The sequence below is a fragment of the Rutidosis leptorrhynchoides genome, chromosome 10, assembly GCF_046630445.1.
Source record: "Rutidosis leptorrhynchoides isolate AG116_Rl617_1_P2 chromosome 10, CSIRO_AGI_Rlap_v1, whole genome shotgun sequence".
Lineage (NCBI taxonomy): Eukaryota > Viridiplantae > Streptophyta > Magnoliopsida > Asterales > Asteraceae > Rutidosis > Rutidosis leptorrhynchoides.
The window spans coordinates 329,045,231-329,117,319 of record NC_092342.1 but is presented as its reverse complement, the minus strand read 5'-3'; the positions used below and the strand labels follow the sequence as shown (position 1 = coordinate 329,117,319).

At 33.2% G+C, this 72,089-nt stretch overlaps 3 protein-coding genes and 1 non-coding gene across 4 annotated transcripts; 3 read left to right on the top strand and 1 right to left on the bottom strand.

The window, feature by feature from the left end:
* Window positions 1-5,394: 5,394 nt before the first annotated feature.
* On the top strand, window positions 5,395-6,987 carry LOC139873650 (uncharacterized). Its single transcript, XM_071861589.1, has 3 exons — window positions 5,395-5,574; window positions 5,930-6,188; window positions 6,288-6,987. The coding sequence occupies exons 1-3, from the start codon at window positions 5,491-5,493 to the stop codon at window positions 6,638-6,640; spliced, it is 696 nt and encodes a 231-aa protein (XP_071717690.1). The 5' UTR covers window positions 5,395-5,490; the 3' UTR covers window positions 6,641-6,987.
* A 23,572-nt stretch (window positions 6,988-30,559) lies between these two features.
* Window positions 30,560-32,604, top strand: LOC139873445 (uncharacterized). Its single transcript, XM_071861370.1, has 2 exons — window positions 30,560-31,685; window positions 32,470-32,604. Exons 1-2 carry the CDS (start codon window positions 30,640-30,642, stop codon window positions 32,516-32,518), a joined length of 1,095 nt encoding a protein of 364 aa, XP_071717471.1. The 5' UTR covers window positions 30,560-30,639; the 3' UTR covers window positions 32,519-32,604.
* Window positions 32,605-34,234: 1,630 nt separating this feature from the next.
* On the top strand, window positions 34,235-34,307 carry TRNAA-AGC (transfer RNA alanine (anticodon AGC)). The gene has a single exon. It is a non-coding gene; the product is annotated as a tRNA-Ala (tRNA).
* Window positions 34,308-34,733: 426 nt separating this feature from the next.
* Window positions 34,734-38,175, bottom strand: LOC139872510 (fatty-acid-binding protein 2-like). The gene is made up of 11 exons (XM_071860401.1): window positions 38,015-38,175; window positions 36,855-37,408; window positions 36,337-36,556; window positions 36,171-36,246; window positions 35,983-36,085; window positions 35,827-35,895; window positions 35,659-35,695; window positions 35,504-35,578; window positions 35,371-35,422; window positions 35,194-35,238; window positions 34,734-35,055 (listed from the first exon to the last, which is right to left on the bottom strand). Exons 2-11 carry the CDS (start codon window positions 37,301-37,303, stop codon window positions 34,958-34,960), a joined length of 1,224 nt encoding a protein of 407 aa, XP_071716502.1. The 5' UTR covers window positions 37,304-37,408; window positions 38,015-38,175; the 3' UTR covers window positions 34,734-34,957.
* Window positions 38,176-72,089: the final 33,914 nt, after the last annotated feature.

Below are 72,089 nucleotides of genomic sequence, written 5' to 3'. Positions count from 1 at the left end.
TAGAGTGAATTTACAAACCAACTCAAAACGACACTTAGTGCAATTTCGACCAATTGCACTTCCAAGCACAAAACGCGTCCAAACTAACCAATAATCACTAACACAAGTGAAAATGGTCCTAATACGCTAATTAAATCCAAACACAAGTGTTAAACACTTATCATTCTCAAAATCACCCACAAACCCTAATTTTGACTCAATTCAAAATTAGTCTTTCAAATACACTAAAATGGGTTCCAACACTTCCATAATCGCCAAGCCCAGTGATTAAACCTAATTCCAAGTCCTAAATCATGGCCAAGTCGGTTTTCAACCCAAAACCCACCAACAACAACAATAAACCCGATTACTAGCAACACTAAACTCACTTCATGAGTTTAAATGGGTTTCTCAACAATTTAAGTTCAAACCCTAACTTGAATATCAAAATTAAACAATGAAATTCGGAGTTAGAACTTACCACAACAATCAAAACGTAGCTAGGAATGAGGTGAACAACTTTAACACTCGAGTTTTTGATCAATTTGAGCTTCTTCTTCTCCAAAACCCCAAATCTCTCTAGAACTGTCTCTCTCTCTCTCTCTCTAAAATAGTTGAGAGTGTTTGTGGATGTGAAAGTGATCCAAAGTTGGATCCAAACCAGCTGATATGGCTTCAGATCCGACCCCAAGTGAAAAGACCAAAAAGGCCCTCATTTAAATCTAATTAGAAAAAGACAGAAATTTGTCGCAGGCCACGTGCGCGGCGCGCTCCCTCAAGTGTGTGCGGCGCGCACACATGTCTAGGCAGATTCTGAGCTTTTAATTTTACCCCACGCTCCACCCACTATACGTACTGAAATGTCCCGTTCATATTGATTATAAACGTTCCATATTAATTGATTTCGTTGCGAGGTTTTGACCTCTATATGAGACGTTTTTCAAATACTGCATTCGTTTTTAAAAACAAACCATAACCTTTATTTTATCGACAAGGTTAAAAGGACACCACCTAGATTATCCAGAAATGATAATCTAAAAAATATCACACTTACACACTACCAATACATATTGGTTTACAATATTAATATGTTACAACAAAATAAATCTCGAATGTAGTTTTAAACAATATTATACAAGCATGCTGACACCAAATCTTGTCCATATTTTAGCATGCAACAGCGGAAGCTCTTAATAATCACCTGAGAATAAACATGCTTTAAACGTCAACAAAAATGTTGGTGAGTTATAGGTTTAACCTATATATTTATCAAATCGTAATAATAGACCACAAGATTTCATATTTCAATATACATCCCATACATAGAGATAAAAATCATTCATATGGTGAACACCTGGTAACCGACATTAACAAGATGCATATAGAATATCTCCATAATTCCGGGACACCCATCGGACATGATAATTTTGAAGTACTAAAGCATTCCAAATTCCAGAATGGGGCTTGTTGGGCCCGATAGATCTATCTTTAGAATTCGCGTCAATTTGGGGGTCTGTTCCCAAATTCTTAGGCTACCAAGCTAAAAAGGGGCATATTCGGCTTCGATCATTCACTCATATAATGTAGTTTCATTTACTTGTGTCTATTTCATAAAACATTTATAAAATTGCATGTATTCTCATCCCAAAATATTAGATTTTAAAAGTGGGACTATAACTCACTTTCACAGATTTTTACTTCGTCGGAAAGTAAGACTTGGCCACTGGTTGATTCACGAACCTATAACAAATATGTACATGTATATCAAAGTATGTTCAAAATATATTTACAACATTTTTAATATGTTTTAATGTTTTAAGTTTATTAAGTCAGCTGTCCTCGTTAGTAACCTACAACTAGTTGTCCACAGTTAGATGTACAGAAATAAATCGATATATATTTTCTTGAATAAATTCATGACCCAGTGTATACACGTCTCAGGCTAGATCACAACTCAAAGTATATATATTTTTGGAATCAACCTCAACCCTGTATAGCTACCTCAAACATTACTGCATATAGAGTGTCTATGGTTGTTCCAAATAATATATATACATGGGTCGATATGATATGACAAAACATTTGCATACGTGTCTATGGTATCCCAAGATTACATAATATATTAGAATACATGTATAATACAATATGAGTTAGCTAGGATATGATTAATATAGATTTGTTACCAATTTTCACGTAGTTACAACAAGCAAAAATATCCAATCTTGTTTTACCCATAACTTCTTCGTTTTAAATCCGTTTTGAGTGATTCAATTTGCTATGGTTTCATATTGAACTTAAGTTTATGAATCTAAACATAAAAAGTATAAGTTTATAGTCAAAAATACAGGTTACAAGTCGGTTTTGTAAAGGTAGTCATTTCAGTCGAAAGAACGACGTCTAGATGACCATTTTGGAAAACATACTTTCACTTTGAGTTTAACCATGATTTTTGGATATAGTTTCATGTTCATAAGAAAAATCATTTTCCCAGAAGAACAACTTTTAAATTAAAGTTTATCATAGTTTTTAATTAACTAACCCAAAACAGCCCGCGGTGTTACTACGACGGCGTATATCCGGTTTTACGGTGTTTTTCGTGTTTTCAGGTTTTAAATCATTAAGTTAGCATATCATATAGATATAGAACATGTGTTTAGTTGATTTTAAAAGTCAAGTTAAAAGGATTAACTTTTGTTTGTAAACAAGTTTAGAATTAACTAAACTATGTTCTAATGATTTCAAATTTAAACCTTCGAATAAGGTAGTTTTATATATATGAATCGAATGATGTTATGAACATCATTACTACCTCAGGATTTGTGGATAAACCTAATAGAAATGAGAAAAATAGATCTAGCTTCAAAGGATCCTTTGATGGCTTGAAAGTTCTTGAAGCAAAATCATGACACGAAAACAAGTTCAAGTAAGATTTCCACTCGAAATAAGATTGTTAAAGTTATAGAAATTGAATCAAAGTTTGAATATGAGTATTACCTTATATTAGAAAGATATCTTACTGTAAATAAGAAATATTTCTTGAGGTTGGATGATCACTCAAAGTGGATTTGCAAGATTGGAAGTAAGCTAGCAAACTTGGAAGTGTTGTTGGTGTGTTCTTGAGTAGTTGTTTTATAACTTGGTTTATGTATGGATTTATGAACTAGATTGAGCTAGATTTTGATAAAGATGATGAAGAACACTTAGAACAATGGAAGAACACTTGAGAGAGAGTAATTTGATTCAAGAAAATTGCAAAGTGAATGTGTTTGTGAGTATGCAAGTTCACGTGAATATGGTGCTTCCATATAGGCTCCATTAGTTTGTAATTTTGTGAGATATTTCATGCTAGATGTTAAATGATGGTTCCCACATGGTTAGGTGACTCACATGGGCTGCTAAGAGCTGATAATTGGAGTGTATATGCCAATAGTAAATACATTTAGAAGCTGTGTATTGTACGAGTGCGTACGAGTAGAATTGTTGATGAAAATGAATGAGGATGTAATCGTAAGCATTTTTGTTAAGTAGAAGTACTTTGATAAGTGTCTTGAAGTCTTTCAAAAGTGTATGAATACATATTAAAACACTACATGTATATACATTTTAACTGAGTCGTTAAGTCATCGTTAGTCGTTACATGTAAGAGTTGTTTTGAAACCTTTAGGTTAACGATCTTGTTAAATGTTGTTAACCCCTTGTTTATTATATCTAAAGAGATGTTAAATTATTACATTATCATGATATTATGATGTATTAATATATCTTAATATGATATATATACATTTAAATGTCGTTACAACGATAATCGTTACATATATGCCTCGTTTCGAAATCCTTAAGTTAGTAGTCTTGTTTTTACATATGTAGTTCATTGTTAATATACTTAATGATATGTTTACTTATCATAATATCATGTTAACTATATATATATATATCCATATATATGACATCATATAGTTTTTACAAGTTTTAACGTTCGTGAATCACCGGTCAACTTGGGTGGTCAATTGTCTATATGAAACCTATTTCAATTAATCAAGTCTTAACAAGTTTGATTGCTTAACATGTTGAAAACACTTAATCATGTAAATATCAATTTCATTTAATATATATAAACATGAAAAAGTTCGGGTCACTACACGTACATCATTCTTAAGCTGTGTACCATAAATATTTGGGTCTTACACAATAACTTAATTAAACATGACTCATAATTTTCTTTCTTTAGCACACGATTAAAATAAATTTCTTTTTTTGAAAACACTAAAAGGTTTATGTTAGGGTGCCTAAAATTTGTGTACATAGAGTTGTATTCACCTTAACGAGTAACAACATTAAAAAAAATTATTGTAATTAAATCTATATATCTAAATGAGAAAGCCCAAATGAATAATACACTTAATAGGCTTCACAAACTTACAACAAACTTTTCATTTTTTACAATTCAACCTCACCCTTTATAACACTTTATAGTTTTCACAAACTTACCACAAACTTCTCACACACAAAACCTCTCATTCATTATAAACCCGCCACACAATTTTTACTATCTAATAACTATTCATTATTATTATTATTATTATTATTATTATTATTATTATTATTATTATTATTATTATTCTATATTCTATATATCCAAAAGTAATAGGGAAAATGAATAGTGAAGTTCATAAGGTTTACAAAATTACAACAAATTTTTTTTTAAAAAAAAAAATTCAACCACACCCTTTATAATAGTTAACTTTATAGCTTTTATAAACTTACCACAAACTTTTCACATTTTATAATTTAAACATAAAACCTCTCATTCATTATAAATCGACTACATAATTATATTATACCTATTTACTAAAAGGTAAAACCTTATAAATAATGAACTTTATGGTTTCTATAATTTTACAACAAACTTTCAATCTTCCGTAATTCAACCACAACCATTATTATCATTATGGTTTAACCTTACGTTTATTAGAAATCAAACACATAACATTCCATTTACTAATAATCAACCACATAACTTTTCACTTATTACAAATCGTTAATGTTGCTACTATTAATATAATTGTTATTTTTATGTTATTGTTATTATTTGATTTTTTTATACTTTGAGTTTTTTTTTCACCCATTTCAGTTTATGTCATTTGCTTCTATTTTTTATTTTTTTTTTACTTTTCATAATCGAATTTAGCTAACGTTCTTCCGCCGCATCGCGAGGGCGACACAACTAGTTGTTTCTATAATTAAACAAAAACAATTATCGAGGGGAGCAAAATGTAAATTCGAGAATGGAAGTTATTACAGGTTTCAACACACTTCCAGACGCTTCCGGACACCGCGAACCTGTAATTTTGTACTACCTTCTCTATTAATCTATATCATATAACCAATCTAAAAAGGCTAAAACTATATATACGTACACACTACAGAGTTCTGTTTTTCTGATATATAATCAATAATTAATCTCCATCGAACTTTAATTGCGAGCTTTGTTAGGGTTTATTGTCGCTCAAAATGAAGAGGAAAGATATCAACGAAGCTAATGATGATTTCTTCGACTTCACTCTGTCTTCTCCTGCTCTCAAAATACGCCGTCTGGTCAGTACATACACGTATTAACGTCTATTGTATGTTTAAATTGATGTGAAATCTGTAGTATGTTGTTTGAGAATATGTTACAAATTAATCGCTATTATTAGGTTTTAATTTTCCGTAGTTGTATATAATGGTGAATTTAATTACAGCTTTTATCGCGAAGTTTAAAATTAAGATAATAATAACCTAGTGGAGATTGATTGTACCTTAATTGAGTTGGATAATTGCTCTTAGTTTTAGGGTTTGAATGTGCTGTAATGTTAAAATGCACTTATGATATGTTACATGCTCTTTAATTTAGGGTTTGAATGTTCGTTAATGTTAAAATGTAAATAATGAATTGGTATATTGTGGTTAGGATGCCGAATTCGCTCCGTTAAGTAATGAAGACGAGACTCCGAATCCTGTAACGTTTAATGAATCCACGCAATTTCAGGATACTGTGGTTGAACAATTAGTTGAAAGTAGTCCAATTGCAATAGATACTGTGGTTGAACAATCAGTGAATGAAGAGAAGGCAATTGTTCTCTTTGAACCAAAGAACAATACGCCTTCTTTACACTCTGCACTGCCCTTTTCTATCTCTGCTGATTCAGGCTTCCTTTCAGGATTTAAGAGTAAGTTACTTTAAGTCCGAATATGCTTACATTACTATATTTAAAATTTTTCTCTATGGAGTGTTTGTATCTAAAATCCTGGGTTACTGCATTATGCAGATCCTGTTATTTGGTCAAACCAGTCGAATGGAGCTAGATTGTTAGGAGATGAAATACAGAAACAGGATGGTAATTCGGGGCAAAAGAATGGATGTTTGGCTGTTGTACCATGGGTGCATAGCCATACCCAACAACCACCAGAAGTTGAGGATCCTGCTGCGCAAATGTATGAGACGATGGATGCAGATGCTATGGATGTTGAAGATGATAACAACTGTCAGCAAGTCTCAAATGCTGAATGGGGTGCAGTGAGTGTAAGCCAGGGTTTGAATCAATGGCAGAGACATTGCATGATTCAACAGCCTGTTAGTAACTTGACGACTCCAATTACTTGGTTTGGTAGAGGTGCTTAGGTTAGTTTTCTGAACGAAATTTGTTGATCTGCTACCGCCGCAGTCAGTATGGAAGAAATTTTTGACGAATAACAATTGCACAATTCTTCTTGATGTAGAAAGCATACACATCTCCATTAGAAAATTGCTCAATACTTATTATGTAGGCAAAAAGTTAAATGGCATGTTTAGATGTTGAATGAGTTTCCAGACTTCTAGTCACTCTGTTACAATCTCCATACATTTTGTACATGTACGCTTTTTCTGATTTGGAGCACTTAGTTTATAAGTTAGTTGCAGTACCTGCAATATCTGTATTTGAGAGACCTTCTGTTCGCTTGATTCGCTTGTAACGACCAACATTCTTTGCCAACACATTTTCTATCCTCATGAATAATACAGTATAATTTACGTTATGGTCATTTAAGTCATTTTAAGAGGATGTTCATGAAGTCTTCAGTGAGAGCATAAGGTGCATCAGCAATGACTATTTTTGGGTGCTAGCCTTTAAACGGCTTTAACACAATATAATTACAGGAACTACCCGTTAAAAGGCTTAAAACTTCTCCATGGAACAACAGAAGCTGATCAAAGCATCATCTCTAACAATCTGTTCAATTGAAGTTAACTATCAAGTTTTGACTATTCGGTATTACATATGCATAGTCTTCATTAGGCGTTTGATACGAATATAACATGACGTGACATACCTCTCTTCCAGTAATAAACAGGATCCTCGGTGAAAAAAAAACAAGGAAAACTAACTAATACAGGCCCATTTGCTCTACTTTAAGTTCTGACTGAAATACAGGCCCAAATAACTAATAATAAGATAATAAAATTTTCAAATAGGTCCAAAGACCTGTTTATTACATAATAGAACAGAGTTTTACAAATTACTTGTGATTGGTGAAAATAGTTTTTGTATGTATGCATGAATGAAGCCAACGCACCACTGCTCATTTTCATGTTCATCCAAAACCGTTGGTCCCTATCTAATCTTTTACAGAATTATTTCGCTTCTATCTTAAATCAAACGTACAATCCATACATGTTAGCTGATATAGTGATATGCGAATGGATTCAATTTTGGCTTAAATGCACAAAATATATAATAAGTTATCGCAAATTACTTTAGTAGTAGTATACAGTTGTGCTAAAAAATAGTATATGGGTGTGCAGAATGTCAAATAATTTTTTATGCCCCGTTTGGCTCACAAATTGGAATTGAATTTAGACACGCGTCGAGTCTAAATTCAATTCCAAATCCGCCAGAATCCCGCTGGATTCCGTGAACCAAACGAGACCTAATGAAATTGCTATATTGAACAAGGAAAGCGAGAACAGTACAAGCCAATCATCAAGAATTCAACATACAAGATTTGATAAATTTATATAATTATATACTCATTATACCAGTTTAATAAAAGTGCAAAAATAGCAGTGTTTGGGAATTTGTTACTGTGAATTCTTTAAGTTAAATGTTTGTTCATTATAGCCACATATATATTCCCATAAAGCTGCATATATAATGGAAGTATGTTACATAATCATTTTGTTTGAATCTTGAAATTTTTTTAGGTGTCCTTTTTGGTGCTTTCCAGTGTGCAACTGCGGATCTAAAAATAGATTATCTTATATGTGTACCAAGAAGCCTACTTTTAGCATTCCCACCAGTACTATTTTTATATTTTATACAATAGATATAAAGAAAGCAATCAATCTTCAGTTATAGACTGACATAGATTGATACTTAAAAACATGTTTGGACAACTTATAAACATGTGTGCTATGCATCAACATATGGGGTATATGAATGTACGCTCATAAATCAGGACACGAGTTCACATCTATCTAATACGTATTAAACAAATGTACGTTATTTTGTGACCTTAAAAGTCAGGGTTGTCGTGTCAATTTTATGGGCACTGTTCGAAAAATAAAAGTCGACTCTTTCACATACAAACAACTTCATATATAACAATAAGTTCAATTATATTAAGAGTTATAAATACTAGGATTAATTTTTTAAATTATTAATTAACAAATGAACCTATGTAAGGAAAATGGGCCTATATATGTGATATTAAAATATAATTTTTGGGCCCTTATAGATATTGGGCTCTCTGGAGCCACACGCCTTGCACGCCCCAATATCTGGACCTGCTTAAAACGCATTGTGTCTAATAAGGCCAAGACTGGCTCATGAAACCAGCGTCTCTTTTATCTCAAATATTTCTTCATTATTCACTTGTTTCTTTTAGATATCGGTAGATCACTGGACTAAATTACAGTACTACAGTTGATTTTTTTGAAGAAACTATGAACTTATGTATGATGTTCTAGTAGCCAAAAAATTTAAGTTATGCCTCTGTAACTCTTCAATTATTGCAGACAATTTTATATATTAAAAAGAGAAAATCTTTGATAATGATCACAGCAACAAAAGTAACTGATAGAGATGATGGTATGGAGCATTTCTGTCTTCAGTTGGCCCGTTTAATGTGTCATTAGTAAAGGTCAGATTCTACGTTTCGGTACCCGACAATATTCATAGTGGTCTATTCTAAATAGGACATAAACTTGACACACGATGAATACATACATATCAACGCATATCATACTTATGTGTTATTGAATTTTGTAATGGAAACTGGTTTCTGCCTTGCTTTATTTGTAAAGTTGTAGTTATAATAACTAAGACATTTATAGCAAAATCTCGTGTTTACGTTACAATTACTGTTTGTTCTGTTTTTAATAGTTTGAAGAGATAGGATTAAATTGCTTGTTATTTAAGCGCTAGATTGGATTCGAAAGATTGTAAACAGATAATATTATATACTTGGATGTAGCATAAGTTTATACAAAAAGTTGACATTTACGTATGTTGGACCCTCCAATTTAACCCGTTATTCGACTGGATATCCTTGATCAGGTTCTAAAAATTAGCAGTTTCATTCCATATTTAGTGTTTTGCACCTATATATTGATCATTAAGGCATCCATCCGTATATTCCACACTCAAATTCAAAAGCTTCATATAAATCCAATCAAATGAAATCAGTCGGGACTTATTATCTGCAATAACACAAAAGAAAAGAAGAAGACAAAGGTATCTTGTCTTTGATTAAACACTGGTGCATTATGTAGTAAAGAATAGTGAATTTAAATTTGACAATTACATATCAAACCTTCAACATCACTAACAACCAACCAAAAAATTTAAGATTCGAACTTTAAAAGTTAGCTGAAAAACATGGAAATAGACCAGTTACGAACACAACAAACGTTCTTTCAGTACCTAAAAAAAAAAAAAACCACATAGTATCCAAACCGTAGACCTAATAGTTCATAAAATTGAAGGTGTGGCTTGCTTATTATTATTTACAGGAGTCTATTATAATTAACTCACATAATTCAATATTGTCAAGTTCAAGTTGTGAGCGTGTGGGTGTCCTTAGTTTTAATGAACCCTAATGAACTTGCTGCTGTGAAACGTATTAGTCTGTGAACCTCCGTTTTTAATGCCCGTGATACATGAAATGTCGCGTTCTTATTGATTAAAAATGTTCCATATTAATTGATTTCGTTGCGAGGTTTTGACCTCTTTATGAGACGTTTTTCAAAGACTGCATTCATTTTTAAAACAAACCATAACCTTTATTTCATAAATAAAGGTTTAAAAAGCTTTACGTAGATTATCAAATAATGATAATCTAAAATATCCTGTTTACACACGACCATTACATAATGGTTTACAATACAAATATGTTACATCGAAATCAGTTTCTTGAATGCAGTTTTCACACAATATCATACAAACATGGACTCCAAATCTTGTCCTTATTTTAGTATGCAACAGCGGAAGCTCTTAGTATTCACCTGAGAATAAACATGCTTTAAACGTCAACAAAAATGTTGGTGAGTTATAGGTTTAACCTATATATATCAAATCGTAACAATAGATCACAAGATTTCATATTTCAATACACATCCCATACATAGAGATAAAAATCATTCATATAGTGAACACCTGGTAACCGACATTAACAAGATGCATATTTAAGAATATCCCCATCATTCCAGGACACCCTTCGGATATGATATAAATTTCGAAGTACTAAAGCATCCGGTACTTTGGATGGGGTTTGTTAGGCCCAATAGATCTATCTTTAGGATTCGCGTCAATTAGGGTGTCTGTTCCCTAATTCTTAGATTACCAGACTTAATAAAAAGGGGCATATTCGATTTCGATAATTCAACCATAGAATGTAGTTTCACGTACTTGTGTCTATTTTGTAAATCATTTATAAAACCTGCATGTTTTCTCATCCCAAAAATATTAGATTTTAAAAGTGGGACTATAACTCACTTTCACAGATTTTTACTTCGTCGGGAAGTAAGACTTGGCCACTGGTTGATTCACGAACCTATAACAATATATACATATATATATCAAAGTATGTTCAAAATATATTTACAACACTTTTAATATATTTTGATGTTTTAAGTTTATTAAGTCAGCTGTCCTCGTTAGTAACCTACAACTAGTTGTCCACAGTTAGATGTACAGAAATAAATCGATAAATATTATCTTGAATCAATCCACGACCCAGTGTATACGTATCTCAGTATTGATCACAACTCAAACTATATATATTTTGGAATCAACCTCAACCCTGTATAGCTAACTCCAACATTCACATATAGAGTGTCTATGGTTGTTCCGAAATATATATAGATGTGTCGACATGATAGGTTGAAACATTGTATACGTGTCTATGGTATCTCAAGATTACATAATATACAATACAAGTTGATTAAGTTATGGTTGGAATAGATTTGTTACCAATTTTCACGTAGCTAAAATGAGAAAAATTATCCAATCTTGTTTTACCCATAACTTCTTCATTTTAAATCCGTTTTGAGTGAATCAAATTGCTATGGTTTCATATTGAACTCTATTTTATGAATCTAAACAGAAAAAGTATAGGTTTATAGTCGGAAAAATAAGTTACAAGTCGTTTTTGTAAAGGTAGTCATTTCAGTCGAAAGAACGACGTCTAGATGACCATTTTAGAAAACATACTTCCACTTTGAGTTTAACCATAATTTTTGGATATAGTTTCATGTTCATAATAAAAATCATTTTCTCAGAATAACAACTTTTAAATCAAAGTTTATCATAGTTTTTAATTAACTAACCCAAAACAGCCCGTGGTGTTACTACGACGGCGTAAATCCGATTTTACGGTGTTTTTCGTGTTTCCAGGTTTTAAATCATTAAGTTAGCATATCATATAGATATAGAACATGTGTTTAGTTGATTTTAAAAGTCAAGTTAGAAGGATTAACTTTTATTTGTGAACAAGTTTAGAATTAACTAAACTATGTTCTAGTGATTACAAGTTTAAATCTTCGAATAAGATAGCTTTATATGTATGAATCGAATGATGTTATGAACATCATTAATACCTCAAGTTCCTTGGATAAACCTACTGGAAATGAGAAAAATGGATCTAGCTTCAAAGGATCCTTGGATGGCTTGAAAGTTCTTGAAGCAGAATCATGACACGAAAACAATTTCAAGTAAGATTTCCACTCGAAATAAGATTGTTATAGTTATAGAAATTGAATTAAAGTTTAAATATGATTATTACCTTGTATTAGAAAGATAACCTACTGTAAGTAACAAAGGTTTCTTGATCTTGGATGATTACTTGGAATGGATTTAGAAAACTTGGAAGTAAACTTGCAATCTTGGAAGTATTCTTGATTTTATGAAACTAGAACTTTTGGAATTTATGAAGAACACTTAGAACTTGAAGATAGAACTTGAGAGAGATCAATTAGATGAAGAAAATTGAAGAATGAAAGTGTTTTTAGGTGTTTTTGGTCGTTGGTGTATGGATTAGATATAAAGGATATGTAATTTTGTTTTCATGTAAATAAGTCATGAATGATTACTCATATTTTTGTAATTTTATGAGATATTTCATGCTAGTTGCCAAATGATGGTTCCCACATGTGTTAGGTGACTCACATAGGCTGCTAAGAGCTGATCATTGGAGTGTAATATACCAATAGTACATACATCTAAAAGCTGTGTATTGTGCGAGTACGAATACGGGTGCATACGAGTAGAATTGTTGATGAAACTAAACGAGGATGTAATTGTAAGCATTTTTGTTAAGTAGAAGTATTTTGATAAGTGTCTTGAAGTCTTTCAAAAGTGTATGAATACATATTAAAAATCTACATGTATATACATTTTAACTGAGTCGTTAAGTCATCGTTAGTCGTTACATGTAAATGTTGTTTTGAAACCTTTAGGTTAACGATCTTGTTGAATGTTGTTAACCCATTGTTTATTATAACAAATGAGATGTTAAATTGTTATATTATCAAGATATTATGATATATAATATATCTTAGTATGATATATATATACAGTTAAATGTCGTTACAACGATAATCGTTACATATATGTCTCGTTTCGAAATCATTAAGTTAGTAGTCTTATTTTTACATATGTATTTCATTGTTAATACACTTAATAATATATTTAATTATCATTTAAAATAATTAACCAAGTGTATCAATATCTTAATATGATTCATATGTACCTAGTAAGACGTTGTTATAACGATAATCGTTATATATATCGTTTTCGAGTTTCTTAAATTAATAGTCTCATTTTTTATGTATATAACTCATTGTTAAAATACCTAATGAGATACATACTTATAATAAAATCATGTTAACTATATATATAACCATATATATGTCATCGTATAGTTTTTATAAGTTTTAACGTTCGTGAATCACCGGTCAACTTGGGTGGTCAATTGTCTATATGAAACCTATTTCAATTAATCAAGTCTTAACAAGTTTGATTGCTTAACATGTTGGAAACACTTAATCATGTAAATAACAATTTCATTTAATATATATATAAACATGGAAAAGTTCGGGTCACTACAGTACCTACCCGTTAAATAAATTTTGTCCCGAAATTTTAAGCAGTTGGAGGTGTGGATGTATCTTCTGGAAATAAATGCGGGTATTTCTTCTTCATCTGGTCTTCACGCTCCCAGGTGAACTCGGGTCCTCTACAAGCATTCCATCGAACCTTAACAATTGGTATCTTGTTTTGTTTAAGTCTCTTAACCTCACGATCCATTATTTCGACGGGTTCTTCAATGAATTGAAGTTTTTCATTGATTTGGATTTCGTCCAATGGAATAGTGAGATCTTCTTTAGCAAAACATTTCTTCAAATTTGAGACGTGGAAAGTGTTTTGTACAGCTGTGAGTTATTGAGGTAGCTCCAGTTGGTAAGCTACTGGTCCGACACGATCTATAATCTTGAATGGTCCAATGTACCTTGGATTTAGTTTCCCCCGTTTACCAAATCGAACAACGCCTTTCCAAGGTGAAACCTTAAGCATGACCATTTCTCCAGTTTCAAACTCTATATCTTTTCTTTTACTGTCCGCGTAGCTCTTTTGTCGACTCTGGGCGGTTTTCAATCTTTGTTGAATTTGGATGATTTTCTCGGTAGTTTCTTGTATTATCTCCGGACCCGTAATCTGTCTATCCCCCACTTCATTCCAACAAATCGGAGACCTGCACTTTCTACCATAAAGTGCCTCAAACCCATCTCAATACTAGAATGATAACTGTTGTTGTAGGAAAATTCTGCTAACGGTAGGTGTCGATCCCAACTGTTTCCGAAATCAATAACACATGCTCGTAGCATGTCTTCAAGCGTTTGTATCGTCCTTTCGCTCTGCCCATCAGTTTGTGGATGATAGGCAGTACTCATGTCTAGACGAGTTCCTAATGCTTGCTGTAATGTCTGCCAGAATCTTGAAATAAATCTGCCATCCCTATCAGAGATAATAGAGATTGGTATTCCATGTCTGGAGATGACTTCCTTCAAATACAGCCGTGCTAACTTATCCATCTTGTCATCTTCTCTTATTGACAGGAAGTGTGCTGATTTGGTGAGACGATCAACTATTACCCAGATAGTATCAAAACTACTTGCAGTCCTTGGCAATTTAGTAATGAAATCCATGGTTATGTTTTCCCATTTCCATTCCGAGATTTTAGGTTGTTGTAGTAGACCTGATGGTTTCTGATGTTCAGCTTTGACCTTAGAACACGTCAAACATTCTCCTACATATTTAGCAATATCGGCTTTCATACCTGGCCACCAAAAATGTTTCTTAAGATCCTTGTACATCTTCCCCGTTCCAGGATGTATTGAGTATCTGGTTTTATGAGCTTCTCTAAGTACCATTTCTCTCATATCTCCAAATTTTGGTACCCAAATTCTTTCAGCCCTATACCAGGTTCCGTCTTCCCGAATATTAAGATGCTTCTCCGATCCTTCGGGTATTTCATCCTTTAAATTTCCCTCTTTTAAAACTCCTTGTTGCGCCTCCTTTATTTGAGTAGTAAGGTTAGTGTGAATCATTATATTCATAGATTTTACTCGAATGGGTTCTCTGTCCTTTCTGCTCAAGGCGTCGGCTACCACATTTGCCTTCCCCGGATGGTAACGAATCTCAAAGTCGTAATCATTCAACAATTCAATCCACCTACGCTGCCTCATATTCAGTTGTTTCTGATTAAATATGTGTTGAAGACTTTTGTGGTCGGTATATATAATACTTTTGACCCCATATAAGTAGTGCCTCCAAGTCTTTAATGCAAAAACAACCGCGCCTAATTCCAAATCATGCGTCGTATAATTTTGTTCGTGAATCTTCAATTGTCTAGACGCATAAGCAATCACCTTCGTTCGTTGCATTAATACACAACCGAGACCTTGCTTTGATGCGTCACAATAAATCACAAAATCATCATTCCCTTCAGGCAATGACAATATGGGTGCCGTAGTTAGCTTTTTCTTCAATAATTGAAATGCCTTCTCTTGTTCATCCTTCCATTCAAATTTCTTCCCTTTATGTGTTAATGCAGTCAAGGGTTTTTCTATTCTGGAAAAGTCTTGGATGAACCTTCTGTATTAACCAGCTAGTCCTAAAAACTGGCGTATGTGTTTCGGAGTTTTCGAGGTTTCCCACTTTTCAACAGTTTCTATCTTTGCCGGATCCACCTTAATACCTTCTTTGTTCACTATGTGACCGAGGAATTGAACTTCTTCCAACCAAAATGCACACTTTGAAAACTTAGCGTACAATTCTTCCTTCCTCAATACTTCTAACACCTTTCTCAAATGTTCACCGTGTTCTTGGTCATTCTTTGAGTAAATAAGTATATCATCAATGAAAACAATGACAAACTTGTCAAGGTATGGTCCACACACTCGGTTCATAAGGTCCATGAACACAGCTGGTGCGTTAGTCAATCCAAACGGCATAACCATAAACTCGTAATGACCATAACGCGTCCTAAAAGCAGTCTTTGGAATATCATCTTCCTTTACTCGCATTTGATGATATCCAGAACGTAAATCGATCTTCGAATAAACCGACGAGCCTTGTAGTTGATCAAATAAGTCGTCAATTCTCGGCAGTGGATAACGGTTTTTAATGGTAAGTTTGTTCAACTCTCTGTAGTCAATACACAACCTAAATGTACCATCCTTCTTCTTGACAAACAAAACAGGAGCTCCCCATGTTGGTGTGCTTGGTCGAATGAAACCACGTTCTAATAGTTCTTGCAGTTGGCTTTGCAGTTCTTTCATCTCGCTGGGTGCGAGTCTATAAGGAGCACGAGCTATTGGTGCAGCTCCTGGTACAAGATCTATTTGAAATTCAACAGATCGATGTGGAGGTAGTCCCGGTAATTCTTTCGGAAATACATCGAGAAATTCTTTTGCGACAGGAACATCATTGATGCTCTTTTCTTCAGTTTGTACTTTCTCAACGTGTGCTAGAACAGCATAGCAACATTTTCTTATTAGTTTTTGTGCCTTCAAATTACTAATAAGATGTAGCTTCATGTTGCCCTTTTCTCCGTACACCATTAAGGGTTCTCCTTCTTCTCGTACAATGCAAATTGCATTTTTATAACATACGATCTCTGCTTTCACCTTCTTCAGCCAGTCCATGCCAACTATTACATCAAAACTCCCTAACTCTACTGGTATCAAATCAATCTTAAATATTTCGCTACCCAGTTTAATTTCTCGATTCCGGCATATATTATCTGCTGAAATTAATTTACCGTTTGCTAATTCGAGTAAAAATTTACTATCCAACGGCGTCAATGGACAACTTAATTTAGCACAAAAATCTCTACTCATATACCTTCTATCCGCACCCGAATCAAATAAAACGTAAGCAGATTTATTGTCAATAAGAAACGTACCCGTAACAAGCTCCGGGTCTTCCTGTGCCTCTGCCGCATTAATATTGAAAACTCTTCCGCGACCTTGTCCATTCGTGTTCTCCTGGTTCGGGCAATTTCTAATAATGTGGCCCGGTTTTCCACATTTATAACAAACTACATTGGCATAACTTGCTCCGACACTACTTGCTCTGCCATTACTCTTTCCGACACCATTTGTTCCTTTCGTTCTGTTAACCCCTGGTCCGTAGACCTCACACTTCGCCGCGCTATGACCATTTCTTTTACACTTTTTGCTAAATTTGGTGCAGAACCCCGAGTGATACTTTTCACACCTTTGGCATAGCTGCTTCTAATTATTGTTGTTGTTGTTGTTGCGGTTGTTATTGTTGTTGGGATGATTGTTGTAGTTGCTGTTGTTGTTATTGTTGTTGTTGTTGTTGTTGTTGTTTTTGTTGTTGTTGGGCTGTTTGTTGTAGTTGCGATTGATGTTGCGATTGTTGGGATAATTGTTGCGATTATTATTGTAATTGCTGTTGTTGTTGTATTGGTGATTCTTATCACCATTTTCCTCCCACTTTCTTTTGACTTGCTTCACATTGGCCTCTTCAGCCGTCTATTCTTTAATTCTTTCCTCAATCTGGTTCACTAGTTTGTTAGCCATTCTACATGCCTGTTGTATGGAGGCGGGCTCGTGTGAACTTATATCTTCTTAGATTCTTTCCGGTAATCCTTTCACAAACACGTCGATCTTCTCTTCCTCATCTTCGAATGCTCTCGGACACAATAGGCACAATTCTGTGAATCGTCTTTCATATGTGGTAATATCAAATCCTTGGGTTCGTAACCCTCTAAGTTCTGTCTTGAGCTTATTGACCTCGGTTCTGGGACGGTACTTCTCGTTCATCAAGTGCTTGAATGCTGACCACGGTAGTGCGTAAGCATCATCTTGTCCCACTTGCTCTAGATAGGTATTCCACCATGTTAACGCAGAACCTGTGAAGGTATGCGTAGCGTACTTCACTTACTTATGGCAAACACCGATTCGACCTTTTCGGTCCACCGTTTCAATCCGATCGGTCCTTCGGTTCCATCAAATTCTAACGGTTTGCAGGCAGTGAATTCTTTGTAGGTGCATCCTACACGATTTCCTGTACTGCTAGATCTAAGGTTATTGTTGGTATGTAGCGCAGCCTGTACTGCGGCTATGTTTGAAGCTAGAAAAGTACGGAATTCCTCTTCATTCATATTCACGGTGTGTCGAGTAGTCGGTGCCATTTCCTTCAAAATAGTCAAATGGAACAAGTTAATCATACAGAATATTAAGAGTAGTTAATAGTATTTCGTAGCATAATATGAACTCATTTATAAAAGCTTTTTCTTCATATTAGCGTTTTATAAGTTTAAATTCGGGTAGTACCTACCCGTTAAGTTCATACTTAGTAGCTAATATACAATTCAACTACTACAATTCTATATGAAAAACTGATTATAATAATATTTCGCGTTCAAACTTTTATACAATATTTTACAAACTTACAATACCGCTTATTTTATATAAAGCAAGAAATATAGCACACAATAACTTTGATACAAGATAGTTGTGAAGATAATTCTAGCTAGTACACAAGTCGTTCAGCAAAGGCAATAAAGACACGTAATTCATACGTCCAGAAACAAGTCATGCATTCTGGTTTTACTAGGACTACTTCCCATCCTTGGTCTTGTAAAACGTAACCGTTGTGACCGATAGTATGACAACGTGTTGTGACGTCGTCAAAAGGACGAAGGTTACGTAATGACCAACAGTCTCATAATAACCTAAAAACCTCATTTCTTACCCCAATTACCGACTCCGTCACTTGTGGGAACGTTTTGTTTAATAGTTGTAGCCCGATGTTCTTTTTCTCACTTTGGTGAGAATCGAACATTACTAACCCGTAAGCATAACATGCTTCTTTATGTTGCATGTTAGCCGCTTTTTCTAAATCATGAAGTCCTATATTCGGATACATTGAGTCAAAATAATTTCTTAACCCGTTGCGTAAAATAGCATTTGGGTTCCCCGCAATATATGCGTCAAAGTAAACACATCGTAACTTATGGGTTTCCCAATGTGATATCCCCCATCTTTCAAACGAAAGTCTCTTATAAACCAAGACATTCTTGGAACGTTCTTCGAATGTCTTACAAACTGATTTCGCCATAAATAGTTGTGCCGAAGAATTCTGACCGACTCTAGGGTAGGTCTCTTAAAATATTAGGTTGTCTATCCATTTTGTGTTTTTATACTGTAAAATAGACAAGAGTTAGATTCATAAAAAAAATACTTATTAATACAAGCAATTTTTATATATATCATAAAGCATAAGCACACTATATTACATATATTACACCACACGAATACAACTATCTTATTCTGACTCGCTCATTTATTCTTCTTCGGTTTTGGTTCGTTTTGCCAAGTTTCTAGGGATATATGATGTTCCCCTAATACGAGCTGTCGTTTTCCACAACGGTTTAGAAAAACCTGGTGGTTTAGAGGTTCCCGGGTCATTGTTACAACTTAAGGGCTTCGGGGGTTGACGATACATATAAAGTTCATCGGGGTTGGAATTAGATTTCTCTATTTTTATGCCCTTTCCCTTATTATTTTCTTTTGCCTTTTTAAATTCAGTTGGGGTAATTTCTATAACATCATCGGAATTCTCGTCGGAATCCGATTCATCGGAGAATTGGTAATCCTCCCAATATTTTGCTTCCTTGGCGGAAACACCATTGACCATAATTAACCTTGGTCGGTTGGTTGAGGATTTTCTTTTACTTAATTGTTTTATTATTTCCCCCACCGGTTCTATTTCATCCTCCGGTTCCTCCTCTTCCGGTTCTGATTCTTCTTCCGGTTCTGATTCTTCTTCCGGTTCTTCTTCGGGAACTTGTGAATCAGTCCAATATATATTCGACTCTTCGTTATTATTAGGTGAGTCAATGGGATTTGTGCTAGAGGTAGACATCTATCACACAATATCAAACATGTTAAGAGATTAATATATCACATAATATATACATGTTAATAATATATAGTTTCCAACAAAAATGTTAAGCAATCATTTTTAAAGAAAACACGGTCGAAGTCCAGACTCACTAATGCATCCTAACAAACTCGATAAGACACACTAATGCAAATTTTCTGGTTCTCTAAGACCAACGCTCTGATACCAACTGAAATGTCCCGTTCTTATTGATTAAAAACGTTCCATATTAATTGATTTCGTTGCGAGGTTTTGACCTCTATATGAGACGTTTTTCAAAGACTGCATTCATTTTTAAAACAAACCATAACCTTTATTTCATAAATAAAGGTTTAAAAAGCTTTAAGTAGATTATCAAATAATGATAATCTAAAATATCCTGTTTACACACGACCATTACATAATGGTTTACAATACAAATATGTTACATCGAAATCAGATTCTTGAATGCAGTTTTTACACAATATCATACAAACATGGACTCCAAATCTTGTCCTTATTTTAGTATGCAACAGCGGAAGCTCTTAGTATTCACCTGAGAATAAACATGCTTTAAACGTCAACAAAAATGTTGGTGAGTTATAGGTTTAACCTATATATATCAAATCATAACAATAGACCACAAGATTTCATATTTCAATACACATCCCATACATAGAGATAAAAATCATTTATATAGTGAACACCTGGTAACCGACATTAACAAGATGCATATATAAGAATATCCCCATCATTCCGGGACACCCTTCGGATATGATATAAATTTTGAAGTACTAAAGCATCCGGTACTTTGGATGGGGTTTGTTAGGCCAAATAGATCTATCTTTAGGATTCGCGTCAATTAGGGTGTCTGTTCCCTAATTCTTAGATTACCAGACTTAATAAAAAAGGGCATATTCGATTTCGATAATTTAACCATAGAATGTAGTTTCACGTACTTGTGTCTATTTTGTAAATCATTTATAAAACCTGCATGTTTTCTCATCCCAAAAATATTAGATTTTAAAAGTGGGACTATAACTCACTTTCACATATTTTTACTTCGTCGGGAAATAAGACTTGGCCACTGGTTGATTCACGAACCTATAACAATATATACATATATATCAAAGTATGTTCAAAATATATTTACAACACTTTTAATATATTTTGATGTTTTAAGTTTATTAAGTCAGTTGTCCTCGTTAGTAACCTACAACTAGTTGTCCACAGTTAGATGTACAGAAATAAATCGATAAATATTATCTTGAATCAATCCACGACCCAGTGTATACGTATCTCAGTATTGATCACAACTCAAACTATATATATTTTGGAATCAACCTCAACCCTGTATAGCTAACTCCAACATTCACATATAGAGTGTCTATGGTTATTCCGAAATATATATAGATGTGTCGACATGATAGGTCGAAACATTGTATACGTGTCTATGGTATCTCAAGATTACATAATATACAATACAAGTTGATTAAGTTATGGTTGGAATAGATTTGTTACCAATTTTCACGTAGCTAAAATGAGAAAAATTATCCAATCTTGTTTTACCCATAACTTCTTCGTTTTAAATCCGTTTTGAGTGAATCAAATTGCTATGGTTTCATATTGAACTCTATTTTATGAATCTAAACAGAAAAAGTATAGGTTTATAGTCAGAAAAATAAGTTACAAGTCATTTTTGTAAAGGTAGTCATTTCAGTCGAAAGAACGACGTCTAGATGACCATTTTAGAAAACATACTTCCACTTTGAGTTTAACCATAATTTTGGATATAGTTTCATGTTCATAATAAAAATCATTTTCCCAGAATAACAACTTTTAAATCAAAGTTTATCATAGTTTTTAATTAACTAACCCAAAACAGCCAGTGGTGTTACTACGACGGCGTAAATCCGGTTTTACGGTGTTTTTCGTGTTTTCAGGTTTTAAATCATTAAGTTAGCATATCATATAGATATAGAACATGTGTTTAATTGATTTTAAAAGTCAAGTTAGAAAGATTAACTTTTATTTGCGAACAAGTTTAGAATTAACTAAACTATGTTCTAGTGATTACAAGTTTAAACCTTCGAATAAGATAGCTTTATATGTATGAATCGAATGATGTTATGAACATCATTACTACCTCAAGTTCCTTGGATAAACCTACTAGAAATGAGAAAAATGGATCTAGCTTCAAAGGATCCTTGGATGGCTTGAAAGTTCTTGAAGCAGAATCATGACACGAAAACAATTTCAAGTAAGATTTCCACTCGAAATAAGATTGTTATAGTTATAGAAATTGAATTAAAGTTTGAATATGATTATTACCTTGTATTAGAAAGATAACCTACTGTAAGTAACAAAGGTTTCTTGATCTTGGATGATTACTTGGAATGGATTTAGAAAACTTGGAAGTAAACTTGCAATCTTGGAAGTATTCTTGATTTTATGAAACTAGAACTTTTGGAATTTATGAAGAACACTTAGAACTTGAAGATATAACTTGAGAGAGATCAATTAGATGAAGAAAATTGAAGAATGAAAGTGTTTGTAGGTGTTTTTGGTCGTTGGTGTATGGATTAGATATAAAGGATATGTAATTTTGTTTTCATGTAAATAAGTCATGAATGATTACTCATATTTTTGTAATTTTATGAGATATTTCATGCTAGTTGCCAAATTATGGTTCCCACATGTGTTAGGTGACTCACATGGGCTGCTAAGAGCTGATCATTGGAGTGTATATACCAATAGTACATACATCTAAAAGCTGTGTATTGTACGAGTACGAATACGGGTGCATACGAGTAGAATTGTTGATGAAACTGAACGAGGATGTAATTGTAAGCATTTTTGTTAAGTAGAAGTATTTTGATAAGTGTCTTGAAGTCTTTAAAAAGTGTATGAATACATATTAAAACACTACATGTATATACATTTTAACTGAGTCGTTAAGTCATCGTTAGTCGTTACATGTAAATGTTGTTTTGAAACCTTTAGGTTAACGATCTTGTTGAATGTTGTTAACCCATTGTTTATTATAAAAAATGAGATGTTAAATTGTTATATTATCAAGATATTATGATATATAATATATCTTAGTATGATATATATATACAGTTAAATGTCGTTACAACGATAATCGTTACATATATGTCTCGTTTCGAAATCATTAAGTTAGTAGTCTTATTTTTACATATGTATTTCATTGTTAATACACTTAATAATATATTTACTTATCATTTAACATAATTAACCAAGTGTATCAATATCTTAATATGATTCATATGTACCTAGTAAGACGTTGTTATAACGATAATCGTTATATATATCGTTTTCGAGTTTCTTAAATTAATAGTCTCATTTTTTATGTATATAACTCATTGTTAAAATACCTAATGAGATACATACTTATAATAAAATCATGTTAACTATATATATAACCATATATATTTCATCGTATAGTTTTTATAAGTTTTAACGTTCGTGAATCACCGTTCAACTTGGGTGGTCAATTGTCTATATGAAACCTATTTCAATTAATCAAGTCTTAACAAGTTTGATTGCTTAACATGTTGGAAACACTTAATCATGTAAATAACAATTTCATTTAATATATATATATATAAACATGGAAAAGTTCGGGTCACTACAATACACTATGACCTGACCTAGCTTGATAGACATTTATTGACCAACATATGTTCTCTAGGTTGAGATCTACGGTTATTTGGTAATCCGAGTTTCGGTCACATTTTGGTGAACGACTTTATATGCTGCTAAGGTGAGTTTCATATGATCCCTTTTACCCTTTACATTTTTGGGCTGAGAATACATGCAAATGCTTTATTAACTGATTTACAATATTTATATGCGTGAGTTTCATTTGCTCCCTTTTTAATTGCTTTTGCAATATATATTTTTGGGCTGAGAATACATGCACTTTATTTTAAACGCAATGGATACAAGTACATACTAAATTCTACACTGAGTTTGAACCCAAAATCCCTTAGCTTTGGTAACTAGTAACTGCCAGTTATAAGAACTGGTGGACGCGAGTAGTAGTATATGGATCCATAGGGCTTGATATCCCTGTCCGAGCTAGAGTGCTAGCCTTTTAACGGACGTATACTATTTGAGAAGCGTACACGTTGGTTTGCGTGTATTATTAAGATGATTATACAAAGGGTATAAAATATATATACGTTAAGTTTAGTTACCAGGGTGCTCAATTTCGTAGAATATTTTGATAAACATTTCTGGATGAAACAACTAAAAACTTGTGATTCACCTTTATATACAGATTATGCGCAACATTAAAACTATGAACTCACCAACCTTTGTGTTGACACTTTTAAGCATGCTTATTCTCAGGTTTCTAGAAGTCTTCCGCTGTTTGCTTATATGTGATACAAGCTATGTGCATGGAGTCATACATGCTTTATTCAAGAAAACTTTGCATTCACAAAATCATCACCGTGTATCTTATTTTGACTTCATTATCAACGGATGTATTATGGTAAACTATTATTTATGGTGATTGTCTATATATAGAAATCATCAAACGTTAAAAACCTTAGAAATTGATATTCATTTATTGTGTACCTTTTGAAAAGAATGCAATGTTTACAAAACGTATCATATAGAGGTCAAATACCTCGCAATGAAATCAATGAATGACGTGTTCGTCCAGATGGATTTGGACGGGTCGTCACAAATTACAATCAGCGTTTAATCATCTAAAAACGAAATTTCTTGAAACCATCTCGGATTGATAACCAATGATTCAAATATGGCTGCATTAAATGCAGAGGAAACAGCAAAATTGTAGATGGTCTCAATGGCCAAAAGTTTTATAATAAAGAATGGTACGTTGGAAAAGCTCAAAAGAAAATTTGGAACTGAAAAATGGATTGAGCTAACCATGAAGGAGACCAAGGACAAATACAGGGACCAAACCCTTTATTCAAAGAATCCAGGTAATTCTGGATCCGATGAATTCTTTAGAGAATATCTTGCTCCGAAGTCATGTTAAAAGCTTGCGAAAAATTTTTCTTCATCAACTTTCGAACTTAGAAATTCCAAAATATCATCATAAATATCCTCTATATTTCTGATGATATCATCATAACGATTCTTGTCCCCAATTAATTATCTCTTTGCGATATCTTTATCACATCATAAAGGAAACTGTATTAGTTTCTATATTCTGTAAAATTCAAGTTTAAATTATGAATGATTTGAAGAAGTGTTGGGAATTGAAGCATGAGTTAGTATAATATAATGACGTCAGGCCAACGTGATTATATTACAGTAAGTCATGCTAATTTTTTAATGGAAGATGATGATTCGTAGACTGTATAAATCACTATTTGCCATGTTACACGACTCTTACATTCTATTTAACCTCTAAACATATCAAGAAAATATTTTTCTTGATGATTCGGTCTTTTTCGAATATTCTGGTAATTTGACAAATCAAATCGTGCTATTACCTTTCCTTTCTACTTTATAAATTATGATCATTCGAAACTTCATACCTACGAGTTCTGGACCATTATTCGCTTGACTTGAAGTCGGGAAGAAGAAACAAAAGCATAAAGCTCCGACATATAAGGGAAAATATAAAGCTCGATAACAACACGGAAATTACAAACCGTGTATATCAATGTGTATAGCAACATAAAGACACGGGAGAATTAAAAACACTATAACTCTAAGGTAATTGTAGAAGTAAACAGATTCCTCTGGAGGTAAATGAAAAAGAAGAATGACAGAAACGATAGTCAGAAAAATATCCAGGATAAGAACTGGATGGAGCATTTTCACAATCTTTGGAAGTATGAATCGAGAAAGAAAGTATAGAAGTGGTGAAGATAATGAAACAGAAGAAGCTAATTTATAGCAAAATTCTAGACACAACAATCAAGGCAATTTTAATTTCCTTAATTACCGGAGAATCAAATCTTATACAGATTATAAAGATTTCCTTTAAATCCCTTGAATTTCGGAAATCACCTTTAATTATGTCAAAAGTTAAGGCAAACTGATATTTCCTTGTTTCAAACTTTTAAGATAACTTCATTTATACTCTTCCTTTAATCGAATCGTTTTATCCATATTATCCAATGTTGATAAAACAATATTTTCAACTCATATTCATCATTCTTGTTGTAAAGAATGACAATCTCTATCAAATTTCACGACTATGATTTTCATGAACTCCTCTTTATTTTGTCTACCCTAGCGTGGTGGCATAAACGCTCAAGGTTTAAATGAGCTCGATATTATTCATAACACATTTTATATATCCAATTTACTGAAATGACTTGTATAACATCATCATTTTGAATGATCTCCACATTAATAATAAAATGCACTTCGTAGAAGAACTTGTAGAAATTATGGTTTGTATGATTTTAATTCTTGAAACAGAACAATATTCTATCCGTTGGAATTCACGTAAGGCCCCGAGCATACCTGGGAACGTGAAAACCAAATAAAACGTAAATATCCCCGTCTATGTACGAACAACACCGATTAATGGCAATAACTAAATTTCGGGATGAAATTTCTTTTAACGGGTAGGTACTATAACAACCCTCATATTTCCATACCTGAATTGACTAATTTGACTATAGGGTTGTTATCCATACGTAATATATAATTAAATTTGACATTGATCAAATATTTATTTTTAGTCGACATTTTTTGTTAACTAAAGTTTACACTAATTATATAAAATAACGTTAGTTAATATTAATATTAATGCGTATTATATTTAAAACTATACGAAACATAATTATTAATTAAATGATAAGTTATTTTAATCATTATATAAACATTTTTAGCTTATAAAAAAAGAGATTTTTTTTATAAATTAAATAATGAGCCCATGAATTTTGACTAAATATTTTCAAAAACAAAAACTTATTAAAAACATATTTAACATGTTTTTATTTTTTGTCAAAATTGGCACCTTTATTTTATTTATATATTTTTCTTTTCACCAACTATTTTTTTCCTATAAATACCCACTTCCATTTCATAAAAACTTGTATCAAATCTTTGGAAAAACTCTCTCACAAACTTGGGAAAGTACTTGAGGTATTTTCTATATTTTTTATCGAATTGCTTTTATTTTTTTGTATATTCTTTAAAAACTAGAATTTAATATATATAAATTATTTTTACATGTTATAATTAGTATTATAAGTATTATTATGTATAAAAATAATTTTGATAATTTATGGAATATTATTTATAATTAAATACGAATTATGTAGTATTTAAACATAAAAATAATATAAAATTTTTAATAAAATATTAAACAGTAATAAAAATAATTATAATTTTTTTTTTGAGATTACTATACTTTTATAAACAAGTGAAAATTATAAAAATTAAATAAATGGGAAGATTAGTATTTAAAAAGAATTTACTTTTGCATTATTCTAAACCGAGAGAAATAATAAAGAAAATACAAAATAAATACAAACGTGTATTAAATATTTTTATAAAATTTTTATATGATTAGTAGCATCACTAGATACTTTAAAAAAAATATAAAAATTAATTTTAAATTATTTTTCCTATTTATTTAATTATAGGCCGATTACAATGGTTAAATAATTAGAAAACATTAAATAAATAATATTTTGATATAAAATTTGATTTAATAATTTTTATAACATTTTTACATAATATAGAACCTGTAAAAAATATAAAATTATTTATTTAGGTCGATTTAATATTTATTACCTAATTAAATTTGATTAATATAAACCGAGTATATATATAAAGAAAAGTGGGAAATAAATACAAAAACTTGATAAAATTATTTTTATAAAATATCCTACTGAATTGTATAATTAACTAAGTTTATAAAAATTATAAATATAATATTTAATGAATTAATATTCGAATTAGCATATATTAGTATGATTTTTGATTAACATAAGTATATTACATATACTAAATTAATATTATTATTATAACTTACGGTTAATAACTAAGTATACTATATAATAAAGTATAATGCTTATAATGTAAGTTAATAACAATACATTATTAATAAACACTTATTTTATAACTATACTAATTTAATAATAATAACTTATAGTATATAATATAAGATAATCAAATTGTTAATACATTAATAAATATAATATAACATATATAATAACATATAAAGCTAAAGTGAAGGTTAATCAAAGATAATGTACAATTCATGTGAACTTCATCGCTACTCACGGTCGTAAGTGAATGATGTCTAGGTTGCCATTTATGGGTAAGCTTGTGGATCTCGAATGCCATGAATTAGATTCTGGTCAAGAGTCCTGGGCCCCCGGTTACATCTGGTCATTCCTGACTTATTTGATAGCAACGAAGTTTGAGTAAAGTTATACAACGTCTTGCTAAAGATTAACCCGAACTTTCTAAAATTGAAAAATTACTATAAGTGAAAACTTTCCATAAATAGTAACCTTCCGAAAATGGAAATTCTTTGGTGAACCATTACTATCAATATAGTACTATATACTATTGTCTGTTAGGCAATGTCTGATCATACGTTCTATCTCTAGGTTGAGATCTCGGTCACGTCCTTTCGTTCAATTCTTTCGTGGAATACTCTTTTGTGCTACTAAGGTGAATTTCATAGCCCCACTTTTTACTGTTTCATAACTGTTTTATAACTTTTGGGGTGAGACACATGCTTGCTTTATAACTATTTTACGCTTAGACACAAGTACTAAATTGTTAACTATGCTGTCATGCTTTGATTCATGCTAAATCCCTACCGTAATATCGTTAATTGCTACGTTTAAATGCAAACTTAATTATTGTGAATAGGCCTATTGAGAGTAACTTCTCTAACCATTCGACCGTTGGTCTTTGGTTACATAATAATGATTCCACGACACTGACAGTACAAGGTGTCATAGGGTAAACTTGTTTAGTAGCGATATTACAAAATGCAGCAACACTTTTAGATTGATATTTCTATATCAATCAATTTTAAACTAAATCTTGTGGTCTAAAACTTTGGATATTATTTATAAACCTGTGAATTTCACTCAACCTTTTTGGTTGACACTTTAAGCATGTTTTGTCTCAGGTGATGATTGAGCTAGCTGTTTGCAACTTTGTGATGATAGATTTGATGCTTGCATGGAGTCCACATCGCATATTATATTTTAGTTCATAAACATTTATTTTACGTTTTAATAATAATGTAAACATGTATTACTGCTTCCGCTGTTTTATTAACAAAGGTTTTATTTAAAAAGTCTCATATAGAGTCGTTCTCGTTTATACAATTGTGTTATGATATGATTGGTCACAATTACCCCTGGTCCATTTTGGGGGGCGTGACACTTAACCACCCATACGTTCATTTCCCCACAGTTGCATAATCCGTCCCCAACTGCTGCCCATAAGGAAACCCGACCCAATTCGAGGGCATTGGCGGTAAAACCCCGCTCCCCACTGCCCCCGCAACGCGATGTGCGAAAGGCACCATTGGGTGAATTTCAGAGGTAAAGGGGCAACCTTGTGTGCAATGTTGCATCCTACGGGAGTCGAACTCCTAACTTCTCGCTAAGAGAGGCAGATCACTACCACGTGAGCTACAACACAAGGTTTTAGTATTAAGTATTAACTAGAAAGGGAACGGGTCAAATGAGTTGAAAGTTTCAGAGTAACTCAAAGTTCAGTTTGAATGCATACAACTTCCTCAATTGTTTTTTTTACTAAAAGATTCATTCAGATTCATAACTGTGACAAAAATCATAAAAGTTGCGATATGAATAAATGGCCAAATGGGCAGCAAAACTTTTGTGGGTTAATCCAACCCAAAGGGACACAATTTAAACCAATGTCAAGATCTGAACATTTTATATCCAAACACATATTAACTCGTGAACCAAATAGTACACTTACTGCTAGTTGCTCAAGATGAAAGAGATGGCGGTTCATCGGCATTCGAAAGAGGTAATATGTCCAAGGAGGCTTTTGCGACATTCGATGTTATGATGACACGGTTGGCGGGGGAAAACGTGGCGGGTAACGACTCCGCTTGTGTGTTATCTTACAAGATTGATAATCGATCCGGAAAGAACTCTTTGAAGGAGACGGTCAATGGAAAGTTGAAAAGGGCGGGTCCCAGAGGTTGATTATAATGGTCCGTTATCTTTTTCCGATTGTTTTATTTCATTGTGTTGTTGTGTATGTATTGATTTATACTCCATTGGTTAGTTGTTTGTTAGGTTTTTTTCGGGGTGTTAGGGAGGCTCGTTTATAGATAGTTTTAGCTTTGATGGTTACTTTCTAGGTGCGAGCTTCCCCGTTTCCCCCGTGGCCATTTGTATTCCCTGTTGAGGGCGTTTTCCTTTGGAAATCGACCTCGTTTCTATATTTGGAAATCGACTTCGTTTCTATATTAGTATTCGTTTTTTTCGTCAAAAAAAAAAAATTAAAAAAAAATACTGCTAGTTGCTTCAAGATATACATCATATATTTTTAAAGGAAAAATAATTAAATAAAATTGCTGACCAACTATTTATATACATTCATCTATAAGACCTGCTGCCCTCTATCTTATATTAATATTTTGCTTACATAAAAGAGAAACAAAATTTCTCCACCATTTCTGCAAGTTGTAAACAGGCAGAGTGTAACTGCAATGAGGAGCAAATCATCTTCAAAGCAAAATACGATAAACCGAGTAAGTTTATCAATGGCGAAACACAAAGTTGATAAGGTTAAACAAGAGCCTCATCTCTCTGGTGCGTATATACGTAGCCTAGTCAAGCACTTAACCACTACAAAAACCAAAGATTCATTCAATGACTCCGAATATTCGCCAAAAACCCTAAACGCGAATGACGAACGTTGTGCTAACGACCATAACAATTTACATCCACAATCACCACCACCACCGCCACCTAAGAAGCAAGTTAGAAGAAGACAACACACGCGTAAACCTTATCAAGAAAGGCTTCTCAATATGGCTGAGGCTCGAAAAGAAATTGTCACTGCACTTAAGTTCCATAGAGCTTCGAAACAACAAGAATCAGCCGATAAGGATGACCCACAATTAAAGCAACCATCTTTAGAACCAGAAGAAAAATCCAATAATAAATGTAGAAGAAATCCTAGAGCTTATCCTTCCACCACCACCGCCGCCGCCAGCACCAACGCTGCCAGTGCAATGAATTTATCCACCAGTTATTTAGATGGTTATCCAAGTTTATCTTGTCCACCTTCAAATCCTTATTATTGGCCTATCTCCACAATTAGTCCTCCTCCTTTACCACCACTATATCATGCAAGTCTCAATCCTATACTTCCTAATCAAACTTTAGGTTTGAATCTTAATTATCATGATTTTAAAAACTTAGATGCTAGTCTTTATCACAACCCATTATCGAATTATTCCACGTCATCATCATCTTCATGTTCATCTTCATCTTCGGCTGCAGTGTCTGCCAGTGAGGAAATAGTGACAAACTCTACCACCACTTCCTCTAGTGGTGGATATGATTTCCATCAAGCAATGGATGATGAAGAGATGAAGGAGATCATATCATTAGGTGAACAACACCAAATGGAATGGAATGATACCATGAATCTAGTTATTTCAGCTCGTTGGTTCGATTACCTAAAATCCATCGATATTGGACCGGATGATAAGTCTAGTTGTGAGCACATTATGGCATTCCCACCTTGGTAAGATTCTATACTTATTAGTATATGTTTTTTTTCTATACTTATTAGTATATGTTTTTTTAGAACCAAAGGGTCTAAGCGGTGGTATCGAAGTAACTTATTAACCTTGAGGTTGTGAGTTCAAGTCTTGTGGTGGACTATTTGAAATTGGTTGTGTGTGTTTACCGCTCTAAAAAAAGTACATGTTTTATGGAAAATTATGTTGGTATTGATTCTTTAGGTTCCGGTGATGTTTTATGTTGTTCCTAGGAATTCTCTCCGTGCATTTTAATTATTAAAGTTACTAAATTTAAGAGTAAACTTAGTTTAGACATAGATTTAAATGCCCATTCTGTTAGTTTCCTGGCTATATTATGTAGTAGTAGTAAATAATAAGAGACTTGCAGTGTTTGGTTCTGAATATTTGCAGTGTGAAACTTTAAAACAATAGCAGTGAGACCATACAGGTCCCCACCACTCTCTGCCTCTGAACCTTTTTTTTTTATAAATTCCATCTTCATATTTTGTGACACCTTCCATGACCTCATTAAATTTGTTTATATTATATATCCATTTTCTATTGCAACCCGATCCAACCTTGTTGACCCGACCAGCAAACTCAGAGCTTTGTTAAAAGTTGTAACCGTTTTATATTGTGCTTCACTGCCATTATAACTAACAATTGTAATGGCCATTTTCAAGGAATTTGAAGAGTAATTTTCTTGGATTATTAATTATTAAATGATGACGATGATGATTATAATGTTCTTATTGTGCTTTGTTATCTATATATATATATATGCAGCATGGACGTTGGTGAATTTGAAGGAATGGATGGGGAATGGCTAGCCTAAAACATGATTGATTTTTTAAGTAACTAATTTATGGGTGTATTTTTGTTAAGTATATATTATTATCAAACTCATTATTATATTTTTGTTCCGTTTCATCCAACCTTCTATTCTCTTTCATGTTATAAGGTTGTAGAGACTTTTCCTAAGGAGGGAAAAAAATAGAGTGATTTTTTTTTCAAAATAAAACGAAAACTTTATAACAATAATTTTATCTTCGGAAAGAGACAAAGAAAAACATGATCACAAAAAGAGAACACGAACGAGGCACAAAAGCATTAAACTAAGTCTAACAACGATATACAACACAAGAAAGAGAGATAAACGAAGATACAAACAAAATAACGACATAGACATCTACTAACTAACTAAGCCAAACCCTATTAATTGAAAACGTTATCCTTATCACAATTTTGGGGACGTGATAAAAGGACCTCATCGCCGATGTTGTTGGTGTCGACGCCATTGCCCACACTAGCCTTGAACAAAAGGACGGTCGATTCCAGTCCCCTCACCCGTCGTAGTAGCCGGCGAAAGGGAATTCAATCCGTTTTTTCTTAACTCATCTAAAAAACCCCATTTTTCTAACAAGCGTCCCTTCCCCGAGCCCACGTAAGACCTCTTGCAAATCTCGTTTTCACGAGCATCTTTGAAAGAATTTTAAATCGTATCCCCCACTTCATCATCATCAATGCTATCCCGTAAACTAAACGAATTATCCGCCGCCATCTTCTTCTTTACCTTAACCTTTTCCTTACCGTTTGCACCATAATTCTTCACCCCCGGCTCACAGAATTTACTCGAATGCGAAAATCAACCTTGGCAAAAACCTTCACAATTCGCATCCGAACAAATACAAAACTTCCTACCGCCATTACCCATAGTGACCTTTAACAAATTATCTAACATACACTGTGTCTCCACACCCTTCGATTGAAAAGCATCCGACCCCGAAACAACCTTCACGAACTCCTTCAACTTCCTTTTTTGTTCACGAATACTTGACCTTCAAGCGCCATGTCTATTTCCGTATAATGTACTCCACTTTATAAGGACTCAAATTGATCTAAGCAGCATCATCTAAATTTACCTTATCCTTGGCATTAAAAAAAGGTCATCAGCCATGATAGAGGATCCGCATCCCTAAAAACCTCTGCAACCACACCTCTTTGTTGAACACCATTATGAAACACAGTAGGGATATTCTCAGAGGCGATTCTATGTTATAACCCGTGGGGTCACAGGACACCGCTGGTTTGAAAATTTTAGCAGAAAATACTCTGTAAATTGTATAGGACACCACTAAATTTAAATGTATGACCCCATATATTTTTTAAATATGTAGTTTTTTCTTTGAATTGTATAAGACACCACTAAATTATACTACTCGGACCCCATATATTTTTCGAATTTATAATATTTTTTAAGGTAAACTATCACTAAAATAGCAATATAATATAATTGGTACTGGAAAAAATTTTAGGACCCCATTGAGTTATGATCCTAGAATCGCCACTGGATATTCTCATTTATCCTTTCTACAACAATACCAGTAGCCTCAAGAGAAACACCAACACCTGCAATATTATTCCCTTGCACAACATTGCTAGACATCCCCGAAAATTACTATGATTTACGTGGCTTTAGAAACTCTACATTTCGCCATTTGAAAATCTAAAATAGTATTTTTGATATAATTTGTAAAAAAGCAAAACAACAGGGGGTGTAGCTCAGATGGTAGAGCGCTCGCTTAGCATGCGAGAGGTACGGGGATCGATACCCCGCATCTCCATTTGTTTCAATTTTTTTATAAAATTTGCCAATAAGTTTTATAAAACGCATATTAAATTCTTAACATTCAAACATATACTTTCATCAAAGAATAAAAAAATATCTTATACTAGTATCTATTTGGTTTCTTGGTTCTTTTCATCTTAGCTATTATGTATGCCCTTCGTTTATTGCTGGCTCTGGTTAGGTTTTTGTGTTAGTTGAGCTCTTATATTTTTCAAACTTTGTACGTTTTTTGGGTCTTATTTTTTTATGATGTTTCCCAAATGCTTATAGAGTTCTCGTTTTTCCGCCCAAAAAAAGTACGATGCCTAGTATAAACGAGCCTGTACTTTTTCATTTCGCCTTTAGTAACAGCAACATAGGTGACAGAACCACATAGTACCAGAAAACGTTACCACATTACCGTTCTATGAAACATCCATTTTCACAATACAAACCACAAATTTTTCGAAACACGTATACTTCAATATAACAACAGTTTCAGCAGCATGCTACAGAATCAACATTAAACATCAACCTCTACCTTTAAGTGTAGTAACTAACTGATAATCAATCCCTTTTCTTGGCTACATACTAAAGACTTTGTATTCTTAATCAATTGTCTATTTATTTTTATTAGGGCTATTAAGAGAAGGAACGATGCATAAATTAGCACCTTCTCATCATATTCACGACATTTTCTCCGATCTCTGTTTTAGTCTGCTCAGAGACGGGACCATCTCCGATGTACATGTCAAAGAAAGCCCCTGAATTACAATTAGAAGTTGTTTTTTAGCAAGTGTCGGGTTGACCGAATACACTATTCTACCATTTCATACATAATTACAGTGTTAAGACAACAATGTTTATCAGAATAAAACAATACATATGAGTATATGACTTACTGCACAAATCCCTGCTATGAACTGCACCAATCCGTTTGCCTTCAACTACAGAAAAATCAAGAAAATAGTATAAGAACCATTATATTACTATTACTATATTTATTATTATTAATTATTATTACAGCAATTAAAGTTTCATGAATATATGTCAAAGATTAAGCATGGTGAGGGACTCACTCTCAGTAACAAGATGTCCATCAGCCGTTCGCTGAATTTTTATCGTTGTTCCCTGAATATATTTAACATTAATGATCATTCTGGTGAAGACAAGTAGAAATACGCGTAAAAAATAAAATAAATAAATTATTACCACTTTTATTGGAATATCCTCTTTGAAAAGGGAACCGAAACTTCTTAAGCAATCATAATCAGTGTCTGGGTTCAACTGTAACACAAGAAGATAAGCCCTCGTGGATAACATAACAGTATTACCATCAATATGACAACTCTTTAAGAATAATTCACCTTAATTAATCGGGCTTGAAGCGTTTTCTCAAAAACACTGCGAAAACAAGATAAAAGATCATTATGCTAACATGACAAACATAAATTATCATCTTATCTACCACTCAACTCAACAGTGAAGTACTTCAAAAAAACAAAACTTTTTCATTATATAGATATCGAACTCACTCTCTAACAGTACTGATTTTTATTCCGTTGCAGCTGACCACAAGCCTAACAGTCATGCTTATATCCTCCCTGCAACATCACATAATAACTTAGGCCATCTATTATCATAATTACTTCCGATTATTGTATCATACAATGAAAATTATTATTAAATACCTAAGAAGATCATCAAAAAGGTTTATATGTTTGTCCACCTCGTTCTCTTGAAAAGCAGCATACTTTGAACCCAACTTGTTACAGACATCGTAAGGGTGAACATCTATATAAGTTAACGTAATGGTTACAAACTAGAACAAACTGATACTATAAGTAAAACTTGAAGTTAGATTTTTTAGTATACTTACAAAAACCAAAAGCGTAGATCTTCAATGATTTTATTTTAATTATTTTCATTGTTTTCGATCCAGTTCCAACAAGAACCTAAAACATAGACTGACGTTGCTCATCATCCGTTAATGAGAAAGTTAAAAGATAATAATTAGAAAATAGAATATAAAAACAGTAATGTACCTCTGTATTTAAACTAGGTTTACCCTCTCCAAATATGTTTTCCAATATGGTTGGGAACTCGATCCCAGTTCTTGGTTCGACTGCACTTGTGGGACATATAGAACTTCGAGAATTTAAATCGTTAAATCTCAATTGTTCAACGTCACATGGACTATGATTAACGTTTCTCGCAACAACTGCATTTCCGTTTTCATTCGAAACCGCAAGATGATTCCTAGATCTGGTTTCCCAAAAAATATGTAAAACACATATTAAGTACTTATCATTTGACTTTTTGAGTCTTTCATGTACAACTTTGACTTTAAATATTTTTATTTGTGTTATAAATTTAGTGAAAGTTATACCATCGAAAACACATTTAAAAACCGAATCCAATCATATAATTTTCATCAAATATTATATAGCACAAATAAAAATATTTAAAGCCAAAGTTTAAACAGAAAGACTTTGAAAAGTCAAACCGGACAAATACTTTGGGATGAAGGGGGGTACGCATTTAGTAGAAGAAGAGAGCTCACGTATTGTTGAGTGGCGGTACTAAATTGCCAGCTAACGATATTGCAGCAATGAACTGAAGATCTTTAGCCTTTCCCAACAATTGCTTTACTGCAAACCTCGAAAACTTGTGAAAAAATTCAGGAATTTCGAGTGCTTTTCGTCTATAATTAATGAAAAAACTTGGGAGATCATGCTGAGTACTAGAAATCTTCACAGTTTGAGCAGAAAAATCAGATCTTTTTGAGTACCCATTTGAATTTGACCCACTTGCACCCCTTAGCATTGCAGTGCCAGTAAACTTTGAAATACGATTAAAAGTTTCTTGTAAAGCAACACTTCCAGGGTTGTACCAGTGTTTAGAATGATGATATTGAGAATTATCAACTAATGAGATTATATGGTTTAGATAACGACTAGGCGAAAGAGCTTCCACATGTAAAAACTTAGGCCGCCCCTCATTAAGATCCATTAAAAGGATTAATAGTTTATGCACAATTTACTTGTTGTCTTTAGTTCACAGATTCAGAATCCGCCCCGAACTCGGAAAAAGAGTGACTTCTAAATGACGAAGCACCTATAAATCAAATTGAAATAATTTATGTAACAAGTAGATGAATTATGGATAAGGAGCAAACATTGACAGTTGCTATTTGTTATGCAATTTAATGTTCTTTTGCATTTTGAGGACTTGCAAACACATAACAAACAAAACAGATTGGCACGGTATAATGAAATAAACATAAGTATTCATGTAAATCAACTTTAATATGCATTTTGATTTCTAATGTCAATTGGTTGACTTATTAACTTCAAATAAGTATCTACTCTAGCATATATGAGGACATTTACTAAAACTAACGAATATAACAATCCTATAGATTGTCCAAAAAAATTCATGTCAAATTTTGGCATGAATGATTCAAAGTGTCTCACTTTCCATCCTTTTTTCTTTTCCCCTTTATTGTAAATTGGAATTAATGGAGCATTTTTAAAAATAAAATAAAAAAATAGAAAAAACCAATACACCCTATTCAAATTCAAAGATTACCAATTATCATTACAGCATCAAATCAAAATCTTGAATCAAACTAAAAATACAATTATGAATCAAATCACCAAATTATACACAAACGGTCATAAAAAGACAAATTCAAATGAACAAGAATTGATAAAAAGGTACCTGAAATTATAATGGAAAGCAATGCATCAAATTCAGATGATGGATCACGCTTTCGTGACCAAAAAGAACACCTTTTTAGGGTTTTTTTTTTTTCCTTTTTCCACAAAAAGATTAATAATTGATTAAAAGTTTTAATCTTGTTGGAGTGTTGGTTTGGTTAAGGATACAATCACGAATTTGAGAAAAGTTTATGAATTTTCTTTAGGGTTTTCCAAATAATACCGACAATAAATTGGGGGTTTATTATATATTTATATTGTTTCTGGAATTGAAGGAAAGAATGAAAGAAAGAAGATTCAGGGGATCATGCAAAGTTACAAAAGGTATTTCTTTCTTTATTTATTTTCTTTCTTGCGTTAGTTGTTGAACAAAACCTACATGAATATATTTGTATAGAAATACAGAATATGCCCCTAAAGTTCAAGTTAATTTAAAGACGATCTATTATTTAAACAAAAGTACACATCGGCTCTTTTTAATAATATACTAGTCAGGATCCGGCGGAGGCTTTCGGCATGTGTATTCATATTTAACGTAGCGTTGTGTATTTACAGAGGGGAAAACGGCTCATATCTTAAGCACCGTTTTAGATGTCGTTGTCTTAAGTGTTTTTTAAAAAATGTCCGTTTTGAAGGTAGTTTGTTTCGTTTTGTTCATAAAAAAAATTTCGAGTGTAACGGTGCTGTCGGAATAATTTAACTTGCTGCGAACAGAAAGATACAGACTGTCGTTGTGTTAAGCGTTTTTTAAAAAGTGTCTGTTTTGCGTATAGTTAGTCCCGTTGGGTTCGTGAGACTTTTTCGAGTTGAACGGTGGTCTCGAAAAAAATTTAACTCGCACCGAGCGAGAAGATAGGACCCGTTATAAATTCGGGGGGAATTAGTTTCTTTTATTTTAATATTACACTTTCTACCTCTGAGAGAGTGTAAAGTTGAGGGTCTGTTGTGTAAATTGAGCCGAATTTGAGGTACCAATTGTAGTGTGAACCCGAACTCAAAACTACAATCCAAATTAACTAAAACTACGCCATTAGGCATGAGTTTTAGTCATTAGGCATGAGTTTTAGTATATAAGGATTAATAATTAATAGATAGAGATAAATTGATTTTTTAAGGAAAATTGTTGGCATCGAATACTCTCATTTTCCACGTATGTACGCGCTTCCGGGCGAAACCCCAATCGCATTACAGAGATCCGAACCTTATACCATCCCGAGGGACAGGCATATCGGACCCGAATTCTGAATACGGGTTGGTAAAACCTCCTCAGGGCAATCCGGTTTTAAAAAAATAAATCTTACGAATATTTTTAAAGAAAAAGACTAGGACTAAAACCTCCCCACCCCATTCCAATCTACAAGTGTAAGAGGTGAAGCACTAGACACCACTAGAGTGGGTTCATAAATAGATAGTTGAAATTATTTTGAGATATTTATATTTAGACAGTTATGCACTTTTATCATTAAACTATAGGGTTATTTATCTGTTGTGAAAACTACATCATTTCTTCTAAAAAAATATAACAAATAATAAAAGTTTTTAATGATAGTTCTTAAGGTCATTTTTTTAAAAAAAAAATTATACAAAAAATAGACATATTTTGTTGATCAGAGAGTAGTTATTTTCTGAAATTGATTGCATTTACAATGTATAAACAAAATATGAGTATTTGAATATTTATAGATAATTATTAAAGCTTTAATTAGAAGAGATCTAAATAATGAAATACAGCATGGAAGTATTGTTGAATGTTGACTAATCAATTAAGTACTATTTATTTTAAATATCTCAGTTTTTCTTGAACTTAATGAATTTTAACATCTTACATAACGTCTACACCTACTCATTTTATATTATTATTATTATTATACATGATAAATTTAAACTAGTTTTATAAGTCCGTACATTGCACGATCAGTTATATATATTAGTTTTCGATAATGTTACTGATACTGATCAAATGTATAATACAATTACGATGAAAAAATATTTTATTATTGATAACATTAGTAACTAAAGCATTAGCAATGAAAACATTAGTATCATAACGTTAATATTGAATACGATTACAATGCAACAATCAATTATTCTCATTCAATGTCAAACAGTTTCTTGAACATTAGTATCTTACAAATCTATAACAGACTCCTCAAACTTTTGATATCATTAACACTCTTCAATATCATAATATACTTCGAACAACTTAACCCAATAGTTGCATGCATATACAAATACCCCAACAGCAGAAACCTAAATAACCTAATAGTAACAGAATAAACAATACGATAACAGCAGCATTAATGAACAAATAGGGATACGTTTGTGAGCCCGTCTATTAAAATAGATATCTATAAATGTTTAAGAGTTTGATATACTTAAGATTATTTCCTATTCCTATTTAATTAATCGTTACTAGTAAAATGACCCACGGAATCACGGTTTTGTTAGAAACAGTTTAATTATATGTTTTAGTTATTAAGTGAATGTAAATGATAAGTCATTTAGTTTAATGACCTGTGGAACCACGGATTTCGACTAAGAAACTTGTCGTTGTTCTTACAAACATATTGATGTACTTGACATGGTCAAAATAAATGAACTACATTCATTCTCCCACCACTCTCTTTCAATTTTCATCACAATTATTATTTTCTTTGTTATAAAAGCTTACATTACAACCTTATATATATATATATATATATATATATATATATATATATATATATATATATATATATATATATATATATATATATATATATATATTGGTAAGCGAGGAAACCCTCCTATGAATGAGCACAATGACTCCCCCATAGAAGGTAAAATCTCAGGTAATCAAGCCCCCCGAGCACGAGACCTGGTACCGGACGAATTGCGCATTATGCGCACCCTCTAGTCACACTCCTTTTTTGAACTTTGGCATAGCCAGGAATTGAACCCGGGTGGTGTGCTACATATATAACATATATAACGTAATTAATCCCGTAGAGAGAACTCATATTTGAATAATATAATAATATTAATAGAAATTATAGATTATTATTATTATTATTATTATTATTATTATTATTATTATAATAATAATAATAATAATAATAATAATAATAATAATAATAATAATAATAATAATAAATAATAATAATAAAGTTTGGTTAAAAATTGATTACTTATATTTTAAATAATAATTATTAGTAATACCAAATGTCTATTGAAATTTTTTTAAAAATTAAATTATTATATGAATGTTCTACAATATGCTTCAAAGTTTGTATATGTATTCATGGGGTGTTTTGTAAAAAATTATACAATTTATTTTAAAGTTTGTAAATATGGCCATGAGAGTGTTTTATCACAAGATTGTACACAATGCTTCAAATATTGTACATATAATCATGAGGGTGTTTTACCATAAGGTTGTACATAATGCATCAAATATTGTACATATGATCATGAGTGTATTTTATTATAAGGTTGTACATAATACTTTATATATTATACAATTAACATGTTAATATTATTTAACATATATAAAATAAACAATAAACAATCACACATATTTTTAATCATATAACTAAACAATCGGTTTAAAATTAAAAATACAATTGAATAGCCGGATATAGTTGCAATTCTAGATAACTTCTAGATTTCTAATGTTATTCGTGGAAACAAAATCAACTTGTTTGTATGGACCGAATACACGTTTAAGCTTTTTTTGAATAATGTAACATCCCGTTTTTCATCATACATGTCCGAGGTACGTGATTGATCTTTAGAATGTTTATATTTGGTTGTATAATAGTATAAAGATGATTGTACGATGAGTGTATGAAGTGTACCAAGCGTGTACGTGTTGCTTGTTCGAATGTCGAATAAAACTGGACGTTATTTGAGTTACAAGGTGTGTACGTACCTTTTCGACCCCAAATAAATTTTGAGTTGATATTTCAAAACCTTACCATTAGAAAGGAAATCTTATTACATTTCCAAGATATTTGATTCATCGAAAACGGAGTTACGGTCAAAAAGTTATGGCCAAAACAAGTTGTTGAAGTTCGGATGAAACAGACCATTGTCACGGTGCGACCAGAATGGCCACGGCGCGACAATTTCCTATTTTGAGGGCCAGAAAGCTTAAAAAAATTATCTAAAATCACCCTTTGGGCCACGGCGCGGAGGGTTTGCTCCGCGACGCGACAATAGGCACGATCTGATACTGTTCAGCCTTTTAATGAGTTAAATGAAGGGCAAAGTTGGTATTTCACATGTGGACGGGTTTTTGACCATAAAACTGATCCCAATCTTATCCAAACCTCATTTCCTTCTCATTTCTTCCCTCCCACTCACACACCAAACCCTAGAGAGAGAGTAAAGGGTTTAGAGAGAGAAAGCTCGAATCGGGGAAGAAGAAGAGTGATTCGGGTTGGGTCTCAAGAGTTAATGTTGTTCTACTCGTTCACGGATACGTTGTGGTAGTGATGGTAAGTTCTAACTCCGAAATTCATATTTATGATTTGATATTCAAGTTAGAGTTTTGAACTTTTTAGTTGTAAAACCCATTTAGATGATAAAGTGGGTTTATGGAAACTAGTTATTTTTGATACATGATGGGTTTTGGGTTGATTGACGTTTTGGCCATGATTAGGCTTTGGGTTTGGGTGTAATCACTTAGTTTAGTGATTTTGGTAGTGTTGAAACCCTTTTGAGTGTATTTGGGTTGACTAATTTTGAAATCGGTCAAAATTATTTATGTGTCAAATTGGGTGAGCTAAGTGTTTAACACTTGTGATTTGGTTTAATTGGTGTATTAGGGCCATTTTCACTTGTGTTAGTGATTATTGGTTAGTTTGGGCATTTTTATGACTTTGGTCAAAATGGGTAAATTGAATTGGGTCAAACTTGATGATGACACTAGTTTTGGTCAAACGATTGTTTAAACACTAGTGTTAAGTGTTAAAGGACGTGTTTGGATGTGAGGGAATCGTTGAAAATGATTTTGGGTTGAAATTTGGTGTTTTGGCAATAAAGTCAAACTTGGTCAACCATGGAATGGGTTTTTGTGTAAAATGCGAACTATTATGCGTTTAAAGGTTAAAGTTGATGTATTTGGGTATTTTGGGAATGCGGGAACTAGTCTCGTTAGTTTTAGACCTTCGGGTAGCGTTAAAAGTGCAAAAGGGTGTATTTTGAACTTATGGTTCATTTGGGTGGGTCAAGAGTCCAAATGAGGTTGTATGTTGATTATGTGTATACCTATATGTGTATTATAGGTAAAATCTTGCTCGGTTGCATGTGGTGGAGATTTCGCGCATGGTTTGTAATGCTCGAGTTCACAAGGTGAGTGGAATAATTATGCGTGTACGTATATAATGTATTTATTTATGTAGCGTCGAATGTGGAATTGTCGCGGTGTTCAAGACACCACATTCTACGTAACGAGTGAAATTGTCGCAGTGTTTAAGACACCACTCATTGGTTTGATTGACATGTGGAATTGTCGCGGTGTTCATGAAAGGACCCGTTCATATACAATATAAACGATTCACAATAGTTGATTTCATCGCGAGGTAATTGATCTCTATATGATACATTTTACAAACATTGCATTCGTTTTTAAAAGACAAACTTTCTTTACATCGAAAGTTGAGGGCAAGCATACTATTTCATAATACCTCCAACTATAATTGACTTAATAATAATCTTGATGAACTCGACGACTCGAATGTAACGTCTTTTGAAATATGTCATCAATGACTCCAAGTAATATCTCTAATATGAGCAAATGCACAGCGGAAGATTTCTTTCATACCCGAGAATAAACATTCTTTCAAGCGTCAACCAAAAGGTTGGTGAGTTCATAGGTTTATCATAAAACAAAAAAAAATCGTCATTTTGATAGACCACAAGATTTAAATCCTGCATGGTACAAATGGGCCCGAATCCTATACCCACCTGTAATGTACATGCGATATCTTTTAAATACAGTACACCTTTCTCGTCATAAATCTTAGTAACCGTACACATATATTGTGCACAAAAATAACATACACATAACCTGTGTATAAAATCATTCTCTCGATACATAACATTCACTTTTCATTGCTTTCATAGCTTGGCTTGGTAACCGACCTTAACATATAATGCGCATAATAATATCCCCAAAACAGAACATCTCGTCTGTATAATAATCATATAAACTTCGAAGTACTAAACACCACGCCCTCTAGCCCTTCCGTCTAGTGAACATTCTGGGTGGGGGTGTTAAACCCGGTAGCTACCTTTAGGATTCGCGTCAATTAGGCGTGCACTAATTCTCAAAATTAGTGATGTTCCCTAATTCTTAGGTTACCAAGCAATAATAATCAGGGGAAAAATATTCATATTAATTATGGCAATTATCACGTCCACATAATTCAATGGTGGCAATTATCACGTCCACATAATTCATTCGAGGAATGTTTTGCTTGTGTCTATCTCGTCAAACATTTATAAAAGCATTTCATGTATTCGCAGTTCAAAATGTATTTCAAAAGCATTTAATAAAGCAGTTGTAAAAGTAGCGCATGTATTCTCAGTCTCAAAAATGTAAAGAGTAAAAGGGAATCAAATGAACTCACCATACTGTATTTTGTAGTAAAAATACATATAACTATATTGAACAAGTGTAGGGTTGGCCTCGGATTCACGAACCTATATCAAGTATATATATTAACACATGTAATAATAATCAAACTAGGTTATATATATTACTTATTTAATTTAGTAATATATTTGTTATTTCAAAGGTTATATATATATTTATTTTGTATATTAATATTTATACATATAGTTACTCTAATACATATATATCTATATAATTAGTATTATATTGTTAAATCAAAATTTGTTATATGTAAATATTTATGTAAATAATATTATTATGTTTGTAGTATATTAATACTGTAATAATAATAATGATAATGATAGTAAAAATAATGTAAATAAAATTATATATAAGAATCATGTTAGTGAAAATAATAATAATGATAGTAATAATTTTAAATAAAATATTTATTTTAATGTTAGTGATGATAATAATAATAATAATAATAATAATAATAATAATAATAATAATAATAATAATAATAATAATAATAATAATAATGTTAATAATAATATTACTAATAATAACAATCATAATAATAATAATAATAATAATAATAATAATAATAATAATAATAATAATAATAATAATAATAATAATAATAATAAAATGAGTTATATACATATATTTATACTTCTATCTTTATCACTTATAACTTAATTATTATTTTTAATCATTTTTAAGTTAATATTCATTTTCATAAAACTATCTTTTATTATACCTATATTCATTTCATACAATAATTTTAATCGTACTTATGTTATAATTAACTTCATATGATCAATAATAAATTTCTTAACACTTCAATATTTAAGTCATTATCCTAATCGTAGTCATAATATCATAATAATAAATAATAATAAAGATAATAATAATAAAATTTATAAATAGCTACCTTTAAAGAATCAAGATTAAAAAAATGCCATTACCCTGGCTCGAACCCGCGACCTCTCGCTCACCAGAATCAACCCTTAACCATCACACTGTAATAGCTTTTCTGTTTTAAATGTCACGACCAATTTAATTAAACCGTATTTGTTTCGTTTGCATTTTCTTTCACAACCTCACACTCGTACGTCCACCAGCAACATATCTCGGCCCAATATAGAAAACAGATTATGGAAGCCCAAACACAGAATCCATTATTATCTTGATTCTATAATTCAGCCCAAATAGAAGCCCAATCCAAGAACAGATACTTGATTCATGTTGCATTATTTAAAAAAAAATCTCGGTTATCTTCTGGATTCCTTATCCTCGACAGCCGCCACTATCAAAAATAAGAGTAGTTCAAACATCTTGTTAAATCAACCCATCATCATCGTACTTTATTTTTATTGTCTTCTATCAAAACGTCATTTATCAATCCAATCAATTATCATGTATCATATTCATAATTGTTATATAAATAGGAGTCAAAATGTGCAGTAAGCAAATGGTAGTTTGACAGGAACAACAATTATCAATGGTGACGAGGAAGAAAGAAATAAGAAAAAATATATATATACCGGCAGTTATGAGGGAGATCGAAGGTGGTATTCCGGTATGAAACAGTAACAGTAAGCAAAGCGTAGCAGCAGTCCTTTGGTTGTGGATCATCGTTATAAAACATAAAAGCAATCGATGGGTTTGTGGTGATGGTTTTGATGTTAGAATAGAAACAGAATTTGTTGCTGCAACAATAGTGGTTGCATTCCTATTGTGTGACTGTTTGAGAGAACAACACAGATAGAAAGGAGACAGGAAACTGTAGCACGTCTGATTGTTCTTAGTTGATGAATGGTGGGTTAGGGTGATAATCAAGGTGATTGTTCGTGAGTTTAAGGTGTTGTTTCGATTGCAGTTGCTGTAGAAAACACATATAGTAGCCACTGTAGAATATAGTGAGATGGTGTTTTTTTATTGATCGAACAAAATGGAAATTAAGAGTAGTTTGCAGGTGGTTTAAAATGGTTATGTGGTTTCTTGGTTAACGAAAGGTGATGTTAGGGTGGAGGTGGCCGACGGTTGGTGATGGTGTGGGTGATCTTCAAAAGGAAAACAGGAACAAAAACAGAAACCATACGATGGTCATCGTGGTTTATATTGTGGTCGAAGGTGACGGTGGAAGGTGGTTGTTACAGTGGATAGTGGTGGCCGGTGGTGGTGACTCTAGGAAGAAGAAGGTTAAGTGATAATGAAAATCATATACACAAATATATATGTATATATACAGATAGTTGAAAAGTAATAAATTTAATATTAATCATAATTAATAATAATAATTAATAATTAATAATAATAACAATATGATAATAAAATCAAACACATGTGAAAGAACAGGAAAGCCATCGCAATTATTAATGACTTCGAATATTATTTCGTGTCCATTGCTAAACAGTTAAAATATAAAAGTGCTCCTAGAAATCCCAAATTTTCAATTTAAGTCCATTTATTTATTCTGGTCATTACCTGTTTGAAACCTGATCAAAAAGATTCGATAATTATTTATTTTCTGTTCCAATTTATATATACGGAGTACTAAAACTTAGCTTGAAAAGGTAAAAAAAAATATTTATCAAAACTATTATCTTTTTAATCAAATTTTGGAACAACTTTCATTTTAAAACTTTATATATGTATATTAGACCTATTTTAAAAATAATTAAACGTCAACCGAAAGTTATAGACATTTACCATTTAAGCTCAAAATTAATTATTAATTATATTTAATATACACTATGTATATATATAAACAGTTGTAAATAACAAATTTACTACGCAAATAAATATATATTAAATAATTAAATTAGATATAACAATATATATATATATATATATACAAGAAATATACATATAAAATAATAGTTTTTATTACAATGTATTTTATTGTACGTATTTATTTATAACAATAAATGTATATAATAGTTTATTAATGTTCATGTTATTATATATTATACATATATTTATATATACACATATTTATATATATCCACATATTTACAAGCAATGGTTCGTAAATCATCGGGGACAGTCAAAAGTCACATGAATATATGAAAATAGTTCAAAATTTTTGAGACTCAACTCTACAGACTTTGCTTATCGTGTCGGAAACATATAAAGATTAAGTTTAAATTTGGTCGAAAATTTTCGGGTCGTCACAGTACCTACCCGTTAAAGAAATTTCGCCCCGAAATTTGATCGCGGTCGTTATGGCTAACACTAAGAATGTTTTCATGACGAATATGAGTTGATAAATAGAGTTTTATTACTGTTGAGTAATATAGATAAAACGATTCGGTTACTTGAAGTGTATGAGTGAAGCTGTCACAAAAGATTGAGATAGAGATTTAACTTTTGACGTAGTCACAGTGGATTTCTGGAATTCAGGGGATTTAAAGAAATCTTCTTATCAGGAAGAAAATGTAATCACACGATTTATTAGCAAACTGTCGGAATTACGGAAGGACAGAAATATCAAGGAAAATATTTTTCGTGATATGCTTAGAGATTAAGTAGAATGAAAGAGTTATGTAACATGGCACATGATGACGTTATGGTCTGTGAATCATCATGTTTCATTAGAAACTCAGCATGAATTGCTGTAATATAATCACGTTGATCAAGTGTCATTATATTATACTAACTCATGCTTCAGCTCCCAACACTACTTCAAAAACAATCATATTTTAAATTTGAATTTTTCAGAATTTTAGAAACTAAAACAGTTCCATTTCTAATGTAACCCTGATATCGCGAAGAGATAAATGCTTTCAGATAAGAATAATTATGAGAATATCTTCAGAAATATCGAGGATATTTATAATGAAAGATACGATGATATCTTAGAATTTCTAATATCGATAGATGATGATGAAGGTTGTCCGAAAAAGTGTAGAGTCAGACGCAAGGTATTCGTTAATGACTTCAGCAGATACTGAATCATTTGAATTCTTTGAAGGCAGGTTTAGTCTTTGTGATTTGTCTACGGCCTCCTTCATGATTTGCTCAATTCGTTTTCCAGTTCCAACATTTCATACTATTCTTTATCATCAAACTTTTGGTTGTTAATGTCATTTACAGTTTTTGCTGCTTCATTCGAAATTTCAAAATTCAGAGTATTGATTCGCAGACTGGGTGCTTTTCAGAATTTCAGAATAGAAGATCATAATTCTAAGAGATAAAGGTTATATGTATACTTATAACTGTTGATGTAGACATGCTGCGAGATTTCAAAATATTGATTCCTAATTCCCGGTAATTGATGTGGTAATTCTCGTTATAAGATGTGGATGAGTATATGAATAGGTTTTAACGAACCAATATAATGGTTCTTCGGAGAGATTTAAGTCAATGAGTAATGAAGTTGCTGGTAAGTTTACAGCTAATGTGGTGGAATATAAATGGTTCCCGGGTAACGATGACGAAAAGCAACTTATATATCAAGGTTATAATAGAGTTTATTCGAATGAAAAGTCGAAATTGATTTGCTGAAGCTGTGACAAATTTGACTACTTTGAAAAGGGATTGCAAAGTTATTTTCGGTAATAACAATGCCAAAGGAGCTAGCACAGATACGTGTTAAACGTTTACTCAGTTCCGAATGTTTTCAGGTGCATAACTATATGCATCAATCTCTTCTTCCATAGATGGAGTGCGATTGGTTCATCCTTTCGATTGAGGTGTTTTCAAGAATCATGAAAGGTTTGAACGCAGATTGTAATCGTCAAGATACAAATGAGGTTTAAGATTAGATCAAGTGGCAAACTTGAAGAAATGTTTAGTTTCATATGTTATAATCAATATTTGAATTCATTTTAATTGTCCAATGTTATTAGTCCACAGTCGATAGTCCACAGTCGATAGTCCACAGTAACAGTCCAATAATTCATATATAGTTTAATATATAATATTCGAATTAATTAATACGTATCGTGACCCGTGTACATATCTCAGACTCGATCACAACTCAAAGTATATATATTATTGTAGAATCAACCTCAACCCTGTATAGCTAACTCCAGCATTACTGCATATAGAGTGTCTATGGTTATTCCAAATAATATATATAGATGCGTCGATATGATATGTCAAAACCTTGTATATGTGTCCCGATATTTAAAGTGCGTAAAATAAATAACAGAAATTAAATGACGATAAATAAAATTGCGAGAATATAAACTGCGATAATTAAATTGCGATAAATAAAATGTAATCAGTTAGCTAGGAATAGTTAGCGTGGATTCTTAACAAAATTTCTCATAGTTAATTTGTCTATTTCTAACAAAATTTATTTTGTCATATGTTTTCTTCATTATGCCACTTGTTGGATTCTGATAGGTCAAAATCCAAATATGAAATTGAATGAAAATGGTTATTCTGCGGTGATCGGATACGTATATCGGTGGTTGTAAGTAGGATAGTAAATGACTGTTGAATCAGCTTCGACGAATGTACAGTGTAACTTATTAAGGTGAAATCTGAATATTCCTCGGGTATTACCTACCCATTAAAATATTTTCACCATTAACAGTTTGTACAAAAGAATTTTTAATTACAATCTTTATGAAAATATAGTTACATATATATTTTCTTCAGATGTAATCATGGATTTAATGAGTTTATATGATATTAATCTCATTTGATTTACCGTCAAAACTAGAATACATAATCTCTAAAACATTAGAGATTACATAATCGTCATGAAGAATGAAGATAAGTGATGTAGAACGATACGTAGAGCGATGATTATACTAGAGGTACAGAATGAGATGTTGAGGCATGGATTGTTGATGGTACTGATGTTGATGTTGGTGGTACTGTTGATGCCGGTGATGTTGCTGAAGCTGGTAGGTTTTGCACCATGTTTTCCAAATTGATTACTCAGGCGCGAAGCTCGTTGACTTCTTCGATTACTCCGGGATGATTGTTGGTAAGAATGAGCAAATGAATAGGGTTTAGAATCTGAGATAGTATGTAATCATAACGAGATATTCAGGAAATGAGGGTGAAAATGATATTTCGGACTGGTTCACCGGTAAGTGCTTCAGGTTCTTCGCCAAGAGGTGAATTTGGTTGATGGAAAGGATCACCTTCTTCGCGACTCCATTGATTAAGTCGAATACGAACCCATCCTCAATTCATCCAGAATAGATGATGGCTAAATGGTTGATCCATTCCGGTTATACTGCTTTCAGAGCTCGAGTGAAAATCCATGTCGGAATAGCTGTTGGAATAACTATCGGAATAGCTATCGGAATCTGAGGGACTCGAACTGGTTGCAGGATTTATGTCATACGATCAGATGAAGTATTTTGGATAAGAAATGGATTATAGGATGTAGATTAGTACCCTACAATACATAATTTACATATGCATATATAATACTAAAATCCCATAAGTTACGGAGGAATCTACGGAATATGTTAGGCAAAGTTTACAGTAACAGATATGCTAAGATATGAATTAGCAGATACGCTAAGATATGAATTTTGTCTATACACTATTCATGCAATCAATGCAGTAAGATGTGTCTAGACTAAGAGTGATAAGCAAGTGATTCCCTAAGAATGATAAGTAGGTAATTTTCGACACAAAATGATAAGCAAAACTTTTGACATGCAGACACGGTCGAAGTCCAGACCCACTAATGCATCTAAACAACTATCAGTTAGACACACTAATGCAAGACCGGGTTCGCTAAGACCACCGCTCTGATACCAACTGAAAGGACCCGTTCATATACAATATAAACGATTCACAATAGTTGATTTCATCGCGAGGTAATTGACCTCTATATGATACATTTACAAATATTGCATTCGTTTTTAAAAGACAAACTTTCTTTACATCGAAAGTTGACGGCAAGCATACTATTTCATAATACCTCCAACTATAATTGACTTAATAATAATCTTGATGAACTCGATGACTCGAATGCAACGTCTTTTGAAATATGTCATGAATGACTCCAAGTAATATCTCTAATATGAGCAAATGCACAGCGGAAGATTTCTTTCATACCTGAGAATAAACATGCTTTCAAATGTCAACCAAAAGGTTGTTGAGTGATGTGTCAAGACATAACCTTTAAAATGTAGACAATATGCTTAATAATTAACACATAATACAGGCAACTAAAACCCGATCATGCAGTAACTAGCAAGTAAATTGACCAGTTCGATCCACAGGGAGAAGTTTGTTTTAAGGATTTTACAACGATTAATTATTCTAAAGGGGGGGGGGGTTTGTGTTTGATGTTGTATTTTCGTTTAACGAAATAGTAAATAAATATAATGAATAACAAGAATGAGAATGCGGTGTTTATTTCTATGCTTGATAAATGACAGGGATTGTTCTTTTATAATTAAAACCGTTATGTGATAGTTACAATAGAGCAGTTTATATCAATTTCATAATTTCTATAAACTTAAGAGCTATGTTTAATCAACAAGATTGTTTCGTGGTTGAATTCACATAAAACCTAGTTTACTAAGATCACTTTAAGTAAACTACATGATTGTATATCCTAAATATCGTTCAATTAACATCCTATACTCACATATAGGTGGCTAGATCACTAGGTGTTGAAGTATAAGCTATGGTCTTTGATAAACTCACATAAACCAAGTCATAACTTACATAATTGAACTAGGATACAAGGATGATTACAACAATGGATCTTTTGAAAGAACATGGTAATTTAGATTGATTAACTAACTAGATCCAACCCGGTTAAACTCACGTGAAACCTAAATTACAACAATCACTTGAGGTAATTTCATAACTATGTTGCTTTGGAACTTATTCAATTACCGAATTAAACACATAACAAAATCACTTAATTTTATGCATCTAATCGTCTAGATTACTAGGTGTATTAAAGTATAGATTGTTTTCCTAGTTAACTTACATTAGTAGGTTTGCAATCTATATAATTGAAGTAATGAACTAAGCAAGCATAATAATGGTTCTTACGGTTGAACTAGATAATTTAATCAATCAAACATATATATAACTAGCATAACATCAAAGTATAGAACAATCCCAAGCCATAAATCTTACATTGAAGCAAACACACGAGGTTTTTAGCCAAACATAATCATAGTAGAACTAATGAAACAGTAAATACAATTCGAATTCATGTTTCAAAGATATAGAACAATAATACCAATTGCGATGAATAACCCTAGCTTAATCTTGATGTTGAAAGAGTGGAGATTGCCTTATAGCCTTCCTTGAGCCTTGAAAATCGTACTAGAACTGAGGGAGAACGTAATAGTGAAGGTGTATCAAGTATGTAACCAATGGCTCCATTAAATAGGCTCAAAAGTTAGGTATTTTGGCCAGAAAGTGACCAGATACGCCGTCTCTTTACGTTCAGTAGATTCCAGCTTAATTCTGCACTCAGAACTGTCGGCAGGGGATCAGATGCGCCGCATCTGGGTTGGATGCGCCGCATCTCTCTCAGATGCGCCGCATCTAGTGCTGTTTTGGTCCAGAAATCCTAATGCTCCGCATCTGAAACTGTCGGGAGTTATTTGGTGCAGAGATGCGCCGCATCTGAGGTAGATGCGCTGCATTTGGACCTGTTTTAGTAGTTTCGGGCTGTTTTACACTTTCAATCTTCGTTTTAACTCTGTTTTCGCTGTTGGTCTTCATTTATTCAATCACAATGGACTTTTACAAATATACATGAATTACAATACATACGTACAACAATTACATACAAATTAATATTAAATCGGATCGGAATAACAACAATAAACATGTATGATTTTGGCGTTATCAAAATCCCCAAACTTAGACCTTGCTTGTCCTCAAGCAAGACTTAAAAGAAATCAAAATTTACTATAGTGAACACACGCATTTAATTGAGAACACAAAAATGGGAATCACACTCACTCGATATAGTACACAAGACACACAAGTTATTTTGGAACACAATAACTCATGCTATATGGAACACACACTCGGATCACAATATATATACACTCACACTTTTTATTTCACACACGAATCAAACTCACGCGTTTTGAGTATACACACACCTTTGGAGTACACACGCTTTTATTTATTTCACAATGTAATACACACACTTTGTGTACATACATGAAATGAAATCACACCAAGGTCTAAAGGTGGGTTTTAAAGTCCACATTTCTTAAAAATTAGGATCCTTAGGGAAATTAGGACATTTGTGAAAAACCTTTTGTATTTTGAAAATTAGACATGTTAGTTTTTACACTAACAAGTTTTTCGGTTTTAACCTCAAAGTCCGGTTGAGGGTAACTGAAAACCGAAGCCTCAGTTGGCGCTTAGCAAGCTACTCGCCCCCATGATTGAAGTATCATGGAACTTGAAACCGGATGTCCTAAAAATAGTTTTACACAATATAGTTCATAAAATAGCATAAGTTTTAGAAGAAACTATATCATGTCCAAATATCATCGGTGAACCATGAGTTTGCACACCTCAATTTGTTATAGCATATGTAAGTTGACCGCGGTCAACATAGATGCGGTTGATCTTTACGGAGATCATCCATCTGGGGATTAAATTCATTAGTCTTAATAGCTAATTTGCAATGTGCCCCCCATTGTACGAGACATATCCATCTCATGGTTAGGATAAGTCTGACCACCAAAAACCCTGTTTGATGCTGAGGTGAGGTGGATTTCCAGCCTATGATAGAGATGACTTTTCAAGATTTTTCGTCAACCTACAGCTGTTCTGGACTACATCTTCTAACATAAGTTAGCAAGTGTGTCATATTGGAAGACTTGACTTCCTTCACAATTATTACATAGATGAGCATTGGATTAGATTGTTAGAACAACAAATTACTTGATGATTATTTTCATTCAGAGTGTGGTATAACATGATGATTATATCTTTTATATGACTACTAGTTTTATGATTTTTAACAAAATAAACTCAATCATTTGGTTATTTCTTAATTTGTTTTGTGATAATAATTTCGGTGTATACACCTAGTTTTAAAATCTACAAATTTTAAACAAAATTTGAATTTATGAAGATAAAAGTTAAAAATTTTTTCACCATTTTAAGCCTTTTTAACCAAAATCAAAAATCCGAAAGAATTTATAACTTCCTCCCCACACTTGAGTTCATGTATCGCCCTCGTTACATGAAATCAGAAAAATTTAAATTCGAGAGGGTTAAAGAGTGTAAGAGAGTATTACTTTCAAGGTCTAAAACCGAAGTTCACGGGATGATGGCGCTGAACTGAATGCCAGCATAAGAACATCATCCACTTCTTGCAACCACAAAACAATCACCAATCAAGTATGTGCTGAACTTACTGCCAGTCTTTGTAAAAAATGCAGCATATAGCACAATGCTCACCTGTATCAATTCAAACAAAGCAAACATTTCATAAAAACAATGGGGTTGTACTCCGTGTACCGAAAACCCCATACCTAATTAACAAAGTTATTCAAATTACAAACGTCCAACATACTATTAAGTTATTACACACCAAACATGAAATTAAATTATTTTTCAAACAAACCAACATCATTCAAACCTTTCACACACTTCACGAATAATCACGTCAACTTCAGAAGAATCCCCAAAAAGAGTTACTTGGGCCAGCTCCACCTTCATTTTGGTTTGCCGCGTCGTCGTCCTGGAATATTGAAGGGTTGTACCCCGGATAAGTTGCTTGAGCAGGGACGACAGCAGTGTCTTCATTAGGCGGGTTAGGGGGTATGCAGGAGGAGGATAAGGCGCAGGATATGGATCACCCATTCGAACTCATGGTTCGTATGCAGGCCAAGGAGAGGGGGTATAGTTAGCGGGATCTGCAGCGTATGACACGGTCTGTTCATGTATCCAGTTAAGCTAATTTTGCTGCCCCGCTTGAGTGTACCACGCTCTATCATTCTCTAAATCAATGTACTGTTGCATCTCCCTGTTACCTGTATCATAGTGATCAATTACCTTTTGAGTGTTTCGATCATTATGGAGTCGCAAATCTGAAAATTGACGTGCCATGTAAGCCTCCCAATCATTTCCCAGACCCGAACTACTTCCAACATTCGGCTGTGGATCTGGCTGCGGTTGTGGTTGTTGCGATTGCCTGTACTCGGGATCCACATACCTAGTTAGAAGGCCGTTCAACCCCCTCATCAAAATGTTTGCCCTTGTATAACTTACTCTATCAAAGGCAATCATATGTTTCTCCTCTAACCAACTTGTATTGATACGAAAATGTTGGGCAATCCTGGTTACAAAATGGCCGCTCATAATTGGTGTAATCTTTTTCCTTTCTTCGAGAAGGAAAGTGAGAATCATTCGTGGAATATGAACATGGGTGTGATCCATTATCACGTGAATGTACCAGATATCCAAGTTGGTAACTTTTTCGCTACTGTCTTTTCGACAGTTTATGGTACTTGAAATGAATCTTTGGACGCATCGATGCTCGTAAGTACGTAGGTTGCTACAAGTCTGCTTGCTTGCACTATATGCGCTATTGCTCATGTTCACCCATGCTTCTGAATGATTAAAAGAGGAAATATAGACTATAGCCTGATTAAAGTAATTTTGTATCAATGATTGTGGCAACCCTTCATAGATATCCAATGCCTTTACAAATTGTAGCAGTGTTAATGTCCGGTCTTGTCCTCCAAGCCGAAATCTCATAAAGGTGTTTGATGTTGGCGAAGAATAATCAACTCTCAGTGAACCAATGAATTCCTTGGTTAAGAGTGGGTACACTTTTTCTTCCATTCTGAACAAGTTTTCCCATGCATGTATTCGATGGCCTTGATATGTTACCCGAAAAAGGTTACGAAAGGTTTGCAATTCACCGGCTTCTTCCAACGGTGACCAATCAATATATTTACCCGGGTATACGTCTTTGTGCAAAAGTGTCTTCATCCGTTCATGATATTCCGGATGCCTCAAAACCGCGTTGATCCATGGATCCGGAGTGGTTAATCCACGGACATTTAATTGCTGGTTGTCAATATTCATTTCTTCTTCCACAATATTTTCTTCGTCACTCGTGTCCGAATCTCTAATTGCCGGGCCTTTTTGCTTCTTTGATTTTGGGTTTGATGATGATGCTCTAGTCTACATAAAAACACAACAAAACCAAACAAACAAAACAACAAACCAAGTTGATTAGCGTTAAAGAAATTCAAAACATCTTTCATATTGCACAAGCCAAAACCATGTAGAGCATGTTATATCGTACGCATTACACAAACTCTCATGTCAAACATAATTCTATCATGGATGTACTTATCTCATTTTTAACAAACATGTACTAGTATGACTCATAATCTTTATCACTTCATAAGTTCAATCATATCTAGCATAATTAGTTTCACCAAAACAAGTATATGGAACCATTAGCATTCATCAATAAGCATGTTAAACAATATGCAATCAATAGTTATCATACATTTAGACACTAAAGTCGACTCAAGTATACAATTTCATCAAAAAGCGTAAGCATACAATCCTTAACTTCCGCAAATAAAACTTTTCAATTCAAACAAACACTAAGTTAAGGCATATATGAGTTTAGCATAATCAATGAATTGCTTTAATTCCACTTAGAACACTCACTAGTCAACAAAAGTCAAAATCCCCAATTCAAGAACCCTAATTCTTAATTTATTCAAAATCATGTGTTTCAACAAGGGTTCAAGGCAAATTGCTAGTGTAAGCTAGTAATTAAACTTTAAAAGATCTCAATTTAATCAATTAATGGTCAAAATTTTCGAAACCCCCAAATTTATGAAGAACCCTAAATTGTAAAGTAAATTTTTAAACAATTAATCATGAAATTCGAGAATGAATAAGGATTAGTAACAACAATATAAGCATATAATGACCAAAAACATGAAGATTCAAACATCCCACACTTAGAACAAGCTAAATCCAAATTTGAGAATAAAGAACACAAGAATCATGAAGAAATGAAGATTAATCTTACCTTTCTCATGTTGATAGACGGATTAGATGCTCAAAGATGGGTTTAATCGACTGATTTAGTGTTTGGAGATGGAATCCTTGAGAGAAAATGAGATGAAAGTCGGAGTTGTAGGTGAAAAAATGAATACAATTGATAAACTCTGTATTTGTGCAAAAAAAATAGGCAGACTCTAACAATCAGACACAGATGCGGCGCATCTGGAGCAGATGCGGCGCATCTAGCTCAGATGCGGCGCATCTGAAGTAGATGCGGAGCATCTCTTGGCCAAAAAACGGCGCATGACCCAATCTCAGCGCATTTAAAACTGTCGAGATTTTTCTTGTCTTCAGATGCGGCGCATCCCTTACAGATGCGGCGCATCTGGCCCTGTTGCACCAGTTTTTGATGTTTTTTTCGCGTATTAAACATTGCGGAAGGTCCCTAAACAACTTGGTTCGTACTAAAACTCAAAAAATCACTTAAAAACAATCAATCCTAAGAAACGAGACGCACGAATGAGACTATGTACACGTTGTGAAGTTTATTAGTGAGTCGTTCACGCGACTCCTTCCCAAGCTAATTAGCTTTGGGGGAGAAAGTGATGTCATCTTGAACCGTGGTATTAACTCCATTAAAATAGAGTTTTAATCGATGACCATTCACTTTAAAAGTGTTCCCGTTTCCAAACAATTCAACATATCCCGAGGGAAATGCTTGTTTCACCAAATAAGGTCCCGTCCATCGGGACTTCAACTTTCCGGGAGAAAATTTAAACCGTGAGTCAAAAACCAGAACCTTATCATCGGTTTTAAACTCTTTCACTTCTTTCAATCGGGCATCATGCCACCTTTTTGTTTTCTCCTTATACGAGCTCGAATTCTCGTACGCTTCTAACCTCAACTCTTCCAATTCATGCATTTGCATGAATCGATTTTCACCAGCCTTTTCTATGTCTAAATTACAAAGCTTCAATGTCTAGTATGCTCTATGTTCCACTTCAACCGAAAGATGGCACGCTTTACCATATACAAGTCTAAATGGTGTGGTACCGATTGGTGTTTTAAAAGTAGTCCTAAAGGCCCACAATACATCATCTAACTTGCGTTGCCAAATCTTAGGGTTGTTATCAACCGTCTTCTCAAGTATGCGTTTCAAGGCATGATTTGTGTTCTACACTTGATCACTCGTTTGCGGGTGGTACGGAGTAGAGAAACGACGAGTTACGCCATACTTCTTCAACACCTTTTCAAGAAGGTTGTTGGCAAAATGTGTTCCTCGATCGGATATGAGCGCCTTTGGGATTCCAAAGCACGAGAAGAGATTTTTTAAGAAGTTCACCACCACCCTAGCATCATTCGCAGGTAAAGCTTTCGCTTCAGCCCACTTAGATACATAGTCAACGGCTACTAGGATGTACTTGCACTTATGGGAACTTGGAAATGGTCCCATGAAATCGATTCCCCAAATATCAAAGATTTCACAAACTTGGATGCCGGTTTGAGCCATCTCATCCTTTTTCGTGATGTTACCCGTTCGTTGGCATGCATTACAAGTCCGAACGAAATTATGGGCATCTTTAAAGATCGTGGGCCAATAAAAGCCCGAGTCAAGGATTTTTCTTGCGGTGTGGTTTGGTCCGAAATGACCGCCGGTGGGCCCTTGATGGCAATGCTCAAGAATTTGTTGAGCCTCTTTTCCATACACACAACGGCGAATCACTTGATCCGCACCAACACGAAATATGTCGGGGTGTTCCCAAAAATAGGACTTCAAATCCGCAAAGAATTTCTTCTTTTGTTGATAAGAAAGTCCTTTTTGAAGAATGCCTGAAGCAAGATAGTTTGCAAAATGGGCAAACCATGGGATTTCAGATTCCTTGTCAACCCTCATTAGAGATTCGTCAGGAAATGTGTCCTTGATGATTGTATCATCGAGTTTATCTAATTCAGGGTTTTCAAGTCGGGATAAATGGTCGACGGCTAGATTCTCGGCTCCTTTCTTGTCACGTATCTCAATGTCAAACTCTTGAAGTAAAAGAACCCAACGTATGAGACGATGCTTTGCATCTAGTTTCGAGAATAAGTACCTAAGGGCCGAATGGTCCATGTAAACAATGGTTTTGGACAACACCAAATATGACCGAAATTTATCAAACGCATAAACAACCGCCAGGAGCTCCTTTTCCGTGGTGGTATAATTAATTTGAGCTCCCGTTAGAGTTTTGCTCGCATAATAAATTAGGCAAAAATGATTATCGGGAAGTTGTCCTAAAACAGCACCTAAGGCATAGTCGCTCGCGTCACACATTAGCTCAAATGGCATACTCTAATCCGGAGATACGATAGTGGGAGCTTGTGTGAGTTTTGACTTTAGAATGGAGATTGCGTTCTCGCAATTAGAATCAAAGTCAAATGGAGCATCCTTTTCAAGAAGTTTGATCATTGGGCGGGTGATTTTAGAAAAATCTTTGATAAATCGTGTGTAGAATCCCGCGTGACCAAGAAAGCTTCTAATGGCCTTGACATTCGTCGATATAGGTAGCTTAGAGATAACTTCAATTTTAGTTTTATCTACCTCTATTCCCGCACGAGATATCTTGTGACCAAGTACAATGCCCTCCTTCACCATGAAGTAGCATTTTTCCCAATTCAGGACCAAATTTGCTTTCTCACATCGGATAAGCATACGTTCAAGGTTAAAAAGACACGATTCAAAGGAGTCTCCAAACACGAAAAAGTCATCCATGAAGACTTCCATACAATCCTCTACCATATCATCAAAAATTGCCATCATGCACCTTTGAAAGGTTCCGGGTGCATTGCATAAACCAAATGGCATGCGGCGATAGGCAAAGGTCCCGAAAGGACAAGTGAATGTGGTCTTTTCTTAGTCGTTGGAATCAATTGGAATTTGGAAGTAACCGGAGAAACCATCTAGAAAGCAATAGTATTCTTTCTCCGCTAATCTTTCAATCATGTGATCAATAAAAGGCAACGGAAAATGATCCTTTCTAGTAGCATCATTGAGACGTGTGTAATCAATACAGACTCTCCAGCCGGTAACCGTTCTAGTTGGAACGAGTTCGTCCTTTTCATTTACAATAACGGTTGTACCCCCTTTTTGGGTACTACTTGTACTGGACTAACCCAAGGACTATCGGAGATGGGGTAGATTAACCCGGCGTCAAGAAGCTTGACTACCTCTTTTTTAACAACCTCTTTCATGTTGGGATTTAGCCTTCGTTGTCTTTGTACTACTGGTTTGAAGTCATAAGCTTGACTACCTCTTTTTTAACAACCTCTTTCATGTTGGGATTTAGCCTTCGTTGTCTTTGTACTACTGGTTTGAAGTCATTCTCAAGGAGAATTTTATGTATACAATAAGTCGGGTTTATCCCTGGAATGTCGATCATTTTCCAGGCTATAGACTTTTTATGGGTTTTTAAAACAGAGATTAACCTTTCCTTCTCGTTACCGGAAAGATGTGAAGCAATAATTACCGGTAATTGAGATGTACCTTCGAGATAAGCATACTCCAAATGTTTGGGTAGCTCCTTAAGTTTTAGTACGGGTGGTTCTTCCAAGGAATTCTTTATTCGGAATCTATCTTTATTTTCAATATCTTCAAATGATTCCTCTTCTCTGGGAATTCCTTCTTCTATGGTCTCATCATCCATGACCACCTTCATCAATTCATCAAAATCTTCATCAATATTGAAGTATTCACTTTCACTTATCGGGGCAAACCCCGAGGTATCAATTTCAAGTAGCTCCTGCAATTCATCCTCAATACAAAGATTTATAACATCAATTTGAAAACAAGATTCATCGGTGGAAGTGGGTCTTTTCATGGCTTTGTCAATATGATAAATTATTCTATCGTTTCCTACACCTAGACTTAATTGTTCTTTTTGGACATTAATGATAGCATCTGCGGTGTTAAGGAAAGGACGTCCTAAAATAATAGGAACTTTTGTGTCCTCTTGCATTTCTAGAATAACAAAGTCGACGGGAAAGATAAGTGAGCGAACTTTTACAAGAATATCCTCGGCTATACCTATGGGAGTATCAAATGATTGGTTTGCTAATCGAATACCCATCCAGGTTGGTTTCAAGTCTCCTAAGTCAATTTTTAAAAATAACGAGTAAGGCATTAGGTTAACACTTGCACCTAGGTCGGCTAGTGCATCGTACACTACCGAATCACCCATCATACATGGTATGATAAAACTACCCGGATCTCCCAATTTTGGAGGTACATTTTGCTTTTTCAAGATGGCCGAACACTCCTCATGTGTAGTGACCCGAACTTTTTCATGTTTATATATATATTAAATGAAATTGTTATTTACATGATTAAGTGTTTCCAACATGTTAAGCAATCAAACTTGTTAAGACTTGATTAATTGAAATAGGTTTCATATAGACAATTGACCACCCAAGTTGACCGGTGATTCACGAACGTAAAAACTTGTAAAAACTATACGATGACATATATATGGTTATATATATAGTTAACATGATTTTATTATAAGTATGTATCTCATTAGGTATTTTAACAATGAGTTATATACATAAAAATGAGACTATTAATTTAAGAAACTCGAAAACGATATATATAACGATTATCGTTATAACAACATCTTACTAGGTACATATGAATCATATTAAGATATTGATACACTTGGTTAACTATGTTAAATGATAAGTAAATATATTATTAAGTGTATTAACAATGAAATACATATGTAAAAATAAGACTACTAACTTAATGATTTCGAAACGAGACATATATGTAACGATTATCGTTGTAACGACATTTAACTGTATATATATCATACTAAGATATATTATATATCATAATATCATGATAATATAACAATTTAACATCTCATTTGTTATAATAAACAATGGGTTAACAACATTCAACAAGATCGTTAACCTAAAGGTTTCAAAACAACATTTACATGTAACGACTAACGATGACTTAACGACTCAGTTAAAATGTATATACATGTAGTGTTTTAATATGTATTCATACACTTTTGAAAGACTTCAAGACACTTATCAAAATACTTATACTTAACAAAAATACTTACAATTACATCCTCGTTCAGTTTCATCAACAATTCTACTCGTATGCACCCGTATTCGTACTCGTACAATACACAGCTTTTAGATGTATGTACTATTGGTATATACACTCCAATGATCAGCTCTTAGTAGCCCATGTGAGTCGGCTAACACATGTGGGAACCATCATTTGTCAACTAGCATGAAATATCTCATAAAATTACAAAAATATGAGTAATCATTCATGACTTATTTACATGAAAACAAAATTACATATCCTTTATATCTAATCCATACACCAATGACCAAAAACACCTACAAACACTTTCATTCTTCAATTTTCTTCATCTAATTGATCTCTCTCAAGTTCTATCTTCAAGTTCTAAGTGTTCTTCATAAATTCCAAAAGTTCTAGTTTCATAAAATCAAGAATACTTCCAAGATTGCAAGTTTACTTCCAAGTTTTCTAAATCCATTCCAAGTAATCATCCTAGATCAAGAAACCTTTGTTACTTACAGTAGGTTATCTTTCTAATACAAGGTAATAATCATATTTAAACTTTAATTCAATTTCTATAACTATAACAATCTTATTTCGAGTGGAAATCTTACTTGAAATTATTTTCGTGTCATGATTCTACTTCAAGAACTTTCAAGCCATCCAAGGATCTTTTGAAGCAATATCTATTTTTTTCATTTCCAGTAGGTTTATCCAAGGAACTTGAGGTAGTAATGATGTTCATAACATCATTCGATTCATACATATAAAGCTATCTTATTCGAAGGTTTAAACTTGTAATCACTAGAACATAGTTGAGTTAATTCTAAACTTGTTCGCAAATAAAAGTTAATACTTCTAACTTGACTTTTAAAATCAACTAAACACATTTTCTATATCTACATGATATGCTAACTTAATAATTTAAAACCCGGAAACACGAAAAACACCGTAAAACCGGATTTACGCCGTCGTAGTAACACCGCGGGCTGTTTTGGGTTAGTTAATTAAAAACTATGATAAACTTTGATTTAAAGGTTGTTATTCTGGGAAAAAGATTTTTATTATGAACATGAAACTATATCCAAAAATTATGGTTAAACTCAACGTGGAAGTATGTTTTCTAAAATGGTCATCTAGACGTCGTTCTTTCGACTGAAATGACTACCTTTACAAAAACGACTTGTAACTTATTTTTCTGACTATAAACCTATACTTTTTCTGTTTAGATTTATAAAATAGAGTTCAATATGAAACTATAGCAATTTGATTCACTCAAAACGGATTTAAAATGAAGAAGTTATGGGTAAAACAAGATTGGATAATTTTTCTCATTTTAGCTACGTGAAAATTGGTAACAAATCTATTCCAACCATAACTTAATCAACTTGTATTGTATATTATGTAATCTTGAGATACCATAGACACGTATACAATGTTTCGACCTATCATGTTGACACATCTATATATATTTCGGAACAATCATAGACACTCTATATGTGAATGTTGGAGTTGGCTATACAGGGTTGAGGTTGATTCCAAAATATATATAGTTTGAGTTGTGATCAATACTGAGATACGTATACACTGGGTCGTGGATTGATTCAAGATAATATTTATCGATTTATTTCTGTACATCTAACTGTGGACAACTAGTTGTAGGTTACTAACGAGGACAGCTGACTTAATAAACTTAAAACATCAAAGTATATTAAAAGTGTTGTAAATATATTTTGAACATACTTTGATATATATGTATATATTGTTATAGGTTCGTGAATCAACCAGTGGCCAAGTCTTACTTCCCGACGGAGTAAAAATCTGTGAAAGTGAGTTATAGTCCCACTTTTAAAATCTAATATTTTTGGGATGAGAATACATGCAGGTTTTATAAATGATTTACAAAATAGACACAAGTACATGAAACTACATTCTATGGTTGAATTATCGAAATCGAATATGCCCCTTTTTATTAAGTCTGGTAATCTAAGAATTAGGGAACATACACTCTAATTGACGCGAATCCTAAAGATAGATCTATTGGGCCTAACAAACCCCATCTAAAGTACCGGATGCTTTAGTACTTCGAAATTTATATCATATCCGAAGGGTGTCCCGGAATGATGGGGATATTCTTATATATGCATCTTGTTAATGTCGGTTACCAGGTGTTCACCATATGAATGATTTTTATCTCTATGTATGGGATGTGTATTGAAATATGAAATCTTGTGGTCTATTGTTACGATTTGATATATATAGGTTAAACCTATAACTCACCAACATTTTTGTTGACGTTTAAAGCATGTTTATTCTCAGGTGAATACTAAGAGCTTCCGCTGTTGCATACTAAAATAAGGACAAGATTTGGTGTAGTGACCCGAACTTTTCCATGTTTATATATATTAATTGATATTGATATTTACATGATTAAATGTTTCCAACATGTTAAGCAATCAAACTTGTTAAGACTTGATTAATTGAAATAAGTTTCATATAGACAATTTGTAGTGACCCGAACTTTTCCATGTTTATATATATTAATTGAGATTGATATTTACATGATTAAATGTTTCCAACATGTTAAGCAATCAAACTTGTTAAGACTTGATTAATTGAAATAGGTTTCATATAGACAATTGACCACCCAAGTTGACCGGTGATTCACGAACGTAAAACTTGTAAGAACTATATGATGACATATATATAGTTATATATATAGTTAACATGATATTATGATAACTAAACATATCATTAAGTATATTAACAATGAACTACATATGTAAAAACAAGACTACTAACTTAATGATTTTGAAACGAGACATATATGTAACGATTATCGTTGTAACGACATTTAATGTATATATATCATATTAAGAGATATTCGTACATCATAATATCATGATAATATAATAATTTAAAATCTCTTTTGATATTATAAACATTGGGTTAACAACATTTAACAAGATCGTTAACCTAAAGGTTTCAAAACAACATTTACATGTAACGACTAACGATGACTTAACGACTTAGTTAAAATGTATATACATGTAGTGTTTTAATATGTATTCATACACTTTTGAAAGACTTCAAGACACTTATCAAAATACTTCTACTTAACAAAAATGCTTACAATTACATCCTCGTCCAGTTTCATCAACAATTCTACTCGTATGCACCCGTATTCGTACTCGTACAATACACAGCTTTTAGATGTATGCACTATTGGTATATACACTCCAATGATCAGCTCTTAGCAGCCCATGTGAGTCACCTAACACATGTGGGAACCATCATTTGGCAACTAGCATGAAATATCTCATAAAATTACAAAAATATGAGTAATCATTCATGACTTATTTACATGAAAACAAAATTACATATCCTTTATATCTAATCCATACACCAACGACAAAAAACACCTACAAACACTTTCATTCTTCAATTTTATTCATCTAATTGATCTCTCTCAAGTTCTATCTTCAAGTTCTAAGTGTTCTTCATAAATTTCAAAAGTTCTAGTTTCATAAAATCAAGAATACTTTCAAGTTTGCTAGCTCACTTCCAATCTTGTAAGGTGATCATCCAACCTCAAGAAATCTTTGTTTCTTACAGTAGGTTATCATTCTAATACAAGGTAATAATCATATTCAAACTTTGGTTCAATTTCTATAACTATAACAATCTTATTTCAAGTGATGATCTTACTTGAACTTGTTTTCGTGTCATGATTCTGCTTCAAGAACTTCGAGCCATCCAAGGATCCATTGAAGCTAGATCCATTTTTCTCTTTTCCAGTAGGTTTATCCAAGGAACTTAAGGTAGTAATGATGTTCATAACATCATTCGATTCATACATATAAAGCTATCTTATTCGAAGGTTTAAACTTGTAATCACTAGAACATAGTTTAGTTAATTCTAAACTTGTTCGCAAACAAAAGTTAATCCTTCTAACTTGACTTTTAAAATCAACTAAACACATGTTCTATATCTGTATGATATGCTAACTTAATGATTTAAAACCTGGAAACACAAAAAACACCGTAAAACCGGATTTACGCCGTCGTAGTAACACCGCGGGCTGTTTTGGGTTAGTTAATTAAAAACTATGATAAACTTTGGTTTAAAAGTTGTTATTCTGAGAAAATGATTTTTATTATGAACATGAAACTATATCCAAAAATTATGGTTAAACTCAAAGTGGAAGTATGTTTTCTAAAATGGTCATCTAGACGTCGTTCTTTCGACTGAAATGACTACCTTTACAAAAACGACTTGTAACTTATTTTTCCGACTATAAACCTATACTTTTTCTGTTTAGATTCATAAAATAGAGTTCAATATGAAACCATAGCAATTTGATTCACTCAAAACGGATTTAAAATGAAGAAGTTATGGGTAAAACAAGATTGGATAATTTTTCTCATTTTAGCTACGTGAAAATTGGTAACAAATCTATTCCAACCATAACTTAATCAACTTGTATTGTATATTATGTAATCTTGAGATACCATAGACACGTATACAATGTTTCGACCTATCATGTCGACACATCTATATATATTTCGGAACAACCATAGACACTCTATATGTGAATGTTGGAGTTAGCTATACAGGGTTGAGGTTGATTCCAAAATATATATAGTTTGAGTTGTGATCAATACTGAGATACGTATACACTGGGTCGTGGATTGATTCAAGATAATATTTATCGATTTATTTCTGTACATCTAACTGTGGACAACTAGTTGTAGGTTACTAACGAGGACAGCTGACTTAATAAACTTAAAACATCAAAATATATTAAAAGTGTTGTAAATATATTTTGAACATACTTTGATATATATGTATATATTGTTATAGGTTCGTGAATCAACCAGTGGCCAAGTCTTACTTCCCGACGAAGTAAAAATCTGTGAAAGTGAGTTATAGTCCCACTTTTAAAATCTAATATTTTTGGGATGAGAATACATGCAGGTTTTATAAATGATTTACAAAATAGACACAAGTACGTGAAACTACATTCTATGGTTGAATTATCGAAATCGAATATGCCCCTTTTTATTAAGTCTGGTAATCTAAGAATTAGGGAACAGACACCCTAATTGATGCGAATCCTAAAGATAGATCTATTGGGCCTAACAAACCCCATCCAAAGTACCGGATGCTTTAGTACTTCGAAATTTATATCATATCCGAAGGGTGTCCCGGAATGATGTGGATATTCTTATATATGCATCTTGTTAATGTCGGTTACCAGGTGTTCACCATATGAATGATTTTTATCTCTATGTATGGGATGTGTATTGAAATATGAAATCTTGTGGTCTATTATTATGATTTGATATATATTGGTTAAACCTATAACTCACCAACATTTTTGTTGACGTTTTAAGCATGTTTATTCTCAGGTGATTATTAAGAGCTTCCGCTGTCGCATACTTAAATAAGGACGAGATTTGGAGTCCATGCTTGTATGATATTGTGTAAAAACTGCATTCAAGAAACTTATTTTGTTGTAACATATTTGTATTGTAAACCATTATGTAATGGTCGTGTGTAAACAGGATATTTTAGATTATCATTATTTGATAATCTACGTAAAGCTTTTTTTTAAACCTTTATTGATGAAATAAAGGTTATGGTTTTTTTTAAAATGAATGCAGTCTTTGAAAAACGTCTCATATAGAGGTCAAAACCTCGCAACGAAATCAATTAATATGGAACGTTTTTAATCAATAAGAACGGGACATTTCAGTTGGTATCCGAGCGTTGGTCTTAGAGAACCAGAATTTTGCATTAGTGTGTCTTATCGAGTTTGTTAGGATGCATTAGTGAGTCTGGACTTCGACTGTGTTTACTTGAAAAATGATTGCTTAACAAATTTTGTTGGAAACTATATATTTTTAACATGTGAATATTATGTGATATATTAATCTCTTAACGCGTTTGATATTATATGATAGATGTCTACCTCTAGAACAAGTCCCATTGACTCACCTAATAATAATGAAGAGTCAAATGTAAATTGGAATGATTCGTGGACTGATTCACAAGTTCCCGAAGAGGAACCGGAAGAAGAGTCGGAACCGGAAGAAGAATCGGAACCGGAAGAAGAATCGGAACCGGATGAAGAAATAGAACCAGTGGGGGAAATAATAAAACGGTTAAGTAAAAGAAAATCCTCAACCAACCGACCAAGGTTAATTATGGTCAATGGTGTTTCCGCCAAGGAAGCAAAATATTGGGAGGATTACCAATTCTCCGATGAATCGGATTCCGACGAGAATTCCGGTGATGTTATAGAAATTACCCCAACTGAATATAAAAAGGCAAAAGAAAATAATAAGGGAAAGGGCATAAAAATAGAGAAATCTAATTCCAACCCCGATGAACTTTATATGTATCGTCAACCCCCGAAGTCCTTAAGTTGTAACAATGACCCGGGAACCTCTAAACCACCAGGTTTTTCTAAACCAATGTGGAAAACGACGGCTCGTATTAGGGGAACATCATATATCCCTAAAAACTTGGCAAAACGAACCAAAACCGAAGAAGAAGAAACAAGCGAGTCGGAATAAGATAGTTGTATTCGTGTGGTGTAATATATGTAATATAGTGTGCTTATGCTTTATGATATATGTAAAAATTGCTTGTATTAATAAGTATTTTTTTTATGAATCTAACTCTTGTCTATTTTACAGTATAAAAACACAAAATGGATAGACAACCCAATATTTTAAGAGACCTACCCGGAGACATGATTGATGAAATCTTGTCTAGAGTCGGTCAGAATTCTTCGGCACAACTATTTAAAGCGAGATCAGTTTGTAAGACATTCGAAGAACGTTCCAAGAATGCCTTGGTTTATAAAAGGCTTTCATTCGAAAGATGGGAGATATCACATTGGGAAATCCATAAGTTACGATGTGTTTACTTTGACGCATATATTGCGGGGAACCCAAATGCTATTTTACGCAATGGGTTAAGAAATTATTTTGACTCAATATATCCGAATATTGGACTTCGTGATTTAGAAAAAGCGGCTAACATGCAACATAAAGAAGCATGTTATGCTTACGGATTAGTAATGTTCGCTTCTCACCAAAGTGAGAACAAGAACATTGGGCTACAACTATTAAACAAAACGTTCCCACAAGTGACGGAGTCGGTAAGTGGGGTAAGAAATGAGGTTTTTAGATTATTACGGGACTGTTGGACATTACGTAACCCTCGTCCCTTTGACGACGTTACAACACGCTGTCTTATCAACGGCCATAACGGTTATGTTCCACAAGACCAAGGATGGGAAGTAATCCTAGTAAAACCAGAATGCATGACTTGTTTCTGGACGTATGAATTACGTGTCTTTATTGCCTTTGCTGAACGACTTGTGTACTAGCTAGAATTATCTTCACAACCATCTTGTATCAAATTTATTGTGTGCTATATTTCATGCTATATGTAAAATAAGCGGTATTGTAAGTTTGTAAAATATTGTGTAAAAGTTTGAACGCGAAATATTATTATAATCAGTTTTTCATATAGAATTGTAGTAGTTGAATTGTATATTAGCTACTAAGTATGAACTTAACGGGTAGGTACTACCCGAATTTAAACTTATAAAACGCTAATATGAAGAAAAAGTTTTTATAAATGAGTTCATATTATGCTACGAAATACTATTAACTACTCTTAATATTCTGTATGATTAACTTGTTCCATTTGACTATTTTGAAGGAAATGGCACCGACTACTCGACACACCGTGAATATGAATGAAGAGGAATTCCGTACTTTTCTAGCTTCAAACATAGCCGCAGTACAGGCTGCGCTACATACCAACAATAACCTTGGATCTAGCAGTACAGGAAATCGTGTAGGATGCACGTACAAAGAATTCACTGCCTGCAAACCTTTGGAATTTGATGGAACCGAAGAACCGATCGGATTGAAACGGTGGACCGAGAAGGTCGAATCGGTGTTTGCCATAAGTAAGTGTACTGAAGAGGACAAATTGAAGTACGCTACGCATACCTTCACAGGTTCAGCGTTAACATGGTGGAATACCTATCTAGAGCAATTGGGACAAGATGATGCTTACGCACTACCGTGGTCAGCATTCAAGCACTTAATGAACTAGAAGTACCGTCCCAGAACTGAGGTCAATAAGCTCAAGACAGAACTTAGAGGGTTACGAACCCAAGGATTTGATATTACCACGTACGAAAGACGATTCACAGAATTATGCCTATTGTGTCCGGGAGCGTTCGTAGATGAGGAAGAGAAGATCGACGCGTTTGTGAAAGGATTACCGGAAAGAATCCAAGAAGATATAAGTTCACACGAGCCCGCCTCTATACAACAGGCATGTAGAATGGCTCACAAACTAGTGAACCAGATTGAAGAAAGAATTAAAGAACAGACTGCTGAAGAGGCCAATGTGAAGCAAGTCAAAAGAAAGTGGGAGGAAAACGGTGATAAGAATCACCAATACAACAACAACAGCAATTACAACAATAATCGCAACAATTATCCCAACAATCACAACATCAATCGCAACTACAACAAATGGCCCAACAACAACAACAACAACAACAACAACAACAACAACAACAACAACAACAACAACAACAACAGCAACTACAACAATAATAACCGCAACAACAACAACAACAACAATCAGAAGCAGCTATGCCAAAGGTGTGAAAAGTATCACTCGGGGTTCTGCACCAAATTTTGCAACAAGTGTAAAAGAAATGGTCATAGCGCGGTGATGTGTGAGGTTTACGGACCAGGGGTAAATAGAACGAAAGGAACAAATGGTGTCGGAACGAGTAATGGCGGAGCAAGTAGTGTCGGAGCAAGTTATGCCAATGTAGTTTGTTATAAATGTGGAAAACCGGGCCACATTATTAGAAATTGCCCGAACCAGGAGAACACGAATGGACAAGGCCGCGGAAGAGTTTTCAATATTAATGCGGCAGAGGCACAAGAAGACCCGGAGCTTGTTACGGGTACGTTTCTTATTGACAATAAATCTGCTTACGTTTTATTTGATTCGGGTGCGGATAGAAGCTATATGAGTAGAGATTTTTGTGCTAAATTAAGTTGTCCATTGACGCCTTTGGATAGTAAATTTTTACTTGAATTAGCAAATGGTAAATTAATTTCAGCAGATAATATATGTCGGAATCGAGAAATTAAACTGGTTAGCGAAATATTTAAGATTGATTTGATACCAGTAGAGTTAGGGAGTTTTGATGTGATAATCGATATGGACTGGTTGAAAGAAGTGAAAGCAGAGATCGTTTGTTACAAAAATGCAATTCGCATTATACGAGAAAAAGGAAAACCCTTAATGGTGTACGGAGAAATGGGCAACACGAAGCTACATCTTATTAGTAATTTGAAGGCACAAAAACTAATAAGAAA

What these genes read in the sequence shown, in the direction of transcription:
- LOC139873650 (XM_071861589.1), top strand. Translation starts at nt 5,491, where the DNA reads ATGAAGAGGAAAGATATCAACGAAGCTAATGATGATTTCTTCGACTTC. An exon ending in CTCTCAAAATACGCCGTCTG is followed by an intron (nt 5,575 to 5,929) that starts GTCAGTACATAC and finishes TATTGTGGTTAG; the next exon opens with GATGCCGAATTCGCTCCGTT. An exon ending in CTTCCTTTCAGGATTTAAGA is followed by an intron (nt 6,189 to 6,287) that starts GTAAGTTACTTT and finishes TGCATTATGCAG; the next exon opens with ATCCTGTTATTTGGTCAAAC.
- LOC139873445 (XM_071861370.1), top strand. Translation starts at nt 30,640, where the DNA reads ATGAGGAGCAAATCATCTTCAAAGCAAAATACGATAAACCGAGTAAGT. An exon ending in ATTATGGCATTCCCACCTTG is followed by an intron (nt 31,686 to 32,469) that starts GTAAGATTCTAT and finishes ATATATATGCAG; the next exon opens with CATGGACGTTGGTGAATTTG.
- LOC139872510 (XM_071860401.1), bottom strand. Translation starts at nt 37,303, where the DNA reads ATGGATCTTAATGAGGGGCGGCCTAAGTTTTTACATGTGGAAGCTCTT. An exon ending in CTTTTTGATGATCTTCTTAG is followed by an intron (nt 35,896 to 35,982) that starts GTATTTAATAAT and finishes GTGATGTTGCAG; the next exon opens with GGAGGATATAAGCATGACTG. An exon ending in AAAATCAGTACTGTTAGAGA is followed by an intron (nt 35,696 to 35,826) that starts GTGAGTTCGATA and finishes TTGTTTTCGCAG; the next exon opens with TGTTTTTGAGAAAACGCTTC.